At 35.6% G+C, this 72089-nt stretch overlaps 4 protein-coding genes and 1 long non-coding RNA gene across 9 annotated transcripts; 2 read left to right on the forward strand and 3 right to left on the reverse strand.

Annotated features, from left to right (window-relative positions):
- Nucleotides 1-868: 868 nt before the first annotated feature.
- Nucleotides 869-20910, reverse strand: LOC137037237 (nuclear GTPase SLIP-GC-like). Of its 2 annotated transcripts, XM_067411062.1 has the most exons (20): nt 20772-20910; nt 20398-20541; nt 11949-13753; nt 10897-11006; nt 10542-10598; nt 9746-10011; nt 9403-9618; nt 8482-8676; nt 8184-8362; nt 8011-8050; nt 7639-7722; nt 7421-7514; nt 7132-7268; nt 6843-7004; nt 6606-6763; nt 6291-6411; nt 5946-6057; nt 1892-2025; nt 1720-1801; nt 869-1612 (listed from the first exon to the last, which is right to left on the reverse strand). In XM_067411062.1, the coding sequence occupies exons 3-20, from the start codon at nt 13703-13705 to the stop codon at nt 1557-1559; spliced, it is 3960 nt and encodes a 1319-aa protein (XP_067267163.1). In that variant the 5' UTR covers nt 13706-13753; nt 20398-20541; nt 20772-20910; the 3' UTR covers nt 869-1556. The 2 variants fall into 2 exon arrangements, with proteins under 2 accessions (XP_067267163.1, XP_067267164.1); XM_067411063.1 differs by lacking the exons at nt 11949-13753; nt 20772-20910 and having other exon boundaries at nt 20398-20674.
- Nucleotides 16325-46338, forward strand: LOC137037239 (uncharacterized). Its single transcript, XR_010897270.1, has 3 exons — nt 16325-18947; nt 44461-44563; nt 46209-46338. It is a non-coding gene; the product is annotated as an uncharacterized lncRNA (long non-coding RNA).
- LOC137037238 (uncharacterized) lies at nt 38262-52229 on the reverse strand. Of its 4 annotated transcripts, XM_067411067.1 has the most exons (14): nt 51454-52229; nt 46152-46360; nt 45996-46050; nt 45799-45887; nt 45491-45717; nt 44985-45144; nt 44673-44783; nt 44459-44511; nt 43653-43735; nt 43257-43350; nt 42871-42966; nt 42106-42196; nt 41480-41569; nt 38262-38795 (listed from the first exon to the last, which is right to left on the reverse strand). In XM_067411067.1, exons 2-8 carry the CDS (start codon nt 46351-46353, stop codon nt 44501-44503), a joined length of 855 nt encoding a protein of 284 aa, XP_067267168.1. In that variant the 5' UTR covers nt 46354-46360; nt 51454-52229; the 3' UTR covers nt 38262-38795; nt 41480-41569; nt 42106-42196; nt 42871-42966; nt 43257-43350; nt 43653-43735; nt 44459-44500. The 4 variants fall into 4 exon arrangements, with proteins under 4 accessions (XP_067267168.1, XP_067267167.1, XP_067267166.1 ...); XM_067411066.1 differs by having other exon boundaries at nt 43257-43735; XM_067411065.1 differs by having other exon boundaries at nt 43653-44511.
- Nucleotides 52230-54228: 1999 nt separating this feature from the next.
- On the reverse strand, nt 54229-63800 carry LOC137037559 (uncharacterized). Its single transcript, XM_067411622.1, has 8 exons — nt 61695-63800; nt 56811-57019; nt 56650-56704; nt 56450-56562; nt 56122-56348; nt 55609-55768; nt 54744-54854; nt 54229-54363 (listed from the first exon to the last, which is right to left on the reverse strand). The coding sequence occupies exons 2-8, from the start codon at nt 57010-57012 to the stop codon at nt 54269-54271; spliced, it is 963 nt and encodes a 320-aa protein (XP_067267723.1). The 5' UTR covers nt 57013-57019; nt 61695-63800; the 3' UTR covers nt 54229-54268.
- A 2034-nt stretch (nt 63801-65834) lies between these two features.
- On the forward strand, nt 65835-70356 carry LOC137002146 (uncharacterized). The gene is made up of 15 exons (XM_067361653.1): nt 65835-65849; nt 65965-66094; nt 66189-66260; nt 66346-66717; nt 66880-66975; nt 67059-67288; nt 67502-67680; nt 67772-67859; nt 68046-68393; nt 68513-68627; nt 68887-68978; nt 69066-69180; nt 69311-69400; nt 69860-70021; nt 70313-70356. Exons 4-15 carry the CDS (start codon nt 66453-66455, stop codon nt 70354-70356), a joined length of 1824 nt encoding a protein of 607 aa, XP_067217754.1. The 5' UTR covers nt 65835-65849; nt 65965-66094; nt 66189-66260; nt 66346-66452.
- The last annotated feature ends 1733 nt before the right edge of the window (nt 70357-72089 follow it).

The following is a 72089-nucleotide window of genomic DNA, read 5'->3' on the forward strand; positions in this document are numbered from 1 at the left end:
ATAACGGACCTCTACTAAACGAGTCAGTTGCCTTGGTAACGCAAGTGTTTACAGACGATACGGGATGCAAATAGCGACTGCGCTATGACTCCCCATCTGGGAGCACATACTTAAATTAGAACTCTATAGTGTAGAAATGTGCTGATGTATTTGATGTATCTGATCTACAAAATTATAATTTTCAATTTATGCATCTTATAGTTTCTACTTCCACTGTGTCCATCTGTTTAAGAATACATTTTGTGGTGATGCTTTATCCTGTTTGCCCAGTCTTGCATTAACAAAAATGTACAAAGCATATACTGAATCAATGACAGTTTATCCAAATAACGGTTCCTGGCATCTTTGTTGAGTGTATCTCAGTATGGTATTCTCTCAGTTTTCTTCTACTTCTAATCTCTTTACTTTATTCTCTGAATAACAATTCCTTCAAAATGGTGCCTCGGTGACGTCAAACATAATAAAAACACATGACTGACTTTTGTGCATTTTACCGATGCCCTGTGATGATCCCAATTAAGTCAGAACCATGTGCTTTTCTGACATTTGTAAATACATCAACACACTGGAAATCTTGTTTAAAAAAAAAAAAAAAAAAAAAAAAAAAAAGACACTCCATTCTCAAAATGGAGATTTTTTTAAGTATAGCGCATGAGTCATATGGGTTACTTTTATTAATCTATTTTTATCTATTCAGCCGGTCTTGACTGACCTATAAAGTAAATGTATCTCTAATAAAGTTTTATGAAAATAGGACAGCTACATTTTTGTAAGTTTATTTTCTGTGCCTTCAGATGCTCTCAATCCTTTCAGTCAGGAACGCACAGCTGCAGGAAGAAATAATCACAGACACAAAGATCTATGGTCAAACCTCTTCAAAGTTTATTGTCAGACTTTTAATGCATATTCATGCATCATGGATCAAAGACTTACAAAGTATATTGGATAAACAAATGGACAGATTATCATAAGGCCTCTTTTCTGCTTTTTACCATAATTGTAAAAGTTTTTACCCTTTGCAATGTGCTTGAAAAGGGTAAAAACAAATACAAAAGGTTTGCCAGATAAGGCAAAGTGGATACCTTTTTTTTCTCCATAGCCTACTTCCCCCGAATGGGATGCTCATACTTTTTCAGGCTCCTCATCATGTCCTGATCTTAGGCTTACACAGCAAAACAGAAGAGAGTAGAGAGGAAGTTTACATGTAACCTTAAAATTCCTGCAAGCTGAGAGCCTGTTTATTCTTACAGTTTTTAAATGTCTTGCTGTAAAAGTTACAATGAAAACAGAGCAACAAATCAATATACAATTTATGTTTCATGAAACCCTAAAACTTTTGATAAAAGTAAACAACTTAAACTAAACTAAAGTACATCTTCCACTAAACAAATGTATAGAAAACAACAACAACAACAACATGAACAAATACATTTAAGTAAAGAGATAAAAGATTTGTTGTAAAACTAAAAAAAAAAACATACTGAAAATGTGTTACACTTTATTTTTATGTGTTTGTTTCTTCTTTTTTTCTTGGGCTTCTTATTTCTTTATGCCCATCAGTCAGACAGCTGATCTGACAGTCTCTCCAGCTGTTCAATATATTCAGAGACATCTAGAAATGACAACGATGGAGAATAATTAGTCAGTGCTTGACATTGCAAAAGATTGTTTGTTCAAACTCTTGTTTCTGTGGTGTAATAGGACGACATTCTCTCTTACCCTCTCTGATTTTACTGGTTTGTGATTGTAAGCGTTCTATTGCTTTCTTCAGTTCTTTTTCAAGAGCATCCATTATGAGCAGCTTTACAAAGAAACAAGAGAAGATTATATTTGACTTTAGACATTGTACAACTAAATACATGATCGTCTTTAATGAATTTGAGATCAGTACCTTTAAGGTATTCAATGTTTTAAGCACTTCCATTTTTGCTTTGTTGAACATGTCATGTTTTATCTCATCAACTGTGGTTATTAGCAGTTCTTGCCTTTTCTTCATGGATCCGGTTCCAGTCACTGCTGCAGCTTCTAAAATAAGAAACACTCTGTGTTCATTCATTTTCTTTCTCATGAAGAACACATCAGAACAAGGAAATAAATCAATTCTTGGATGTGCGTTTCATGACTGAAATATATTTTGTTACATGCTGGGTGTTTTGTTAACCCTTACAAAAATTAAGTAATAAAGTTCACTTTATTTAGTATAGCTACTTATTGAGTAGTTTCACAGAAAGGGATTAGATCAAGCCAGGATTAGGCCAATTAGTTCAATTAAGTCATTTAAGTAACTTTTATAAACGTGCCTTAGAAAAAAAAAAAAACATTACTGGTGTGCATCTTGAGACAAAACAATGGCATTGAAATATTTTAAGATGCAAGTGCAATTTGCTTTCAGTTAAAACAGCTCAAACATGAAGAGGCTGGAATAGGCTTAAGACTTGTCTGTTAAACCTGGGGTAAATTTTAAAGTATACTTTATGTAGTAAGTATAGCCTACTAATATCAGTGTACTAGTTGTATACTTGTAAGTGTACTATTTCAATACAGCTTGGGACAAACTTGTCCCTCAAATATGATTGGCTGATTGAGATGTTGTTCCACGATCAACAAAGATGTTAATCCAGGAACATGTTGCACTTGGTGAAATCACGATGAAATCGCCATAAAGGTCTACTTTCAAGTATACTTCAAGTGTAACAGTATTGAGTTGCCAGTCAACGTCAGCAGTATTTCATCATTTTCACAAAACGTTCATGGTCCCCAGAATATTTTGTTGAATGAATATCTGAACATACTGTGGCAGGTCTAGTAATGTTCTGCTTGCATGTTGTTGGTTAGTCTGCACATTGATCGCCCTATCAGCAGGCATCGGAAGTATATATAAACTGGCTGGTTAGATGGAATAGCGTCACGAGTCGTCTCCCATTTCTTCCTATCACGTTAGTCGCCATTCAGGTATGCTGTGTGATTGTTGGCTGTATTGTCAGTGTTAAATTGTAGCCAATGTTCGCTTATTTTCAGAACGGCACGGTGAATGATATAAACATCTTTGTTTGTGTAAAGTCGGAGGTTTGGGTGAGACTGATTCAGGCACGGCCAGAGTGATTGCCTTACACAGTATGAACCTGGGTTTATCTATGACAAGCCATTTTGGTTATTTTTGATATCAGGACTTACATTTCCACTAGTAACAATGTTAATTCTTGATATCAAGATTTCAATTCTTGAAATCAACAATTCAATTCTTGATATCAGGAATTACATTTCCACTAGTAAAAACTAGAATTCTTGATATCTATAATTGTATTTTCACTAGTGAAATATCTCCATAGGCTGGCATTCAAATTCAATTGTTGATATCAAGAATTGATTTCTTAGTTGAAATTCCAATTTCACATATCAGAAATACAATTCTTACAAGTAAAAATGTGAATTTTGATATCAAGAATTCATTTGGCACTAGTTGAAATGTCAGTTCTTGATATCAACAATTGAATTTGCTACTAGTAAAAATGTTCATTTTTGATATCTGACAATGTATTTCTGATATCAGTATAATTTCAGATATCTAAAATGGCTTTCTTACTAGCCCTCTACCGCATGTTGTTGCCATATGGCAACATACTCTTTGTGTTCATTTCCTTGCCACTGTCTCTTGAAGAGAACATTCTAGTTTTTTTTTTTTTTTTTTTTAAGAGAAGACCTTAGTTTAGCCAATGATGTGCTTTGGTTAAGTCACATAACGCATTTTTTTTTTTTCTGTGGAGTGATTTCTGACAGACTTCCGTCTCTTATCGGTAGTTGCTGAAAGCAAACTAAAATGTCAGTGACAAACAAGGACCCGCCCATGTCACATTCACAAAAAAAAAAAGGTCATCATCTCAGGTAAGTTATGATGACATATTCATCACTCAAAAAAGTTTTTATGAAATTAGTTTTTGGTAAATCGATAAAATGTCTGTGTTGCCAAACGGCAACACTGTGCAATAATGGAATGACATTATTGTAATAGGTTAGCTAGCTAGCAAAGGCCAGCTGCAGTCTGTTAAGCTGTAACAATAAAAACATTAATGCTAGTGATATAATGTTGATTAGTTGTATGTTAAGGACTGCCATGGCATTTGTATTATGGATTAAATCAACATCGGAGACCTGCCTGCCCACTGCCACCACAGCCAAGTGACTGTAAGTGTATTGTTAGGGTGATGTGCACCAAATGTGATGTGTACCTGTACCTCACCTCTAAAAAAAACTGCTTTTTGAAGTTTCGTACAGAAAAAAGTTGAAGTTTCAAGAATTATGGGGGGTTCATGTTCATTACCTTCCTCTCATAAGATTGCGGAATGTTGAATTTTCATGAACTGCAATGTTTTTGGTTTTATGTCAATGTTTTATGATACATGATGAACAGTATTATATTTGTTTTTAACTGTCTAAATTTGCAATTTAAATAATATTCATGAAAAACATAATGAAATTCAAAGAATATAAAGCATTAATCAACAAAAGAGAATGGAATAAATAAAAGCACAAGATTTTGGAAAATATGTATAAGGTGTTGTTTATAATTACTGCTAAAGCTTATAATAGCACCCATTGATTCAATACAAACAACATTTCTGAGGAAAAATATTACCTATATACACTTACACTTATTCTAAGTTATTTCCACTATTGTATGTTGTTGCTGTATGGCAACATATCATAAAGTACCTTAAAATAATATTTTTTTCCCCAAAATGTTTTAAGCCATTCTAAGAAAAGAAAAAGTGTCAAATAATTTTTTCTATAGGTCTATCATAATGCGTGCGGTAGAGGGCTAGTAACAATCACATTCATGATATCAGAAACTAATATTGTCACTAGTGAAAATCTAATCATTGATATCAAAAATAGATATTTGTACTACTAACAAAGTAATTAATGATATCAAATTGTGATTTTTACTAGTAAGAATTTTATTTCTGATATGTGAAATAGTAAGAATACTAAGAAATCAATTCTTGATATCAACAATTGAGTTTGAATGGCAGCCTATGGAGATATTTCACTAGTGAAAATACAATTACAGATATCAAGAATCCATATCTGGATCCTGAAAAAGAATAAAAGTCAAAACAGCTTGCCATAGTTTATCCCTCCAACATGCACATTGCCTTCAGATAGACAGGATGAGCCCTCAGCCTCTTAGCATGCGTCTTTTGCCTGATTGTTTTAGTTTCCAGAGATAGCACTCATAAGGTATGTTCTTAAATTATGATTTGAGCGCCATTGTATTCAAACGGGATGTCGATTTTTATCAACAGTTGCTCATTTGCATTTGATCATCTAAAATTGTATTTTTATTGCAGATGCTTTAAGCACAGACCGGTTGCGTGCAGGATGTTTAGCTCTGTGTCGTTGGGCTGTATGGGACTATCATCCAGGGATGCTGTTGCTTTGCTTTGCTTTGTTGTGTTGCTCTGTGTGGTTTGGCTGGAACAGCTAAGCATGACGAGAGGTAAGCAGCTGCTTATATACTCTGGCTGTTGATTGGAAGATTAGATGGGCTCGCTCCTCCCTAAATTACGTTTAGGAACTAGTGGATAATCTAATTCTGTTTGTTACAGAAGCAGGGATTTACATTTTCACATTCTGTGTACAGTCGTCTGCTGGAAGCTAGTTATTTGAATTTATAAAGTTTTAAATTATGGATATTTTTCTTACAAAATTGCATCACTTCGCTTCAGATGGCCTTTATTAACCCCAAGTTGTATGGATTACTTTTTTTATGGATGGATGCATTATTTTTGGCTTCAAAACGCGGCCCCCCTTTCACAACCATTATTAACCTTGGAGGACTATAAGAATATTTTTAAATATATCTCTGAAGACGGATGGCTTGAGGGTGAGTAAATCATGGGATAATTTTCATTTTTGGGTGAACTATCCCTTTAATGCTAACATACCTTTATAGCAAGAAATCATTTCATTCTGAATGGTTGTTTGTATTGATGAGTAGATGAGCTTCTTCATGTCAACAATTTTTCTATTGAGCAATGGAGTCAATTGTGTTTCCTTCTAAAAGAGGAAAAACACAAGAAAAGTCAGAAAAATTTTGAAACATGAAGTTCCTGCTTACTTCAGTCCTGCTTTAAACATTGGTTTGTATTTGATTGCTTACTGGGTTATAAAAACAGCCTGCTAAATTATAAGGAGTGAAGATTCACACAGACTTCAACAGAAGTAAAGAAAGCAGAGGACCAGGGCCGGCGTACAACCATTATTGTCTCCAAGAGGACAACTGAACTCACCTCATTTTTAATGAAGTTCTCAATGTGATGCATGGGAGATGAGGGGTTAGCAGAGTCACTCTGGATGATACTAAACTTATCAATCTGTTCCTGCACTGACTTCCCTGTTGTTTCAGTCACACTAGAGCCAAAAGGAAACCATTTTTAAAACATTTTACAGAACATGGTTGTAATCCTTAATAATCTGATCTGAATCTTAAAAATATAAAATTAACTTGATCATGCTAATGCCCTAAAAACAACAAAAAGCATTGTAAATAGTTTTAATTACATTTTAATCTAAGAATGGAAATGGAATAATAAAACCAAACTTACGGAAAAATCTTAATGAAATCTTCATCAATGCATGTGTGCAAATGTTTGGCCAAAGTCTTGTTCAGGTCTAGAACTTCATCCCAATTTTTCGACCAATAGCATCCATAGTTCTTGCACAAAGCTCCAAGGATTTTATGGAACCCCCTTCCATCTTTTTTCTGAGTGACAAAAAAAAAAAAAATCATGTTAAAATGACACGAAAATAGTCATTATGCAAAACATTTGAATCACACTCACAGTTATTAATTTCTTTGTGGAATCAACACATGATTTCACTGATTCCTCCACTCCCTTTGAGAGACACTGCTCCAGATCACTATAAATGCTGTCAAAATATTTGTCCAGTTCATTTAGTGCCTTCATTAGGTTCTTCTCTAATTCCATGACTTTCATTTTCATCTAAAACACATCCATAGAAGAATTATGAATGAAAGGACATTGAGCAGCGATTTACAGAATAATAATATTGGCAGCATTCTAAATACACTAATTCTAAGAATTCTAATTCTGACTAAAATCTAAATACCATTTTCCTGTCTGTATCTCGCTGGACACTTTGGATTAAGAGCAAAGTTCCCTTTGCTTCATTGACATAATCTCTGACCAGTTCTCGATTCATGCTCTTGTTAAGAGTCCTCAGTTCATCCTGTAGCTTAGGGATTTCTAGATATAAATATCATTTGGTCAGTGCTTTAAATCACTTTATCAAATGTTTTAACTTCAGTTTAATTAAATATATACAAGCAACAGTTTAACATGATTATTTTTTAGTCATGAATGAAGTGATCAAATGAAAGCAATAGAATACAGTTTACCTGTTTCACTAGATTCCAGATTTAAATCTTGGTCAAAGAATGCTTTGGAACTTACAGTAAAAACTTGAAACTGATCGTCAGTACTGAATATTTTCTAAAAAGAAAAAAGTACAGTAATATTCATACAATTAGAAGAAAACTATAGATCATATTCTATATATATTTGCATCATATACAGTTTTTGAAAAATGAATGGTAAGATTAGGTAAAAGTAGTACCTTAAGTTTAGATTTTTCAAACTTTTTTTTGACCTTCATCTTGGCATTTTTATTTCTATGAAGTATGCATACTTTTTTCTGATCCTGAATGATAAAAAATAAATAAATAAATAAAATACACAAATAATCTGTTCATAGGTTTATAATAAAATCTGATTCAGTGGTTGATTATGTATCTCTTTTTACTCTCAGTAAATTATTACATATATTAAATTGTAGTCACATGATATTAGCTCTCAGTAAGTAAAATCAGCAAATGTAATCATAACCATCAGTACAAACTTACAGGGGAAACCGATAGCTAAAATTTGTGCTAGTCTATGAAAACAAAGGAGCAATACTACATAAATACAGCTAGTACATTTAACAGACCTTGTCTTCTGGGATTTGATCTCTAGAAAGCTGTGCACCTCTAAAAAGGAATTAAAAAGGCACAAAGTGTTCTGAGTTGTTTCGTATAAAAGATACAGGATAATAAGAATTAGACTTGGAATTATACCACTCCCCAGCCATTATACTTCCATTATGTAATATTAACAAAATACCTAACATAGTTTTCTGGATCGATGTCATCAGTCTTTGTACAGATGAAGTTGATATGTTTGCATTCTCCTCCTGGTCCTAGTTCTTCAGTGCAGTGCTTTAAAATCCCCCAAGGGCCACTGTCAGTGCTTGCTCGATTGATAGAACTAATAATCCACACAGAAGAGCAATCTCTCAGTTTCTACAGGATTTGAAATATAGCAGTGAGTTAGGAGGAAATGTTCTTAGTGGCATAATATATTTATTGTGTGGTTAATTTGGCAAACTGTTCATTTGAAAGGATCGTAGTAAAATATTTACAGATTTCCACAGATCATGTCTAATCTTATTGCAGTCTCCAGATCCAGGAATATCAACAAGCACAATGTGTTCCAGAAGTTCACGACAATTTGGAATCTTGATCTTCACGCTCTTCACAAGCGGCCAGTACCAGTTACCAGAACTTGACTGACTGTGTTGTATGTAACTTGCAACCTCATCGATAAATTCATTGATCTGTTGAGAAAATAAATTGCTTTGTTTTAGTTTGCTGTAAAGCAATTTTAGAATGCATTATACATATAATACATATAATGTATAATATATACTGCCTGGCCAAAAAAAAAGTCACTCTTTGGATTTAAATAGGCAAATACTTGAGGGTCTATGACTGGATCATTGTTGCTGTGATTATTATGTTTCTAGCATGTTATATGTTTAGGAAAATTGACTAAAATTTGATGCACCTCTTGTTGGAAATAAAGGTTGTGAAGTTTTTTCCATCAAGAAGTGCATCAATTTTTGGTCAAGATCTTGTACTGACAATGCAAAATGTGGGCACTCTGTAAAGTCTCTTCCAGCACATCCCAAAGACTTTCAATGAATTCAAGGTCTGGACTCAGAGGTGCCAATTTATGTGTGAAAATAATTCTTCATGCTCCCTCCCAACACTTTTTTCTCAGTTTGAGCCTGATGAATCTTTGCATTGTCATCCTGGAAAATGGCCATGATACGTCTTCCAACATGGTTGTTTAAGAAATGAAAAGCTACACACTCCATCAATAGGGTTAAAAGAACTATTCCCAAACATATAACATGCTAGAAACATAATAATCACAGCAATAATGATCCAGTCATACACTCTGTAGTATTTTATTTATTTATTTATTTATTTATTTTTATTTATTTTTTGGCTGGGCAGTGTATAATATGTTAAATATTAAAGAGTCTCCTAAAACTTACATCACTTTTTGAGAAATTGTCCTTATTAGTGGACAAAAAGTATTCAATCTCAGCAAATTTGGCATCATTCTTGAGCTCTTCTAATGTTTTCTCATCTGCATCATTTCCATACACCGCATTGATCTTTTCTACAGCAATTTCATACAATTCATCATCCCTGTCCTCACTTTTATCCGACAAAACACTGAAAAGATCTATGAGCTCTTTCTCCCACTCCTGCAGAGGCACACAAAACAAAATACAGAGAAAAATATGCATTCCCTACAGTCTGATTTATTTATATATTGATAAATCTTTAGAACACTCATTAAAAGCATATTCAGATGAATACAAATGAGGAAACCTCTTTAGAGAAGAGTTCAAGCTCTGCTATGTAGTTGGAGTCAGTCAGATTGGCTTCCACCTGAGTAACAACGGCTGTACAGGCACCAAAACAACCAGATGGCAGTAGATTCTTTTTCCCCAATATTGCACTTAATAGGGAGCTCTTTCCTTCTCCTGATGTTCCAAAAATCCCAATGGTTGCTTTCTTCCTGTTGCTTTTATCTATTTTATCTGAGTTTTTGGGGAATCTTTTCATAATTTGTCTCACCCCCTCCATGATCTCATCTGTGTGCAACAAAGAAGAGCCATGTTCCTGATTAAATAACATTTTTGTAAGCAACATAAATGGCAGATGTTTAATTATATTATAGTATAATGTTTTACTAGTGCATAGTAAGTAATTAATATATAGTTTCAGTCATGTGGCATTTATCGCACAGGTTGACTCAAGATGGTGAGATGGTAAATATGGAGTTTCCCTGTTCTGTGTTGGTGTGGGTTTCTCCCGGGCACTCAGGACAGGTGAATTGGAGACTCTAAATTGTGTGAAGGTTTATGTCTATGTGTGTTAGCCCTGTGATGGACTGGCAGTCTGTCCAGGGTGTTTCTTTGGCCTGAGATTCTTGGATAGGCATACAGCATTCCCATGATGCTGTATAGGACAAGCGGTTTGGATGAATGATGAATGACTCTGATACCTGTATAACCCTTTTAAGAATAGTGTGTGTGTCTAAATTCTGCTGACCATTTATAGGCAACCAAGTGATTCGTTACAAGTAACAGATGAGAGGTGGACAGATTCAGATTTTAGTTGCCCATTGTCAGCGATGAGTTCATTGTCCAGTCAGGCGATTCACGCTTTCTTTTAGTACCTATCAAAGAATTCATTCTACTCATTATTTTTCCTCAATCACAGACTGTACAATGATCTTTAATTTCTAATCATTTGAATTTTAATACATTGTCTATTCATTGTGGGATGGGTGGAAAGTCCTGGAGGGGAAAAACATGCATTCATAATAAAGATGATCTTTTTTTTTTTTTTTTTTTTTTTCCTTCCTCACCAATCATTTAAGATTTTTTCACCTTTTTAGCTCTGATTATAATTAATAATTATTTGATTAGTTATAATTAAATATTAATTATAACTGATATAATTAATTGGCTCACCATAAGCGGATGAGGAGGATTGTGATGGTACAGGAAGAAGTGGAGGTGTATTCCTCTTCATCCCATGAAATGCTTCCATCTCTTCTTTTGGTGCTCCAGAAATGGCTGATCTATTAAAAACATTAAAAATGTAAATTAAAGCATTATGTATAGAATGCATGTTTCACTAATTATGATGTCCTCAAACCATGTATAGAGCTACTGTCCAAAATCAACATACTTCATAAGGTACTTCCATAAGTAAATTCAAATGGGTAACAAGTCGTCACCTTTATTTATAGTGCTTTTATACAATACAGATTGTCAAAGCAGCTTCACAGAGATGAACAGGAAAATAGCAGAATCAATTATGTACACTCTAATTTTTTGCTGAGTGATACAATTTTTAGCCTAAATGTTTCATGGTGCTATGAATGAGCCTATTTAGTTGAGTTGGGGAACATTTCTATGCTCCAGCTCACCACTTTTGCTCTAAAACACAAGAACTGTGAATGACTTGTATTTGTATGAATGACAGTATTTCCTATTCTGCATCAAACTTTGTTTAAAGCATATTAATGCATATAGGAAAATTCATAATCTAGCATGGATTTTAACCCAAGTACTTCAGGGGCCTCATTTATAAAATATTGCATAAAAATCCTACATTTGGTCTTACAGTCATTTCTCAAATGTGCGTATATGTGATTCAGAGAATGAATGCTCTCACAAAAATGGGTACACCTCTCTTCCAGAAGTAAAATTTATAAATTTCAAAAGATCTTCAAAATGTGCACAGTGGAATGATTTCAGACCAGAAAAAAGACACTAGTCAATGTCCAAATCCTTTACTTGAGAATGGAAAGCGGCAAGAATTGCTTAGTGTCCGTCTGCTCAGACCCTGACGTGGCGCTAAGCATTTTTCCATGTCAAAGACTGTTTTTATAAATATTAATGTTGCCGTGGATTTTAGCAGATGCACTTACTCCAAGATCAAATCTGTGCATACACACGTTTTATAAATGAGGCCCCAGTTTTCTCTGTCCAAATGTCCTTTCATTCATTATCCTCACCTTATGTCGACTTCCATTGATTCATCTTCCTCATAGATTTTAGACTTTAGATTTTCAATCTCTTCATACACCTTATTCCCATCATCCCTTTCATCTGCTTTAGAGCAATTTTCTTCTGATTCTTCATCACTATTCCCAAATATGTTCCATTTCTCCCAGTCCTCATCCTTACAATCATTTCCTAAGCAGTTTAATTGTAGCAGTTCACCATTTCCTCTGGATAATATCTCTATTTCATATACTTCATTAGTATTGTCCTCCACAGTAGCTTTGACCTTTTCTAGGTCCTCAGGTTGAAAGCAAACTATCACACTTTGCTTGAAAATAAAAACCCCAGAGTTTTCTAAATGTCCAAATAACTGTGAGGCGTAGCTTTTTAGAGCCAGCGTTATGAGTCCTGGGGTCAAAGGGCAGCCCTGATATAGAAGTTTGTGTTTCTCAACTGAAAAATACTCTTCTGAATCACTGAGGAGATTTTCTATAATAAGAAGATCTTGTCTCAGAGTCGGGTTTGACCGTTTTTGCTGTTCTAGCTCATCCTTAATATGACTCAAACTTATTAAAGCATAATGTGTTTTGGGAGTGATCAAGACAGTTGCCGACTCTTTTGCTATCTGCCCTTTTGGAAGGGACTCAATGACATCATCTAGGTGTCTTGCCAGAATAGTTGCGATGATGAGGTAGTCAACGTTAAAAAAGTGTTGACTATCATCATGTGGACTTTTCACAGTTTCATTAAAGTATGTCTCCGAGCAGTTAAATGCACCACTGTGGATTCTGTCATAGAGCATCTTTATGTATATAATTAGGTCCTGAATGTTGTCTTTATAGAAGGAAACTGGGATGCCGTCTGATCTCGGTGTGTCTGACACTTGAAGAGAATGTACAGCTGACACAATGTCAACTTCACTGACCGCATGTGAGCTTTCTTCACCCAGTGATGAACCTGTCTCATCTGTCAAAAGATCCTTTTTTAGATTCAGCCATTGGAAGGCTGTTTGTATCTGGGACACATCCTGAATAGGCATCGCAGGGATGTTGATCTCTAAAGACACAGGCCGATGGTCTTTGTTTTCATTTATCTTTAAGTCTCTGATTTCACAACTTCTGACACGCCACATACATTCTTCTGGAACGAAGAAGTAATCCAGTCTGGACACAGGACAATCTTTTATGTAGAATGTATAATCCTGTTTTATGGGGTTCTTTCTTCTCCAGACATCAACCAGCTGAAGAGATTTCATGAAATTTTCCACAAATAACAGCAATTTACTATGAGTGCTGTTTTTTGTCAAATTGTTCCATTTTTTGTCAATAAATCTATTGAGAACCGTGTTGAAATCTCCACCAATCACCAGCAGCCCTGTGGTCATGGACTGAAGGTACCTTGAAAGTTTATCAAGGGTTTTTGTGTCTGTGTGATGATTATAAACACTAACCAGAGTGTACAGCTGACCTTCCAGTTTACATTTCAACACAACGTAAGCGCCCCTGTTATGTTTTTCATCACTTATGTATTCAAAATCTAGTGTTTTCCTCACTAGTATGGCTGATCCCTTGCTAGAGGAGGTATACTTTGTGTAGAAAATATGCCACTCATCTTTATAGGCTTCAATAATATTTTCATCTCCAACTCTAATATGGGTCTCTTGAAAGAAAATAACATCAGCATTTTGTAGTTCTTGAAATTTCTGATCTCTGTGTTGCTTCAGTCCATTAACATTCCAAGTGATGAAGTTTATGGTCTGTGAAGCCATTGACAGATCTGCTCTTACAGGCCAAAGATCCTCAGCTTAGTAAGTTCCCTGTCAAAACAAAAAGTGATGGAGGGTAGGAACATTTTGTTTTGTATTCTGAGTGAATTACTGAGACTTTCATGGTAGAAATTTTTATTCAAATTAAATTCAATGCTTTGCATTCAAGGTTTAATTTTTTCAGGTCATGTATTCCCTAGGACCTCATGACCGTGGGTACAATTATTATGCCTAGTTCCCTTTCAAGGAAAGAATGATGCTGTGGGAAGGCTTTGCGTGATTGTGTCCTGAAGCACATGTAAAATCAGTCCAAAGGTGTGACAAGACATCAGAAGCAGGTGACGTCACGGCCAGGAAACTATATAGCACGCTCAAACAGTAAAACGCTAGCTTCTGTGTCTTCAGTGGCGCTCTATGTGAATCATATGTCTAATTTGATCTTGTCTTGTTACACAAGCAGTTATATATATCATGGCGAGCAAATAACATTTTAGATTGTGTGTTCCTCCCTGCCCACGCTACATCAAGAGCGGGCATACACACGATCTACTGCTTCCACTGTGGACACTCTGCTCCCGCCTGGCAATCTTCCAGCAGGACACTCAGGCTCGCATTCCCCTTGGTTCGGGTCCGGCTGCTGCTGAGACAGTGGCAATCTAGATCATGGGGATCACAAATGGATTTAGCGGATGGCTTTATTTTTGCCTACACCTGCTAAGTCCAGCGCCTTTTCCCAGAGTTCGGAAATTTGAGCGCAATTAAGGAGAAAAATAAAAACTTCCTGCTTTCGCCTCCTGGCCTCTGGCCTTCTGGAGTAGAGTGTCCCATCACAAACAAACCTCTGAACGTAAGTGTCTTGATTTTTTCTGAATGCATTCCAAAATTCTATAATAAGATACGATGACCTTTCACATGACCATGCATTTTGAACAGGTTGTAATGGTCTGGGTGAACAGTTTCAGATGCTTTGATGAACGAGCGTGCTATTATTGACAAGCAAACAACCAATAAGGTCTTCAGCCAGGTTGCACGACTCTCATGTTCGGTTGCGTCATCGCTATGTGAGATCAGAACACATACAAGATGAGTGCCGCGCCTGAGAGTGAGGAGATTGTCAATAAAAAAGTACACGTTAGCTCGCCAGTGAGGCAGTTTTTTGGTTTCCTCTCTTCCGATCAACATCGTGTGTAAGCTTTGTAAAAAAAAAAAGCATCCCTGCCAAGCACGGAAACAGAAGTAACTTATTTCATCACCTTAACCGCTTCCATCCTCTGGAAAACGCAGCATGTCGTTCATCTACTTCACCTCAATAAACAACCCACAAGCAGTCCACGGTTGAGAGGTACTCTGCAACAGTGCCTTATAAGAAATCCTCCAAGCAATACAATGAAATTACCCTTGCAACAGTGTATTACATTGCCAAAGAAATGCAGCCATTCAGTGTAGGGGAGAAGACAGGTTTCAAAAGACTTCTTGGCATGGTTGATCACCACTATGTTGTCCTGGGCTGCAAGTATTTTACAAAGACTGCTATTCCACAAATGTATTCAGAGTGTAGGCAAGCAGCGGAGAAGGAAATGTCCACCATCTCATATTTTGCAACCGCAGACATCTGGACAAGTCGCACATGTGAGCATATTTTCACAAGGGCCACATGGGGGAATTTTTGCACAAAACCTGACTGATGCACTGGTCTCATAGGGTCTGAATGAAAGCAACCAAGTGTGCATCACCACTGACAGCGGGGTGAATATAGTGAGAGCCACTTCACTTAACAGATGGACTCGGTTGCAATGTTTTGGCCACCACTTGCATGCCTATTGGTGAGTATAGTGTTGACATTTAGTGAAGTTCACAACATAAGGGAGGAGTGAACCCATCTAATCTTTCAATTAGTGAAACTCAAACACAATCTCAAGAGGAGGGAACCCTAATCTTTCAATTACATCCAGAGCATATAAGCAGCTACTCACCCTGCTCTGGCATCAGTTGTTTCGATATCCCTCCACCTCCCCAACTCCACAACATAAATTAGGCATCTCATCTATCGTACTCCTCTTCCATGCACTAGTAGTCCCTGGGGGGTATATCCAAGCTCGAGTTGAAGCTGCTTCCTCGAGCCCCTCCACAGCGGACAGCAAGCCAAATACGCTTAACCTTATTAGCTTAAAGATTTTATGAGGAAACGAACTCGTGAAATAGTTAAATCATCCACATAGTTTCTTTGTATTTGTACTAATTCATCGTATTAGTACTGTAAAAAGTAAGTTGCTTACATGAGTTGAACCTTGTAAAACTTTTAAATTAAAGTTGAAAAATTGCTTAACTTATTTTCATGAGTTCAAAAATAATGTAAAAACACTTGTCATAACTTATCAGACTTTGGCTTTTGGATTTTTTTACAGTGTATTTATTTACATGAATATAAAATTAATTAGAAAACAGTTAACAGACAACAATAGACAACAATTATGCACGTCCTTGTCTTAATTTTAATACTAAATTTATTTTAATCATTAAACTGAAATATTATTAATTTAAAATGTTATTTTTAATTTTTGTTTTTACAGTTGCAGCAGGGAAGGACTAAAGAGTTGAAAAGGCCATCGGTGTGTGTAAGAAAGTGGTGGCAGCATTTTCTTATTCATGGATGAAAAAGAGAGATCTGACATAGCTCAGGAAAAACTCAATCTTCCCAAGCATCAGCTTGTCACACAGTCACCCACCAGATGGGGCTCATGCCAGAAGATGGTTGCAAGAATGCTGGAACAACAAATGGCCATTGCTGAAGTCCTGGCTTCAGACAGAATCACCCGACACCTGTTTCCAACGTGGCATGACGTTGACGTCTTAGAGCGGGACGTCTTGACCCAAGATTCGAAGCTCAGTACATCAAGCCAGACAAGGTAGAAGCCATTAAAACACAGGCACTGGCTGAAATGATGGATGATGGCCAAGGCCTACAACCCCAGGCAGAGACAGTTAAAAACAGAATCAGCAGGTGCAGAAGGAGGAGTGCAACTTCCTGTATATGAGCAAGCTTTGCAGCACCCCCTTGAATGTTTTTTTAGTACATGGGGTTATGTAGTGACATGTACGAGGGTTGCATTGAAACCTGACAGAGTAAACCCACTTGTCTTACAATTTAAAATGACGCTATGTACATGTGAATATTGATATTTGATTGCTACACTAAAAAGGTTGGTTTAATTATATTTTATTTATCTTTTGTTTACAATTTTAGAGGTTTGTAATGTTATTACTTGTTACAAATGTTGATCTACCTACCTCAAGTTTGCCTTGTTTGTTCTATGTTTACACTTTTACATTGCACACATTTTTTTAACATTTTATTTAAGTTCAAGAGTTTCTTACTTTTTTATCTTAATATAAGACATAAAGAAGATATTTCTGTTTACATTTTATTTTGTTAAAACTATTAAAATTTTTTATTTGCCTTAATAATGTGGATAAATTAAAAAACAGTGGTTAAATTCATATTTTTCTACTTGTCTTTTTTTTTTTAAAGGTAATAAATAATGTCAATAATCATTGATTCTGAACGATATGAAACATTATATTGTGATACATTTTTTGGTTATATCGCCATGCCCTACACCCATAACACCCTAGCAACCACCAAGTAATGCCCTATCATACACCCAGAATATATAAGCAAACGTCAAGCAATGCTTTAATAACCACTCGGAACACCCTAGCAACTACCCCAAGTATGTTAGTAACTGCCTAGAAACACCCTAGCAACCACACAGCAACACCATAGCAACCACCCGAGTATATTAACAACTGCCTAACAACACCCTAGCAGCCACCATGGTTACAATAGCAACCACCTAGCAACCATCCAGGATATCCTAGCGACAACTCAGGACACCTTATCAACCGCAAGCAACACCTTAGCAACCTCCCAGAAAACCCCAGCAACCTCCTACCAACTCCATAGCAACCACACAAAACACTTCAGCAACCACAGAGTGACACCATACCAACTGCCAGGAACACTTAGCAACTGGGTGCCGAGTTTTGCCACTGCAAGCACCACTCACATTTTCTTCAGGGAATGTACAATCTAATTATTATTATCATCCTAATTAAAAAGGCAAAGCAGCCCTTTATAATCAGTGATACTGTCAAGCGTGTTGACACGTGCCACCCCTGACAACAGAACATTCCCTTTGATGTGTTATGGCATGCACCCATTGTAGACACAGTGTTAGAATGTTGTAGGCAATTTTCTTTTGCAAGTAGTTACAAGTTTCAGCTTGCCTTGTCGTAAATATTACGCAAATTCTGAGCCAACGTTAGTACACGGAAGTAGTAGCTACACGGAAGCTTGCACTGCATTCACTATGTCAACAGTTCAAATTGTTAAATAAAGTCGTTATTTTTGTTTTATTTTTGTGCACCAAAAGTATTCTCGTCGCTTCATAACATTAAGGTTGAACCACTGTAGTCACGTTGACTATTTTAACAATGTTTTTACCACTTTTCTGGACCTCAAAAGGTGCAATGCCGTTGTTGCCTATGTGTGGTTCAGAAACCCCCAGATTTCATCAAAAATATCTTAATTTGTTTTCCGAGGATGAAAAAAAGGTCTTATGGCTGTGGAACGACATGAGGGTGAGTATTTAATGACATAAATTTATTTTTTGATTGAACCAGGGGCGGAGCTACGGGTGGGCCGGGGATGATGCAAATTATTCTGGCCCACCCACACTTTTAGAGGCCCACCCACCATCCACTTTCTGCATCCGCCACTGGATTGAACTTTATAAGGTCTTCTACTGATGAGTGACATTCTTGAAGGAAACAAAAATCAGATTTGTATGGAAAAATAGTTATCAGTAGCGAGAAGGAAAAAGAAAAGAAAAAACGCGACCGAACAGGAATGAACTGAGCTGTACAAGAGGAAAGAACCACACTGAGTTAAATTTAAAACATAAGGTTTTAGAGTTCTTTTGCTAGTTTCAGAAATCATCTTTTATACGGTATCACGAGGGAAGAGGCGTTTTAGTACTGGCAAGAATTTGTGGATTTTTTCTGTTTTCTCCGGTTGGTATTTTGTATGCGTGATTTGATACGGCCATTTGATTCACCGCCATTGGACAGAGGAAGGTGCGGCGAAGGAGCAGAGTGAGCAAGGAGTAAGCAGGAACTGTTCCGCTCGGCGTGTTTTCATTTCATCTCACAGATAAGCGCCTGAGATATCATCAACACTACCCGGGTAGAACATTTTTTTTAATCTGATTCTAATATTGAAAGGACATTGGTTCTATACTAAAAAGGACATTGATTTCTGAGTTACAAGGGCTAGGCTACTGTGTTTTAAACTAAATTGTAACGGAAGAAAAAAGTAATATTTGGATTATGGTTTATTGTTAAATAAATGCCGGCTATATATATATATATATATATTATATATATATATGTATGTATGTATACTACCGTTCAAAAGTTTGGGATCGGTAAGATTTTTAATATTTTTAAAATAAGTTTTGTCTGCTCACCAAGATTGCATTTATTTAATTAAAATACAGTAAAAACAGTAATATTGTGAAATATTATTACAATTTAAAATAACTGTTTTCTATTGGAATGTAATATAAAATGTAATTTATTTCTGTGTTGGAAAAGCTGAATTTTCAGCATCATTACTCCAGTCTTCAGTGTCACGTGATCCTTCAGAAATCATTTTAATATGATGATTGGCTGCTCAAGAAACATTTATTATTATTATCAATGTTAAAAACAGTTGTGTACTTTTTTTCAGGATTCCTTGATGAATAGAAAGTTCAAAAGAACAGCATTTATCTGAAATATAAAGCTTTTGTAACATTATACCGTTCAAAAGGTTGGGGTCAGTAAGAATTTTTATTTTTATTTTTTTGAGAAGAATTTAAAGAAATTAATATTTTTTTTCAGCAAGGATGCATTAAATCAATCAAAAGTGAAAGTAAAGACATGCAGTAAAGACATGCAGTCTTGGTGAGCAGACAAACCTTCTTTTAAAAATATTAAAAATCTTACTTCTGAACGGTAGTGTACATACATATACGTGTTTTGAGTGAAGTGCATTAGTGCTTGGGATATTTTTATTTTATTTTATTACTCCTCCATTGGCACTTGCGCTTATAGTTTTGTTTATAGTTTATAGTAGTGTGAAATGCGCAGTTAAATAAATAAAATAAATAAAATTGAATAGACCTAGCGAAACAAATAACTTATTGTGCAGAACTTTAACTGGTCAAGTAATAAGCAATTATAACAACAGGAAAAAGATTTTGAAATGCAGTATAAAATGTCGATTAAGTAATACTTTAAATGGAATTTGAGAACATATAAGTATAATACCAGATCGTTTAAGTCATTAAGAGCCTGTATTGTATTATACAAGCCAGAACAAAGCAGATAACTGAAGCATAAAATATCTCAATAACATTCTACAATAGAACTATTTAAACCATGTCAATACAAGCAAGCTGAACACAAAGACCAGCAAATCAAGAGATTATCTTTTTGTGGTTTGTTATGAACGAAAGAAAGAAAAATCAAGATTTTTTTTTTTTTTTTACTACAGACACAACATGGTTAACACAACTTAATTAACTCTTAATGTTTAGTTAAGTTAGAATTTATCTAGGCTAAGCACCAGAATAATTTGAGGAAAGAGTTACCTTTTATCTCTCAGAATAAAACACTCATTTCAGATGCCAAGTTGAACAGAGATTAAGACTTCCGTTGTTAGATTTTCTTATAGACTCACTCTTGGGCGTGGACTTCTTGGTAAATCGCAGTGTCTGTCAGTTGAACATCCTATACTTTAAGGGATAGTTTACACAAAAATGAAAGTTGTCATCATTGTTTGGAACCAAACATTCTTTAAAATATTTTTGTATAATATCAACTGTCTCTTTTGAGTTTTGAGGGCAGTCCTCATTCTCATTTTATTATTTCTTGCAGAGGCAAAAGCTAACTGCACCACTCTATGCCAGCTAAGCTGGAAGTTCCATGGGCCAGAATAAAAAAAAAAATACAATTTAAAGCTTACCCTCCTCTCTTTGGAGTATGCATTCCAAAGTAGGAAGGTATTAAGGCACGTCCGAATCCAATGTTAGCTTCACTTCCTGTCTCCAGAGAGACCTTCATCTGATCAGTTTTCGAAGGCAACATAGATGTATCCTTCGCTGCCTTTGAAATCCCACAATCCTATCCCAGATAGCATGTAATCATTGAAACAATGTTGAATCAGGTAATATTATTGATTATACATTACAAAGTGATATTGTTTTAACATCACTTTTGCACCCTCAGTTACAATGTTACACTGTGGTGTGGATTCTTCATCACTGCTATTAAATCAGTATTGAAATTAAGAAAGACAATCATTATTGTTTGATCAATGTTAATGTTATGTTGATTCTAAATCATTTTTGATGAAATGTAAAAAAAAAAAAAAAAAACCTGAAATGTCAACATAAAATTATGTTCTGAACAACATTAATATTTCACCTAAACTTTAATGGTATGTCAACAAATTTATGACCATTTCAACATTTTGGGAAAACCTTTTAAAGCATAAATGACACCTTTCCAGCAATTGAGTCAGTTTCTTTTATTTGACAGTTTAACACAATTAATGACAAAGAGAATGGCAAATTCTTTAAGAGAGGGGCAAAAAGGACAATAGCATTACTTTCAGAAGTGGCACTGCAAAGATTGGCTGCTGCCTGACAAAAGCAATGCATTCTGGTTAAAAAATCTGTCCGACTTTGATCGGCGCTGCAAGCACCTTACGATCACATCTGGCATCAAAGTACCACAAGAGCAAAATGAGACCAGCCACCTATAGGTCAGGTGCTGCAGTCGCTCAAATTCAGCTGCAAAAGCCTTGATGACAAAACACTTTACTCTCATTGGTCAGATTATGTGATGATAAGGACGACATGTGTTGTGTGATTCCTGTATTTAACCTGTATTAAGTCTTGTTATTGAATATTTGATATTAAAACAAAACACGCAAAACATTAACAAAAATGAAGATTACACTATCTAGTACATATATGTTTGTTTTAATCGAATCCGCTTCTTCGGCTACAATCAATGCAAAAATCACGTGGTCTGCCACGTCGTTTTTCAGCACACTACGGAAAGCACAAAGTGTCCGACCTGACGGTCGTCTATGGCCCTGTCCCAAATGGCACACTTCATGTGCACTTTCAGTCAAGACCGTAGGGTGTCCCATTCATCATTTAAACTTAAAGAAGGGTGCTCGTGAGCGCCCCCTTTGCAGCTGCAATGCGCCCTTGATGCGCACTTCTGTTGAGCCCTCAAGACTGTGAGCTACGCAGAGGACTTTACCCGGCAGTCAAAGTGGCATTACGTTGTGAAAGTGCAGACTCAGAGGAAGACCGTGGGGGTTTAGGGTGCCATTTGGGACAGGGCCTATGTACTCCCCCAATGCCTGCAACCTTCAGATCTCGCTAGCCGGTGGCAGGTTAGTGTAGTTTATCTCAAACAAGCCTAATGTGATATCAGTGTCACATTTTTCAAGATGGTGCTTCTCTTTTTCTTTTTTTGTCTTTTTTAATTGGCCATCCTCATCTGCCTTCATTCTTATTAAAGGAAAGAAGGCAGGGTGCTCTGCAAGCATTGAGTAATAAATGCAATTCATGGGCTATGTGTAAAGTATGATATTCTTGCTCACGTTCATGTCACTTGCACTTTAAGAAATGTTGTTGGAAAATCAAAATAGGAAATTGCTAATAAATATTACTAAAGCAAGATGCATGCACTTTTTTAGAATTTAGAAAATGGACACTTTAAAAACTTTTTAAAATAATCTTATTAGATTCCGTAACAATAAATCAAATGCAAATGATTAAGAAACAACCACTAGTGTTCTGCAAAGATGCATACCTGCAGGATCTTGTGGTCTTCAACTACAAATCACTGTTAGTCACTGTCTCCACCCATGTCTGCTGTTGGCTTTCATCAAATTGTCAATGCTGATCCAACACACTTTAAACATTAAAATGACAATCTCAACCAAAATGATGGTCTGAATCAAAACTCAACATTGTATAAATGTCACCATGCTATCTGGGTATGCATTCCATTCGTGGCAGTTGAGCTATAAGAAAGATGGCATCTGAAAGTTGCAGTTTTCTGTCAGTTTGTGTGTAAATGTACATTTTTTACTGTTTTCCACTTCTGATTTCATAGCAAAAAAAAATACTACTGTAGTAAATAAATATTTGTTTAGTTCTCACCAAAGATTGCTCTATATTGCTGTAGATCATTAAACTGTTACACTGCCTCAGTAGTTCGTGAGGTGCCTGTTTTCGGATGCAGCCCATGTGACTTCTGGGGGTTGTGGTTTGTAGCTGGCTTCTGCTTGCTGCTTGCTTGTATGCTCTTGCTTTAACATATTTCCTGCATGCATTGTTACATTATTTGAGTCAATTGTTTTATTTACTTGCTTCAACACATTTCCTGTTTGTGTCAATGGCATTAGCAATGCACACATTTTTTATTGTACATTTTATCAGATTTCTACCTTTCTAACAGTCTTCATTTTTGGCATTTACACATAACGATGCTTCTGTCCCCCAGAACCTATGTTCACCCACACACATATACACAGGATGTGGTACAGACTACACTTAAGTGAACAGCCTGTGCTTGTTTTTATGTCACCTCATGTAAACTTTATGGCCCCTAGAGGATTTCCAAAATCTATAATTTTCTGCTTTTTCTTATATAATTTCTTATAATTTAAATCTTTATCTAATTGTTTAGAAGAGAACACTCCATTTGTCTTGACAAAACTATTTTATAAAGATTAAAGGGATAGTTCACCCAAAAATGAAAATGCTGTCATCATTTACTCACCCTCAGGTTGTTCCAAACAAATTTATTTGTTCTGCTGAACAAAATATTGTGTTATAAACAGATATTTTGAAGAATGTGGGAAACTGAACTGTTTTGGGGCACCATTGACTTCCATGGTATTTTTTTTTTTTCTACTATGGAAGTCAATGGTGCCCCAAAGCAGGCTAGTTACAAACTTTCTTCAAAATATCTTCATTTGTGTTCAACAGACCAAAGAAATTTATATAGGTTTGGGACAACTTGAGGGTGAGTAAATGATGACAGAAATTTCATTTTTAAGCCTAGGTGTCAACTTGGGTTTACATTTTTCTCCAAGCCATGTTCTTTCGCCCTCCAGTGCAGCTTCATTAAGTCCAATCGGGTAATCAGAAAGAAAGTTCCGCCCTATTCCTTACTATAAAAACACTAGTATGTTTACACAGTGGCGTAACTTTGTTTTAAAAAGTGGGTGGGACAGGAATGTGTATGTGGGGGGGCATTGTAATTGTATTATTACAATAATAATAATAATATGATATTAAAATTAATATGATAGTTTCTTCCTTACATCTGCTATAATACAATGTCTCGAGAGTATGTATATTAGTTAATAAATACGTGGATCCGCTGATAAAAATAGATTGTCCTGATGGACTGGAGGTATTATTTTCGTTTAGCATGCGAGAGTCTGGGTTCGAATCCAACCATGTGTGATTTTTTTTTTTTTTTCTCATTAAAACCAAAGATGTTCGTCAGTGATTGTATATCAAGAGCAGGGACACGTTTATGTGTATTTTGTTTTGTGATTTCAACGTAACGAATAGAAAGTCTCCGCAACAGTGATAGATTGAAGCGCTCGTCCGCGTGAGGACTGCGCAGTGTGCACGAGCGCCAAGAGAACACTGTTGCGCCTCCGATAACAGCGACAACGAGCACTCAACATGATTTCAAAAACAACACATCCCAGCAACAGATCGCCTATTATTAACACAAATTGATAATCAACTAGAGGTGTTTCTTTTGTATTAGATATCCGCGAGATGTTTCAAAAAGTGGTGGGGACATGTCCCACACGTCCCACCCGTCCCACCCGCAAATTATGCCTATGTGTTTACTTGATTTTAACCAAAATGTTGACTTTACTACAAATTTGTAATTGTTGCTGAAATTTTAGAACAGATAGTTCCCATAACTAATGTAATTTGAGGAAAAAATACCAAAAAGTTTCAAGACATCCCTCCACACAGTGCAGGATTCAACGTTATGTTTGCAGAGTGGATCTACTTCGGTGAAATAAAAGTAAAAGCTATTCTTGCTGTCTATTAATGGCTTGTTTACTCAGAAAACCCAAGTTAAGATCAATTAGTTTGATGTTGATTTTCCTAAAAAGTTTTTTTTTTTTTACTTACCATGATGGTGATTCATGTTCCCTTTGGTTGGGCACTTGGAACTTTGTTAAAGATTTTATAATTCTCTCCATTTTGGTGCAGCCATGTATCAAGAAATCATTGTTTGTGGTTTCAAAGGAAGAGAACTAATAAAAAGATAACTTTTAAGAGATGATCTGATTTCTAACTGAATGTTGTTTAGTTAGATGTTTAATTTTCGTATTCAGTAGTAATGTTTTAAAATGTTTGTGCTAACACTATGTTATTAACATCTTGTTAAACTTTTAATTGAGTATCTGTAACAGTAGCTTACAGCTGACCACTTGAGCCACACACAGATCTCAACATTCAGCATGCAAACCACAACAATGGTGACAATAAAATTTTATTTAAAGTAAATTAAGGCCCAATCCCAATTCTACCCCTTTCCCCTTCCCCTTTGTTTCGCGCGTTCACGTGAAGGGGTAGGGGTGTCCCAATTCTCATTTGGTTGGAGGGGAAGGGGTAGGGGGAAGGGCCAGGTACCCCTTCAAACGAAGATTTTTCGGGACCACACTTCAGACAAATATATATGATAAATATATATGTATATGATAAATTTCCAACATGGCCGACCGAGCGAGCAGAGAGACCCATAAATGTAAGTATTTTTTTTTTACGGTAAACAGTATTTTAGTAATAAATAATCACTTGTTTTATGTTGCCTTTAATCTTGTGTTCATGTATACGGTTATGTTCTCCGAAAAAAGATTTGTTAAAATCGCTATGAAAAAAGTTCGCTAATGTTTTTTACTTTATGATAGTTCCACAACATATTTTTTTATATTTTATTGAAACCCGCGTTGATTTGACAACATAAATTCAAATCCGGTGGCAGCTAACTTGTCTTTTTGCCGCATGCCTGATTAATGTATTGTTAACACAGGCGTCGAACACATCGTCGTCTCCTTTGTCTTATGCGAAGAACTGAAGACAAATGCAAAAAAATAGCTGTCGCCCAAGCAACAGAGATCACTACAGCTATCGATGGCATCTTAGAAGTGTGTGATAAACATCGGCGCATCTGACGCATAGACAGTAAAAGAAATGGACACAGCGACCCCATTGGAACTCAATTGAGTCAAGTGAAGCCCATTTTTAGCGATTTTTAGCACTTCCGTTTCTGACGCGCAGACTCACACTAAGCTTGATGACGTCCGCAACCTGTCTGACAGATGTAAATCTTCTAGTAGCTGTGCGTGCAAACTGCCATCGTTAATCTTGCAGAGACGGCGAGCTTGAGCGGGGAGTTCTTTGGCGTGAGTGAGCAGGAGTAAGTATTCTGATTAATTATTTTGTATAGTATTTTAAAATGTAACGCCAGTACGCCATCTTAAGATAATCTCCCCGATTGTCTGCGAGCTTCTCCTCCTGTCTGTACGGTAATTTCTCTACTGTGCGACAGAGAGTCGAGTGGTTATGACGCAATCGTTAGCTTATTTTTACAAAAACTGTTTCTACGGGGCCATAATGTAACATAGAAGGTAATGGAGCCCTTTATACATTGTCGTGTATCTTTGGAAATAAATAATGGACAAATGGAGTCTTTAAACGCCTCAGATGTAGAGTCAATGGGATGCAAGTGAAGTTCTGCTACAAGATGGCAGCACGCGGCTGACTTCAACTTCCGGTCGACTTCCTTGGGCACTGATCTGACATAGGAGCTAGCGACGACTTATGATGACGTGTAACGGTCTAGTAGTGGTGTCCCATTTCTTAGGGGAATATTTTCAGCCCTACCCCTTGACACTCTGTTTCAAGGGGCAAGGGGAAGGGGTAGGCATAGGGGTAAGGGGAAGGGGAAGGGGTATAAAATAGAATTGGGATTGGGCCTAAGTACTCTCTACAGTTCTTCTTTTAGTTAGTAGTACTCTCGTGTAAGTGAACTATACTAACAAAGCTTTTGTCAGTACAACATACTATTCTTCTTTCACTTTACTTGAAGAAAATGTGGAAACCGATTGCACATAGTTTTTTAAGTCTACGTAGCATAAAATGGCAGATTAAAGCCATGTTGAAAATAATAGTATTTAAGATGTTTGCAGAACACAATATAACACTGTTAGTTAAATGGAATTTCTCGTGTAATCTTACTATTAAATCTTAAGTAAGATTAGTAAATATTCTAGAGTATGTTAACTAGAATTGACATTAAACTAACTTGATATTTGTGACCCGATCTGGCGAAATGAGTCGGAAGTCGCAACGTTCTATTTTAAGATATGGGCCGATAATGTGGAAAAACAATGAAAAAATCGATTTTTTTTTTTTAAGCTAATTTCAAAGAACAGACTTTCAAAAATAATCTCCCAAAGTTTCTTAGTCCAGATAATTGAGTAAAAGTATTTAAATGGCTATTAAATTTGACATGGTTTTACTAAATTCGCTGGAAATGAACTTCTCAACTCCTCTGTCACTTGAGCATTTCCCGGTATCCCCTGAAACGTCATTATCTCTGCTCTAAAAATATGGTGTTACACGTTGTATAGAACCAATCAAAAGGCTTAGAAATGTAAACACACTGACCTAAACGCTGATTTTTAACAATGGGAAGCCCCGTTTCGACTGACAGGCACGCGATCGGTCCAGCCATCCTCCTGTCAGACTAGCGCGCCTTATAAAATAAAACTCCCATTTGCGTGTCTCTCTTTAAAAGCCAATAAAAATTTAATCCATATAGGTAGCACAAAAATTCTTTTTGCATACAAAACCAGAGACTTTAAGCTTTCATATCAAGCCTCCAACATGCTTCTGTTGCGTTATTTTCATCCTCTAATGAGTCTGAGTAATATGCGTTTACAACAAAAATAGCACAGCAGCTAACTGAATACAAGTATGTATTTCACGTGCTCATAACTTCATGAAAAATGCACAGATCATAAAAATCGCACATCAATATTTAAAGCAGATTCTCAAGATTAAAATGAATCCAAAATCAATATAATATATTGCGTTGATCACAAGATATTACTCACGAAATTATTTAACATACTTGGCTAAAAACATGTCTCTCATCTCTCCGGGATGCAGTGTGTATCCAATGTTCCCGGACCCATCCATGTTCGTTTTCCAACGTGGAATAACACAACATAGATATCATTTTAAAGCTTAGAATCTCATCTTTTTAATGCATCTAACCATTTTGAAAAACTCCTAACGAATGTTGAGAAGCACCTCTAAACCGGAGTTTACCGCCCGTTGGCGCCACCTGGCTGCGGAAAAAAATGAACAACAATTTTTCAAACTATTCTTTATAATATCACCACGAAATTTGAACCACATGCAGCTCAAATATAGGAGACCATCACCAAAAAAGAATTTTTTAGCGATCTTATTGTGTTCCGGAGTTATTCCATGTCAAATAAAAAAAGAAAAATTATTTTTAAAAAAATATATATATTTTTTGTCTTTTATCAGCTGTTTCTCGGCAAGAAAATGTCCAAATGTAATGTAATTTATATTTTCTTAAAATTTAAAATGTTTTGTATCAAATGATACCTACCTTTTGACTCTCCTTGCTAGAGTTTTGGAGTTATGAGTCTTTACTTTTGTGTGTGTCGCTCAGAAAAAAAAAAAAAAAAAAAGAACTCTAAAAAAGCCTTCAGGTCTTAAAGGGTTAATTCAAATAAATACTTTAAAATAATTTGAGCTTCAGCCTGGTTTAATAGCATTTATATATATATATATATATATAAATGTCTTTGGTCAAATTAAGCTGTAAAATAAATAGTTTATCCCTTTAAATGCAATGGATTTTGAAAGATATCAACAAAAAAACGGGCAAAAAACTTTAAAAGCGATTTTCTCAGGTTTTCAATTTGAAAAAGAGGGCAGACGACCATAATTCAAATGGGTATATCTTTAAAACCATTCAAGGTATGACTTTGACTAGGATATCATTTTAAAGCTTATTGTCTCATCTTTCCATTGATACCAAAATCTCAATTTTGAAATTTGGGTCACTGTGACTCATTTTGCTGGATCAGGTCACATTTATTACTTAACCCATTTGTGCCCAAATTTTTCTGAATGGTTTCATGCATATAGTCCTGTTAATAGTGTCCTATGTGAACATGTTCTGCATTTATTTTTCCCAGGTTTTTGTTTTTTTTCTTAAAAAACGTGTTTGAATGTGCGGCAACTATAGTTGCCGGTGGGCAAATATGTTGTATGCACCCCTCAATGTAAAATTTGAATAGGAGGAGAACATTTATGCATCTAACTCAAAATAACTGCTTTCAACAGATCAACAGATCAATCAAAGTCGAAGAACATTCAATGTGAACACAAAAAAGTTGCATCTAGCATATAATTTCTTGAATATGAAAACACAACAAACAACAAATCCAACAAATCAAACAACAAATCCAAAGTCTTAAAGTGGTGGAACATAGTGCCGAACAAAGTCCAGCCATTAAGTTGCTCTAACAGAGCATTGTGAATCAAAAAAGTTAAATTACATCATTCATTAGAAAAAAATTACTCCTATATGTGACCCTGGACCACAAAGCCAGTCAGAAGTCGCACGGGTATATTGGTAGCTATAGCCAACAATACATTGTATGGGTCAAAATTATTGTTTTTTTTTTTCTTTTATGGCAAAAATCATTAGGATATAAAGTAAAGATCATGTTCTGTGAAGATATTTTGTAAATTTTCTACTGTAAATATATAAAAAATTATTTTTGTGAGTGGAGATACATTGCTAAGGACTTCATTTGGACAACTTTAAGGTGATTTTCTCAATATTTCAATTTTTTTGCACCTTCAGATTACAGATTTTCAAATAGTTGAGTCTCGGCCAAATGTCCTATCCTAACAAACCATACATCAATGGAAAGCTTATATATATTCACCTTTCAGATGATGTATAAATCTTAATTTCAAAGAATTGACCCTTATGAATGGTTTTGTAGTCCAGGGTCACATATAACAAACAAACAAAAAATAAATTAATTAACAAATAACAATATATAATATATAACAATATAAAATATTATGAAAGCAAAAAGCACTAAACAAGACCAATAACCTTGATTTATTAACCCATTTAACACATTATACCCCATTTCCCCATGATATTATGTACTTACAAGCCATTTGCCCACCGGCAACTATAGTTGCCGCTTGGACTTTTGACTAAAAATACAAAAAACTATAGATCTCTTGTAAGATTTGTTTTGTTTGGATGATTCTAGAGACCCTCATGATTACGTAGATATATATATGTCAACAAAAAATTTCTAATGTTAACATGAAAATTACTTTTCTTTGGGAGGGTTTGCCTTCACTATGCTTCCTGGAAGTAGGGGTAGGAAGTTGACAGCCTCATGTCACAGGAAAGAAGTGAATACCTTTTTTTTGTTCTTGAAATCCTTTATTTAGATGTTTTCTTGCATGTCATTGAGAAATAAAACATGGAAAACATCTAGAAAAAAACTTACAAAAGGAAAATGACAACCATACACTGCGGCAACTATAGTTGCCGGTGGGCTAAAATGGGTTAATTTACTTGGGAAGAGTTAGATTTCTTTGCTTTTAATAGATTAATAACTTAATTTCAGTTTTCCCTTTAAGTTTGCGTTGCAAAAGTAAGGCAATCGGTTTCCAAACTTTTTTTTAAAGGTGCCCTTGACTCAAAAATTGAATTTACCCTGGCATAGTTAAATAACAAGAGTTCAGTACATGGAAAAGACATACAGTGAGTCTCAAACTCCATTGTTTCCTCCTTCTTATATAAATCTCATTTGTTTAAACGACCTCAGAAGAACAGGCGAATCTCAACATAACACCGACTGTTACGTAACAGTCGGGGTGTACGCCCCAATATTTGCATAATGCCAGCCCACGTTCCCAACAATTATCAAAGGCATTAGACAAGGGCAGCCAGTTAACGTCTGGATCTGCCCACAGCCGAATCATCAGACTAGGTAAGCAAGAACAACAGCGAAAAATGGCAGATGGAGCAATAATAACTGACATGATCCATGATATCATGATATTTTTAGTGATATTTGTAAATTGTCTTTCTAAAAGTTTCGTTAGCATGTTGATAATGTACTGTTAAATGAGGTCAAAGTTACCATCGTTTCTTACTGTATTCACGGAGACAAGACTGTCGTTATTTTCATTTTTTAAACACTTGCAGTCTGTATAATGTATAAACACAACTTCATTCTTTATAAATCTCTCCAACAGTGTAGGATTAGCCGTTAGCCACGGAGCCCAGCCTCAGATTCACTCAGAATTAAACTTTTAACATCAAAATAAATACTTTACTCACATAATTCGAAGCATGCATACAGCATGCATGACGAACATCTTGTAAAGATCCATTTGAGGGTTATATTAGCTGTGTGAACTTTGTAAATGCGCTGTAATATAGTTGACAGCTCGTGTGGCAGGAAGCTCGCGTCTTAAAGGGGCGGCGTCGAGTGAAATCAGTGCATAGTTAATGGTGCCCCAAAATAGGCAGTTAAAAAAATTAATAAAAAAAAATCTATGGGGTATTTTGAGCTGAAACTTCACAGACACATTCAGGAGACACCTTAGACTTATATTACATCTTGTAAAAAAACGTTCGTGGGCACCTTTAAGTAAACTGAACTTGTTAGAATTTACAGTGTACCCAAGCAGCAATCTCCCCCAGTTTTTCTTGACGATCCAGACGATCGGTCATTTTCAAAAAAAAACAAAAAAACAAAACATGTATATGCTTTATAAACACAAATTATCACCTTGCACGTGCTTCCACCTTAATTCCGTATTCTTCAAAAAGCTTACGCTATATGTTCTACGCTTTCCCTATTCAACTTATGGAACGAATGTGGCGCCACTTCTGTTTTTTCCGTAAGCAGAATAGGGAAGGCGTAGGACATACAGTGTAAGCTTTTTGAAGATAACTAAATTAATAAATGCAGTGGCGCAAAAATGGGGTATGCAGTATATGCAGTGCATAGGGGCGCCGCACGGAGGGGGAGTGTTCTCTTCTAAACAATTAGATAAAGATTTAAATTATAAGAAATTATATAAGAAAAAGCAGAAAATTATAGATTTTGGAAATTCTCTAGGGGCCATGAAGTTTACATGAGGTGACATAAAAACAAGCACAGGCTGTTCACTTAAGTGTAGTCTGTACCACATCCTGTGTATATGTGTGTGGTTGAACATGGGTTCTGGGGGACAGAAATGTCAAAATTGAAAATTGAAATGCCAAAATACATAAAAGTATAGACCAAACACAATGTGACAAACTACAACACAAACAATATTTTTCTTTAATGCCTTTATTGAACAGAACTGAACTGAAGCATTCACAGTGCTGTGGAAAAAGTATGTGAACATTTTTTTTTTTTTACCAGGACGACCCACATCTGTTTGTTATTTTTAAAGTTGTGGTTCATGAGTCCTTGTTTGTCTTGAGCAGTTAAACTGCCCACTCTAAACTTTTCACTTACTTTTTTCAAAGCACTGTGACATGATTATATTTTTGTATGTTATTATGTTAACTGCATTGTGTTTGTCTACTTGTGATGAATATGACATTGAGCAATTGATGATATGATCAATTATTGCAGAGTCAATTATTCTCACATTTTTCAATTTTCTTGCTACTCTATACTATATCCCCTAACCCTCACAGAAAACTTACTGCATTTTACTGTCGATTTAACACGTTAATTAGATTAATTAATCACGGTTAAAAAAAAAAAAAACGTTAATTTTTAATGCACTTGCCCCACCCCAAACCTACAGTATGTCATCTGACATTACATTCCGTTGCCTGAAGAGGAATATAATGCAGGGCAACAACTCACTACACGATAGAGCTTAATGCAGTTAGAATGTCCATAAAACTCAAGATAGTGAGTGCTGTTTTTGTCCCTAATATAACGAGTCGAGCGCAAAATGCAAATGCAATACTGATTTTATACAACAGTTCAGTAATTTTATATTGTGTTATTTTAGACAAAATGTTGTCTGTTTTGTTCAATTTTGCAAATGAATCTATAAAGACAAAGCAGAACTGTTCGTCTCCACGCAGTACACTGCAATGTTTCATTTCTGAATCTGCGTTTTGAACGTAACAAAAGTGACTCATCGGACCATTCATAAAAGACTTGAAGCGGCGCTTCACACAGACCGACCGGTGTATGACATTAAAGACTTACAGTGATAATGATAGTTTACGCATACAAATTTCTTGTTATCCTCTTGGACATTGATGTCCTCATTTTAAGGCGCTGTTTTTTAATTTTCTATTTTACGTTTTCTGTTCTGCGCCCCAGACCGCTTCCCTCATTTGTCCATTTTGGGCATGTGACTGTCTGTAACAGAGCAACGGCTCTTGTCGAAATGGTGAGCGGTTGATATCACTTAATATATATATTATAATTTAAAATGCTAAACAAACATTATTTTTTCAACAAACATAATTTTTACATTTATTTTAAACGTCTTATTCAAAAAGATTTTCAAAGAAGTTTTGGCACAATGGCATACAGCATAAGCTTTTTGAAGATAAATACAAAGTTCATTCATGAAACTAACCGAGCGCTGATTGGTTCTTTCTACGCCATGGCATCAGCCAATCGGAAGTAATTCCATATCCACGCAACCATATATATCATACCCTAGCCTGCGATCGACAAGCTGCGCAATGTGAAGCACTGTTATCCCTCCTCCTCCCCAGCGCCACCTGTAGAGATCTGCTACGGGGGTTCTACCATTCTTGCAGCAGCCTTTTCCTTGTTGTTTTATTTGACTAAGCTGAACAATTTGTATTTGCTCAGCAGCAACAGCAGCAGCGTAGCAGATCTCGTACGCCAAAATCAAGCCATGTATACTTCATACCCCATGCCAATAAATGCTGGTTGAATTTAATCCACTCTGAGAGTTGTCATGATTGAACTAAATTAATAAATAAATGCACAATTTATTGACAGAATTCATGTTTAATATTTCATACTTTCATCTACTATAATACAAGAGTATTTACATTCATGAACAAAAGACATAGATCTGCATGTTATTCCTGTTTGTCCTAATGGGCTAGAGGTAGAACTTTTGTTAAATGTGCCAGAGGTTCTGTGTTGAAATCTGCCCTCGTATAACTTTTTTCCCTTCCTCATTAAAACCAAAGATGTTCATCAGAGATTGTATATCTAAAGCAGGGAGGGACACATTTATGTGCATTTTGTTGTTATTTCACAGAAACAATAAATTTTGTCAAAAAACTATCATTTATTTAGTGCCACAAAATTTCAAAAACAACACATCCCAGCGCAAGAAAATGGCAACTGGACTATAGAATCCTTCACAAAATCGGCAAATTTCAATGTAGAACAATATAGATCAGACCTAATGGAGTAATAGTATTACTCCACTATCTGAACTGAAATATTGTATGTTTTAATGGATAACACTACAAACATAATGATCTTATAATACATGATGCATCGCATAATTCCCACTTTTGGACACTTTTGCTTTAACATACCACACTGCAAAAACAAGCTGTATATTTTCTGTTATATATTTATTGTCCAACATTCCCAATTTTTCTGATGCCTGTCCTTAATTTAATTTCATGTGTTGGTATTAATTCAGTGTTTATAATGCTAATTCTTGAACTTCAAAGAATTTTAACTCAAATTGACTGGGTTTCTAGAGAGCAAAGGTTTTGTGAAAAAAGTGGAAGACTTAAACACAAAGTGTGTAATATAAACTGTAAAAAGGATTTGATGATCACTAGTGATAGTATTTTAATCTGTGTTGTCATTATTCAGGTTGGATTTCAGCTTTAATGTTCGTTTTTTTTGTTTTGTTTTTTGTTTTAACAAAGCAGCTGATATTGCCATAGAAACTAGTGGACTGACAAGTAGCTTTCACCACAAAATGGCGGGAACGCAGGGCCACTGCTGGGCTCTGGTATTGCAATGGAACATTCTATTGAGTTTCGCTTCTTGTTAGGGTATATTCTATCATTGAACAAACTCCTCCACCATGTATTTTTCCTTTTCCTCTGTCAGTAAAGCAGGGAGTCTTATGATTGGTTGTCAAGCCAGACAATCAGAATTTAGCAGCCTCATCTCTGATTGGCTGGAATTATGGCATATTGTAATGCTCTGTTGTGTCAAAGAATCATGTGCTGCACCTCTCAGCCTATTGTGTAATGGCAGTGACATCAGTCATCAGACATCAAATACATTTTTATCAAGCTAAAATCTACATATAAAGTATTGTTTTGTGTAAAACATGCTGAAGATTAGCAAACAAATTGTCGATTAATTAAATGATTAGCTTTTTCCCCACAAAAGCTGTTTAATCAGCATAGTGAAGCCTCTCATCCATTGACATCCATTCACAAAACGGCTTCTGGTCTCCTTCCCTGCGTACTGCCGGAGGCGGAGCGTTAGCATTAGCCATTATGCTTTTTTGGCTAAAGGTTGCAGGCTTGCCTTTCAGTGGCTTTGTCAATTCTTCACAGCATGTCCTCTTTGCTGAATTAAAAGAATGATATTTTTTGCAGTAAAGTCGAGTAAGTTGTATATCTTTAAATTTTTAATGTATCACTATATGTTATATGTTGAATTCATGTTTATAAAAAAGGAAGCTGTAGACTATAACGTCATATCATGACCATTGCAGCAACCAATGAAATTTAGCACTTTCAAAGTATAGTGTGACCACGGCTGTGCTTTCAGAAATAATTCCCACTGCAGAAGTCGTGATGACGAGCTTGTTGCATTCCAGTGCTTTGTTGTCGGAATGAACAGCAGTCATGGAGGAAACCAAGTTTATTCCTGCATATTTATTGGGAAAATCTTATTAAAACCAAAATTATATTTAGTGTCCCATTTAATGACAACCATATAAACTTAATGCTATCTAGATAGCCAGCTTGCTGACGATTCTGGAATTTTGGTCAAATACAAAGACTATATTCACTGTGTATAAAACATACAATACACTTCAAATGATTATTCATATACTGTATGTAAATATGCACTACATTAATGATAACTGTTGTTGGAAAACAAACTAAGAAATCATGCCAGTCACTGGCATTGTTCTCCCCTCCACCATGTGTAAAGTTTATGGCCTGCCCATCTTGAAAATTTGGGTGTCAAAATTATTCCCAAACTTCATAATTGTAAACACGACATCAGAGGGCGTTCATGTACAGTTTTTATCTAAGAAAACTTATGTTTACGATAATTCCAATAGCACATAAAGGCAGCATTAATCTATTCTAACCTGCTTATTTTTAAAGGTGCCCTAGAATTGAAAATTGAATTTACCTCTGCATAGTTAAATAATTAGAGTTCTGTACATGGAAATGACATACAGTGAGTCTCAAACACCATTGTTTCCTCCTTCTTATGTAAATTTGATTTTTGCAAAAGACCTCTGAAGAACAGGCAAATCTCAACATAACACCGACTGTGACACAACAGTCGGGATCATTAATATGTATGCCCCCAATATTTGCATATGCCAGCCCATGTTCAAGGCATTACACAAGGGCAGCCAGTATTAGCGTCTGGATCTGTGCACAGCTGAATCAACAGACTTTATGCAGGTAAGCAAGCAAGGACAATAGCGAAAAATGGCAGATGGAGCAATAATAACTGACATGATCCATGATAACATGATATTTTTAGTGATATTTGTAAATTGTCTTTCTAAATGTTTCGTTAGCATGTTGCTAATGTACTGATAAATGTGGTTAAAGTTACCATCGTTTCTTACTGTATTCACAGAGACAAGAGCCGTCGTTATTTTCATTTTTAAACACTTACAGTCTGTATAATTCATAAACACAACTTCATTCTTTATAAATCTCTCCAACAGTGTAGCATTAGCCATTAGCCACGGAACATAGCCTCAAACTTATTTAGAATCAAATGTAAACATCCAAATAAATACTATACTTACGAGATCTGATATGCTGCATGACGAACACTTTGCAAAGATCCATTTTGAGGGTTATATTAGCTGTGTGAACTTTGTTTATGCAATGTATTATGGAGTTGCGAGCCTGGGGGCAGGGGGCGCGAGCATTTAAAGAAGACACACTCAGAAACGGTGAATTTCTAATTATGCCCCAAAATAGGCAGTTAAAAAATTGAAAAATAAAAAAAATCTATGGGGTATTTTGAGCTGAAACTTCACAGACACATTCAGGGGACACCTTAGACTTATATTACATCTTGTGAAAAGGGGTTCTAGGGCACCTTTAAGAAAAGTTAATTCTTTGTACAATCTATGAATGTATACATCATCAGTTGAAGATTCCCCGAGGACTGTATGTCATCCAGTAGTCACATGTTTGACATCTAATTTCACTTATGTAAGACTTAATCTGTTTGAAAAAGGGCAATATGCAATGTAAATATGTGTAATTATGGTTTATTCTGATCAAAATCATTATCTTATTGGTGAAACATTAAAAGACAGAAATAGCCCATGTAGATTAAATTATTTACAACAAATTGCATACATTGTAGTTATTTGTTATTGATGAACATACATGCTAAAACCACTACTATTATACTCATGAAAACCTGTCCATGCAGTGATATCACAGTCAAACGCAGTATTTAATTATTTCCTCCAATTAGCTAAAGAGAAATTAGAGTTAGCTAAAAAATTAGAAACATGTAAGCATTTCATTACAAGAGCCAATATTTGGAGCACACAATGTCATGCTAGTTTAGTACACATATAGTTCTATACAAACTGTATGTTTAATCTGTAAACAGCTAACATGATCTATGAGTAAATGTTCCAAAACTCAGCTAATCTCTGAATGCACTGTAAAAAAAATTTTGTTGACTTAACTCATTATTTTTTGTTATCTTTTTGCATGGGTTTTTTTGAGTTAAACTAACTTATTTGGAAAAGTGTACCTGACAAATTTGGAAAGGTTTACCTGACAAGTTATAAAGTACAATGAACTGATTTAATTTAGTTAATTAAACTTCAAACTTAAGTTCAGCCAACTAAAGTTAAAGTTATCTAAACTACATCCAATAAGTTCAGCCAAGTTAAGTTAAGTTATCTAAACTACATCCAATAAGTTCAGCCAACTAAAGTGGTGTTTTGAAACTTTAAAACCTGCAGCAGAACCAAATAATGAATTACTACTTGAACATTAATTTGTAAGCTACATTTGATTTAAACAAAAATGTATGGCAAATTAACGATCACTAATACAATTTTCAGTACAAAGTTTATTGCAATTAACTCATACAATATAGAAAAATCCTGTTCACAGAGTTTCTTTTTGAAAGGAATGTTGAAAAGCATTAACACATTAAAAGACGTACGAATTGGTTTCATACCACCTTAATCTCAACTAAGCTGATGCTTTAACAAATTCATCAATTAAATTGAACATTACTCTTGAAAAAAAAAAAAAAAAGGAAATAGCAATGGTTGCAGGCACTTCACCGCATTAGTTTGTTTTTCAGTCCATGAACTTGAGCGGAGCAGCTTTCCCCATCAATGTTCATGAAGATCCGCTGGATCACCTCAAAGGTGTATCGCAGCTCTTTGGGATAGCTAATGTTTAAAGCGTAAAGCAGTCCAAACAATGTGACAAAGGCATTTGGAATGTCTTGGAGATCCACAATGACAATCTCCCCCTCCAGTATCACAGCCATATTCACGACGTTACCTGGGAAGGCACAATCTTGTCTGGTGTCCTCGCTCACTGACAAGATGCCCACCTTAACACTCTGAACAACATCGACCTCATTGTCAGTTGGCTGAAAAAAAAGAGAGAGATTAAAGATTTAGCAGTAGACTAGAACTTTCATTACCACATTAAACATACATTTTACGCCAGTTTACATTTTGATCGTGTATTTTTTTTTACTGTCTATGCCAATAAAATGTTTGTCTATGCAAATCAAATTTTTCTAGAATGATTTTCCAAATAGAGCTATTCAAGTAATCTGATGAATATTCTTCTACTTTTATCAAATAAAAATCACAGAAAAATGTCAAAAGGAGGTGTGCACTATGCACAATCAGCTGTGTTTTAAAATTCAGAATAAGGGTACGTTTACATGACAATGATGTACTAAAAACAGACAACAACATTAGCCGCGTTTCCACTGTCGGGCATAAAGCGGGCGTGCTAGTGCATGCCAGGGCCAGTCGCATTTCCACTGTCACTTCTGGGGCTTGATCATGCCTCGCCGGGGCTTTCTCGGGGCCAACGGCCAGGGTTTTTTGGCCCGACGAAAACCTTGGGCCAAAGCGGGCCAGCTGGGGCTAGAGGAGTGGTTATGATCAAAGGCTGAGTTTCTCCGCGTCTGCAGAGCGTCAGCGCCGTTCATTTCAGAAAGATAACAGCTATAACGTTGTGTACATCAACATTAAAAACTTTTAAAAATAAGCTGAGCTCAAAACTCACTTTCAGTCAGCAGCGAGTGTTTGAAATAACGCGATCCGATGTGGATTATAATCACCATAAAAGGCAGAAATATTTATAAGCAATGTAAAAGATATGCACGCTAAACATTAACGTTACCATAATAAACATGGTAAATGTGACCATTTGAAGAAATCAGACATCAGCTTCTTATTCTCTTTCACAATTGTGTATTTATTTAGTAACATTTTATCTCGAGAGTTTAGCTCCGCGTAGCATGTCATCAAAATATAATAATGATTTTTGTTCGGGAGCTTTTATAAAAATAGATAGCGTCTGCACTGTGGATCATTTCAGAAAGCTAACAGCTATAACACCAGCATTAAAAACTTTTTTTAATAAGTTGAACTCAACTCACTTTCAGTCAGAAGCATGTGTTTGAAATAATTTGATCCGATGTGAATTATAATCACTAAACAAGGCAGAAATATTTATAAGCGATGCGAAAGACTGTGCACGCTAGACATTAACATTACCATAGTAAACATGGTAAATGCAACCACTTGAAGAAATCAGACATCAGCTTCTTATTCGCATCACAATTGTGTATTTCTTTACTTATATTATCTGTCATAAGTCTCGTCTCGAGAGTTTAGCTCCACGTATGTTTTTTGTTCGGGAGCTTTTATAAAAATAGAGTTATCCTTCATTCTAAATGTGACGTATATAGGCTACTGTGGCTACAAATAAACAGTAACAGTCTCGACTGAATAAGCAGGCTATTTTCATAAGTGTTTAAAATAAATAAATAAAATAGAAATACATTTATTTCTGTGTGATTAATTTTGAGTCCTGATAAATTGATTCATTATGATCAATGTATCATTTATTCTATAGTAAAACATTGATGCTTTTGAATTTGAATATGTAACAAAGCATGCAAACATAAGGCCGCTGTTATCGTGTTCGTTTTGTGAGCGCGCTAGTTCCAGTGACTTATTTCTTAGTTTTGTAATAACTTCTCTTTGTTGGTGAAACGATGGGGTTGCATGACGTTGTTCCTGAGAGGCGTGTAAAGGGCGGGTTTTAGTGACGAGCAGCGGAGCTTCAGGCCTGACTGGAAACGCTGCACTATTCTGGCCTCGTGCTACAGGCCCGAGGCTATTAGCCCCGCCCCGCCCATTTTAAGCCCTGGCTCGCACTGGCCCGACAGTGGAAAAGCGGCTATTGTCAAAATGATCCTTGTTCACACGGATCTGCGAAAACGTCAGTAGTTGGCGATGTCACTTCATCAAAAAACACCTACACATACGCGCATTATGTTACCGTTTTCAGATTCATGTTTTTGTTGTTTACATGAAGAAGGTAACGGTATCATTTTCGAAACCTTGTGCTTTGAAACTTCGTGTTCAGTGCTCACTTCAGTTTTCGTGTAAACAGCCCCTTAGTTTTAGAATAGAAGTTATTGATAAAGGATTATTTGTTTGTGAAAATGTTAGCATGCAGATTTCATATGCAAATTCATTTGTACACATACTTGTTGAATGAGATCCAGTTTGCTTGGTACTTTTTTATCTTCATTTACAGCGAAATGATTTGATTCAATAGTAATTTTTGCAAATTCAGAAAAATTCAACACAATACACAATTAAAACTGATGATTCACAATTAATGATTCGATTCTGCATTTTGCGTTTTTAATATTGTGAAATGAGTTTAGATGTACTGATCAGTCACATGAAAAATAGTAAAACCAACATGAAAAATAATCGTGATATTCCTGAAAATAATCGTGCTGTGATATTTTTGCTATATCACGCGACCACCTCTACTTGAAAGATAAAATATGATATAGCAATACAATACATTTTAAAAGGCATAATTAAGCATAACATAACTGAAGGAAAGCCAAATAATGATTCATATTCTTATGGTTTCAATGAAAATACAGGTATCTATAATCGGTATCACCAAAATATAAAAAGTACCAAATAAAAGCATCACTATCATACTAAAGTGATATTGGTGCATCCTTATTCCAGTGTTAATGGAAAAAAGTACTAAAATGTTTACCTCACAAACTTTGAAGATGTTTTCTGGTTTCTCCCTCATGTAGTATGGAAGGCCCAAAATAACTGCTCCCCTCTTCTTCTGGTTACAACTCTGCCAAAAAAAATGTGTTCACTTGACGGACGTGTTTTGTTTGTATATACAGTACAGGTCAAAAGTTTGGAAACATTACTATTTTTAATGTTTTTGAAAGAAGTCTCTTCTGCTCATCAAGCCTGCATTTATTTGATCAAAAATACAGAAAAAACAGTAATATTGTGAAATATTATTACAACTTAAAATACGTTTTCTATTTGAATATACTTTTAAAAAATAATTTATTCCTGTGATGCAAAGCTGAATTTTCGGCATCATTATTCCGGTCTTCAGTGTCACATGTAACATACAGTCTATCACATGATCATTTAGAAATCATTCTAATATTCTGATTTATTATGAGTGTTGGAAACAGTTCTGCTGTCTAATATATTTGATGAATAAAAGGTTAAAAAGAGCCAAAGGTGTTTGGCTGGAGGTCATGGTGGAAATGACCCTAGGTTGAATTTAGTCCAAACCATCCCTTTAAGTTACCCGCATCACAAATTGATAGTTAATTTAAAGAATTTCCAAAGATTGCTGTGAAAACTGACCTGTATCTGGTGCTCTGCAACTGAGATGAAGTGAAGTGACTGAGGTAAAAAATTTGGTTGGCGAACAAGCTTTTAGTCAACTTGACAGAACCTGTGAGTCAACATGAGAAAGTACAATGAGCTCATCTTCTATGTGCAGAAATACACTCAATAATCGTACATTCGTGACAACATCGCGTGTAATTCTCCCTATTATTAAGATTTCTTAAAACAAGAACAAAAGCGCGACGAAATGGCCCAAGGCCGCACAGAATCCAAACTCTGAATAGTAATAATGAAAAAACGTGACATTTCAAACCACTAACTTATTAATTGTCATTTCTATCACCCATCGATTCAATTTGACAGTTACTTTTTTAATTCAAAGACTGTGATGAAAACCTATATCTGGCGCTCTGCATCTGATGAAGTGACTGAGGTAAAAATCCGGTTTGGTCCAGTTAGTGAACGAGCAGCTTTTAATCAACTTGACTGAACCTGTGAGTCAACACGAAGAAGTACGTTACAATGAGCGAATCTTCTATTTGCAGAAATACGCTCAATAATCGTACATTCGTGACAACATTGTGTGATATTCCCTATTTTATTCAGAGTTCTTAAAACAAGAACAAAAGCGCGACGAAATGGCTCAAGGCCGCGCAGAATCCAAACTCCGAGTAGTAATGAAAACCGTGACATTTCAAACCACAAACATATTAATTGTTATTTATATCACCCATATCGATTCAATTTGACAGTCACTTAAAGATTGTGGTGAAAACTTACCTATATCTGGCGCTCTGCATCTGATGAAGTGACTGAGGTAAAAATCCGGTTTGGTCCAGTTGGTGAACGAGCAGCTTTTAATCAACTTGACTTTACCTGTGAGTCAACACGAAGAAGTACAATGAGCGAATCTTCTATACACATATATAATCTTACATTCTTGACAACATTGTGTGTAATTCTCCCTATTATTTAGATTTCTTAAAACAAGAGCGAAAGCGCGACGAAATGGCTCAAGGCCGCGCAAAATCCAAACTCTGAATAGTAACGTTAATAATGAAAAACCGTGACATTTCAAACCACAGACATATTAATTATTTCTATCACCCATATCGATTCAATCTGACAGTTACTTTTTTAATTCAAAGACTGTGATGAAAACTTACCTATATCTGGCGCTCTGCATCTGATGAAGTGACTGAGGTAAAAATCCGGTTTGGTCCAGTTGGAGAACGAGCAGCATTTAATCAACTTTTGAACCTGTGAGTCAACACGAAGAAGTACGTTACAATGAGCGAATCTTCTATTTGCAAAACACTCTGACTCGAAATGGATAATATAATTCTGAAAATCTGCTTTTAATAATGGTCATTTGCACTTATGAATTTAATGTATGATTTCAGAAATGACGGATTTGTGGACAATATTTACACTGCGACTATAACAAACATTTAATTGCTTTACAAATCCTATATTATTCGATAACACAATACTATAAAACGCTTATTACGAAATAAAAACTTGCAGCAATCCACGTTAACAATATAAAATGTCACACTTACTCTGTATCACTCAGTTTCTTCTGAAGACACGTGTTGTCCAACATGGAAAATCATCCGGTTTCCGCTGGCTTTTCTCGAAAATTCTCAAAGGAAAAAAAAATGATGCAGCGAATCATCTTGAGCGGTTCATTGTTCATGAATCGCTCAATTCCGCCCATGATGAATTGGAATCTGACCATGAATAAAAACTGAAGCAGCTTGACAAATTTTTGGTGTAATTTAATTAATCTGTGCTCATAATTGTAAACAACTATTTTTAATGTACACACTAAAATAAAATACACTGTAATTAATTTATATATACCACAGTAGTGATAACTAAAAGACAACCATTGACACTGGCTTGAAAAAACCTGAGCAGAAAGTTTGAAATATATTTAATGTCGTTAAGTTTGAAGATGTATGTTTACAGCGGTTTTAAAAGCTTGAAGTTCAGGGTTTAAGACAATGCAATCTACCAGACAGCGAGATAGATAGATAAATTAAGTTTAGTTTACACAGTAAATTGTTTAGTTTACTGCTATGAAAGCATTATAATTGAAGTAAAACCTGCAGAAAATGTTGTGCAGTTGTTTCAACTTACATTTATAAATTAAAATAACAATTATACTTGTTAATTCAACAGAAAGTCTATTGCAGTTGTTTAAACATACATTTTTGAGTTAAAATAACCATTTTACTTGTTCATTCAACTTTCAGTCTAGTTGAGGACAAGAAAACTTAAAATTTCTTGTTGTCTGGACAATCTAGTTATCTCTACACAAAAAAACAAGTTGAAATAACTAAATTGTGGAAATATTTTTTACAGTGTGGAAGGCTCTGTCCATCATTGAGGGAGAAGTCACTTCTCAAGTCACACCTGCAGGGAAAGGAGGTATACAAAGTATACAATGATCATTAAACAACTTAAGGTGAGTTTCTTAACATAGCTGCCTTGACTAAACCGTCATGGAAAAGATCAACCTATAAAAAGTCTAACAATATTACATATCACTTGCTCACAATATCATTACCACTCACCTTCACAAACTCTTGGTCTCTTCCGACCAATTCGATAAATTCTGTGCCACAGATAAGCTTTTACTTCAGCTTCACATTCTGCCCTCATTACACTGTGTTTTGATGCAGCATCTGAGAGAGAAAAATCGAATAATTAATTGGAAATATGTGGGATGGTAGTCCTTACTTGCAACCGCTCTTGTACACTCTTAAGATCGAATTGGCAGACAACACAGAGTTCACCAAGTGATTGAATTTACAAATACAGACGAAACATAAGTAAATACAAACTTTCTTAGTATGTGGGTAGTGTTCATGCAGCAGTGAGTTTACCTCGTATTACATCTGTTAAAATAAGCCTAGAGAAGGCCTTTTTATCTCCTCTCCCCTGCCAGTTGAACTCCATAGCCAGATCGTCTGTTAGGACGTGCTGCATAATATTCTGAATGACATCCTTGGCCCCAAAACCTCCAAGCCTGGACAAATATTTTAACTGTAAAGAAAATACTTTTAAATATTTAATTAAATGTTTTAAATTAAATTGAAAACATTTTGTGCAATGACCACAAAACTCTACAGTATATGTAGAATATTGCTCATTTGCACCATCTTACACCAACTAGTTGATCAAAGAAACAAAGCTGGGTGATTGATAACTTGAAATAGTTGTGTAATGCTAATCAATAGAAAGAGATTATTAATAATAAAGTTTAATAATAAATCTGCATATTAATATTATAACACTGTATTTAATGTCCATGTATTTAATGTATTTAATTTTAGTGTACATTACAGCTGACTGTACATCATCACTTTCTTGAAATGCTGTGTTGACTCACATATTTTTGGCGTGTTGTTGCATTACTGAGCTCCATTTCAGTCCTGACCACATCTTCAGAGCTTCTAAGAGGCAGATTTAGGCTTGTTTTAAAATCTTTATTGGGCAAGCTGGTACTGGTGGGGGATTCAGAAGCTGTGTTGTCCTTCAGTATTTTCTTTAACATGGCAGAGTTTTCCTGAACTGTGCTCTTGATGTCTCTCAGCATTTGAAGGAGATCATCCTTGTCTGTTGTATAAGATGAGTTGTGTTGTAATTACAAAAATAGAGAAAATAAAAAACTAATTATGACAAAAGAAGCTGACTCACCATCAGCTGGCATTCTGGATGTAGAAGGTGTAGGAAGAGGTCTTTGTCTTTGTAGTATTCCAGGGAATCCAGTGGCTAATAGAAAAGATCTTTATTTGAAAATAAACAATGCTTTAACAAAATGGTATTAATTCATTCTTTGATATTTTAATAGGTAAAATCCTTTTGGAAACAAAGTGCAAGTATCTGTTACTTACCGTTCTTTCTGTTCTGTAATTTCTTTTTGCCCCTCTTTTGCCTTATCAAAAGAGACTGCAATAAGAAAAATATTTTATTTTATTTTATTTGAGAACTTAATAAAAAATTTTCAAAATCCAAAATTTAAACAATTATTTTAAAATAGTGGCCATTACCGGATTCCTTGTGAAAGCTAATATTCAATTTCTCCCATGTTTTCCCTCCTGTTTCAGGTTTAACTCTGTTCTGGACAGCTTCCATGCACTTCTCTGGTGATTTGAATGGGGGCCAGTAACTTTGTTTCTTGTCTGTGCTCAACCAATGTGATGGTGCCACCATCACCTCATCTGAGTCTTGCAGGGTGACAACTGCATACATGGTCAGTCTAGTCAAGGGGGAAAGAATTATATTTAGCTCTAATTGAAAAAAAAAAATGCTTGATTTTAGTCATGGGAAGTCATGGGAATTATGAAATTCTGACAAAATACACAGAAGCAACCAACTCACAGGAATTCTTCTTCATTTTTTGGACTACCTCAGTTGCACAAATTATGGCACAAGCTAAACCTCTACACTGAATGTAAATGCATGTATATTATTAAAAAAAAATCAGCAAATGAGAGCATCTTCATGATCCTCACCTTCCATCACCCTCCATCAAAATGTATTTTTCCTCTTTTATAATAGACCAAAAATCACGCTCTTCACACACTCTCTTCTCTGTATTGCCTTTGTCTGTTTTAGACCAACTGGCTTCTGATTTTTCTTCTGTGTTATGTACAAGTGTTTCCTCCTTCCTTTTATTACTCATTACTCATTTCCCAAGCACTTTAATTGTTTACCATTAACATTTCCTTTGGATAATTCCTTAATGTAGTACACTTCATTATCTCTGTTCCTCACAGCAGCTATTACTTCCTCAAGGTCCTCAGGTAAAATGCAAAGTATCACACTTTCAAACGCCCAGCTAATGCGGAAGCAAAGCATTTCAGAGCCAGTGTAATGAGAACTGGGGTCAAAGGGCATCCCTGATCCAGCAGTTTGTCTCACTCAATTAAAACTTCTACAGATTCAGTATCTGCTTCTGGTACATCTCTGAGAAGGTTTTTTACAATAAGGAAATCCTGATACAGAGTCATCTCAGTTCAGAAGGTTTTGGGAGTGATCATGACAGTAGCTGATTTTTTTTTTTTTTTCAGAGAATTACTGAGACTGTGTTTTAAACATTCTGGTGTCCCAAAAAATTTGTTTCCTACTGTTGTATTTCCTGACTTTGTAATTTTGAATCGTGAGTAAGGCAAAAAGTTATCATGTATCTGTATTTCCCACAATTGCCACTTTCTGTTTAACAAGGTGTTAAAGGGATAGTTCACCCAAAAATGAAAATTTGATGTTTATCTGCTTACCCCCAGGGCATCCAAGATGTAGGTGACTTTGTTTCTTCAGTAGAACACAAATGATGATTTTTAACTCCAACCGTTGCGGTCTGTCAGCCGTATAACGTGGGTCAATGGGAACTTCTTTTATAAGAGTAAATAAAACTTGCTTAGACAAATCCAAATTAAACCCTGCGGCTCGTGACGACACATTGATGTCCTAAGACACGAAACGATCGGTTTGTGTGAGAAACTGAACAGTATTTATATGATTTTTTACCTCTAATACACCACTATGTCCAACTGAGTTCAGCAACTGCGTTTAGTGAGGTCTCATCACGCACTGACAACAGCAGTGATGTCTCGCGCATATACTTCAATGAGTGCTAGACATCACTTCCGTTGTCAGAGCGTGATCAGACCTCACTAAGCGAGTGCTGAACGCAGTTGGACATAGTGGTGTATTAGAGGTAAAAATGATATAAATACTGTTCGGTGTCTTAGGACATCAATGTGTCGTCACGAGCCGCAGGGTTTAATTTGGATTTGTCTAAGCAAGTTTTATTTACTCTTATAGAAGAAGTTCCCATTGACCCACATTATACGACTGACAGACGGCAATTGTTGGAGTTAAAAATCATCATTTGTGTTCTACTGAAGAAACAAAGTCACCTACATCTTGGATGCGCTGGGGGTAAGCAGATAAACATCAAATTTTCATTTTTGGGTGAACTATCCCTTTAAGATTCTAACAGAACCCATGGTATAGTTTTTTTTTTTTCTACCATTTTATTGATTTATTTTAGACCCTAAACCCTATGCCATGCCTCGACATAACCACTTTTATTGAGTATAAAATGAATAAATAAAATGTAACAGGTTTAGTAAAATATACATGGTACAGTATTGTTACTGTATAGCAGTGGTTCCCAAACTGGGATACGCGTACCCCTGGGGGTACGTGAGGTGACAATAGGGGGTACGCGAACAAAATGCTGAGTAGTTCATTTAATTCTACCTTAAAATAATATTAAAATCAAGCATGTATTTCTAATTGCCAAAATGTTGTAAATCCAGTATATTTAATCAGATTACCTCATCATTTGCAGTCAAAAATTACTGTATCCACAAGCAGCATGCATATGATTGATTGTGCGCAGTCTGCTGCCTTAAATCGCGCTAAATTACTGTCGTTCTCGACAATGCACCTTTGTAAAAGTGGGGATTTAGCACTTACCCAGCCAACATAGCATGGTGGGGCCCAGATGGGTGTCACCTGGGCAGCCTAACTGGGGCCCAGACATTTTTGTCCACGGTTTCCATGGAGACCCCACATGGGTTAGCCCAGATGAAATGAACACTGCTCAGTGTGCACACTACAGGCTGTTAAATGAAACACAGAAACATGCTGGAGTTAATGAGATAATTAGGTGATAATGAGCAGAATCACTGAAGGACAGAGAAACAACAACTACGACTTACTTCAACCACAGCCTTCGATGAAATCAACTGAAGATAAAAGACATTAAATCTCTGAAGATCTGATTAAACATCTCCACAAACAGCATTACCAGCTTCACTTATTACTAACCAGACTGACTTTATTTCTGACATCTACAGAAGCTCTTATTGAGAATTACCAGAGGTTTAGATGTTGATGATTTGTTGAAAATAAGTTTAGTTTGATGTCACCGTGATCGAGGTCAGCACTTACTTCAGTTAGGCAGTTTGACTCTTGACTGTTTTAGCAATAATGTTTCTTTGGCTGATCTTGTTGTTTGTTATGGCAAGAAAAGCAAGAGACAATGTGTTTAGCTGTTGTCAGCTGTTTAATGATATGAATATAGTTTTCATCATGTTATGGCTTTGTTCACTGATCTAATGATTGAGCTTTATATGAAAAAAAAAAAAAAATAGTTATAATTACTATAGTTATAATTATTATTAGTTTGGTGCAGGATCTTCTCCACAACAACTAAAAAAAAGTTACAAAAATCAGATCAGAATAATCTGAAAAATACAATGTACATTAAATCCTCTAAAACAACTGCAAGATTTATTCACAAACAGACATCAAGAATCAGCGTATGATTCTCAACAATGGTGACATGCTTCATGCCGCAATGCATTCTGGGTGCCTCATACAAAACTCATCCATGGCTCCCAGAATGCATTGCAGCATGAAGCATGTCACCATTGTTGAGATTCATACGCTGATTCTTGATGTCTGTGTAAGTGAATCTTGCAGGAGGTTTGAAGTGTTTAGTGAACAATGTGTTTTTCAAATTTTCTGATTAAAACATTTTTAGTGTTGTAATTCTAGAGGAGATCCAGCACAAAGTTAATCACATTTTGCTCATAAAAAGCTCAGTCATTAGATCAGTGAATTAAGCCACTAAATGATGACTATATTTTTATCATTTAGCAGCTGACCACATTGTCTCTTGTTTTTCTTGCCATAACAAACAGCCAGAGAAACACTAAAGCAATCAAGAGTCAAACTGCCTAACTGAAGTAAGCACTGACCTCGATCACGGTGACATCAAACCAAACGTACAAATCATCAACATCTAAACCTCTGGTAATTCTCAATAAGAGCTTCTGTAGATGTATGTCAGAAATAAAGTCAGTCTGGTTAGTAATAAGTGAAGCTGGTAATGCTGTTTGTGGAGCTGTTTAATCAGATCTTCAGAGATTTAATGTCTTTTATCTTCAGTTGATTTCATCGAAGGCTGTGGTTGAAGTAAGTCGTAGTTGTTGTTTCTCTGTCCTTCAGTGATTCTGCTCGTTATCACCTAATTATCTCATTAACTCCAGCATGTTTCTGTGTTTCATTTAACAGCCTGTAGTGTGCACACTGAGCAGTGTTCATTTCATCTGGGCTAACCCATGTGGGGCCTCCATGGAAACCGTGGACAAAAATGTCTGGGCCCCAGTTAGGCTGCCCAGGTGACACCCATCTGGGCCCCACCATGCTATGTTGGCTGGGTACTTGCATGAAGAACAAATATAGACACAGATAATGGATTAATTTCGATTTAAGACTCAAACTTTCTCCGATACAAAAACATACCTTGTGTGAGTTCTTGTATTTAATGATAACGAGCAAGAATGCAATTGTTCCCAAATATCCACATGACTGCAAACGTGACATTATTATACAACAGATCAAAAAATAAAATGTAGCCTACATTTTAAACATAGTACTGTCAGTATTTACTCTATTTTGCAGTGAAATAATAGTTCTAACGAAAACCACAGCAGAACTACAACACACGTCTGTGTTTCGCGAACAATTCTGCGGCTTTGAACGAATCGTGAGAGTCAATGATTCAATGATTCATTCACAGCCATTCGTTACTGAATGAATGACTCGATGACTCACTCATAAAAACAGTGACTTTCTGCCACCTACTGGCGGTTTTAGTTTAATATTTAAAAGTTTTACTTAGTTTTACCGTCATTGCATATTTCTCTGTTGAACATTTTTTATTTAAAACATTATTTATTTTATAAAGTTATTCATAAAGGTAAAAAAAGCACTGGAAAATCAATTTAGGGGGCAAATATTGTCCCTTAATGGTAAAGGTGTGACTGCAGTCGAAGTGGAAGAGAGGGGGTACGCAGAAGGATGGGAATCCCTTCAGGGGGTACTCCAAGCTAAAAAGTTTGGGAACCACTGCAGTATAGCATTAAATAGATATTTTTGAGAAGCTAATCCTATTCCTACCTCTAAACCTATCATTAAACAATTTCTAAATGTATACAGTATAAAGGAAATGCATTAGCAGTGCTCTCTGGTACAGTAGTTTTATATAAGGTAAGCTAAATTTAAGTTGTTAGTCACTGACAATCTTATTCCAATCTACTGTCCAAACATAAAAGTAATTGTAGGTGTGGTAGATCCACACTTTACATAAAATACCCAAGACCACGTTGCAGAAATGGAAGAAAAAAACAACTAAATAATGGTTTTTAATGTTATAGCCCTTTTAAAACTCTACATGGGTTACTTTCTTGCTTTGTTAATTGTTTGACAAAATACATTTTTAGACAACTACGTTTTTTAAATTTAAGCATCATAATTTGAAGGAAAAGTTACCTTTTATCTCAGGATAACGTTTGGGACAGTAGACTGTTGTCGATTCAGCTGTCGTCAAGCAGAGTAAGATTTCAAAGTAAGGTTATCTGATTCACCTTTGTGTGTTGTCAGGATTATGTTTTGTTCATAATGTTTTCTCCACCATGGCTCCTCCCTCCCTCCACTCCCCCATGGACTGTTTTGCTCCTGACTGTTCCTTCCCTGTCTCCGTTGTCCTGTTCTCTGTATACAGTCTCAACAGTCTCTAACAGTCTCATGTTAGAGGTGTGGACTTATTTGTGCGTTAAGCAAATGGAAAGAGAAATTTTCTCCTTTTTACATTTTATTTGATTTTATATTGCACAGAACAATTGTAAAATCAGTAGTATGTATTTATTATGTATGTAGTATGTATTTATTTGCATGTGTTTCATTTTATTCCACAATATTTTTTAGCACAAAAATTAAGAGTTTTTATCATTAGGTCAATATATAGTGACCATATCTGGATGAGGTTTTAATGCAAGAGTCACTTCATTTAGTGTGTAGAAATGATAAATGTTCAAATAAAACTTGATTGCTAGATATCTGTACAATGGTTAATTTACCAAACCTCTCGGCTCTGTTTGATGAACATCAGCAGCAGTAGTTTTGTTATTGACTCCCATATGGAAATGTTAATAAGGAAACAAGAGTTTGCATATTGTTTACATTTCTCCTTTGCATGTACCTTTTATTTCTGTGTTTGCTCTTAGGCGAGGTTGCATGCATGACAATCACGACAAATTGCATTTCTGTTTGCCACGACCCTGTATTATTAAATCACATGGAAATTAAGCAAGTCCAAATTCGCAAAGCTGTGATAATTTTTAACTATTAATATTTATTTAAAAACTATTTAAGATTTTTGGCCTTTAGATAGGGCTTTAATGATTTGATGCACTTAATGTTTATCCAACATTGTAAAAAGAAATTAGAAATATTAAAAAAAAAAAAAAAAAAAAAAAAATTTTTAATTAAAATTTCAACAGACACTGCAAATGTCAGTGTCAGAGTATTTTGAGCTTAACTAAATATAACTAAAAATAAGAAAAGCAGAGATGATTGTGAGATTTTTTTTTTTTTTTTTTTTTACCCAGAGAATGTTTCGTTTTGAACTTTTGCCTCAAGCATCGCTTTAAGAATTATTTTACATTCATTTAAATTATGAGTAAAAAAAAAAAAAAAAAAAAAAAAAACAAAATTAATGTTATTCTAAGAACAGTTAATCAGCCATATTGATCATGTTTATTAATAAAATATTTTTAATTTTTTCTGGAGCTTGACAACCATGGGTTACGGCCGTCTTTGATCTTTTGATAGATTGTCTCATGTTCATAGTTTGTCCTTTCCTTTAGAAATACTTTGTCCTTATTTCTTGGCCCAACCCTAACAGTGTCTATGTGTGTCCTATTAGTTTGTAAATGATGAGGGCAAAGTCACTTCTATTTATAGCAGGAAGAGGCAACATCGAGTCACGCTGTCCTGCAGAGTTTAGCTCCAGCCATGAAAAAAAAAAAAATCACCTGTCTGTAGCCTTGAGGCTCACGCCATGTCGTAATTACCACAATTAGGCTACATGTAAATTTTAACATGTAAACAGCATTTATGTCATCGTAGAGCTCTTAATTACAGCTTGTAAGATGGGAATTGTCTCAGAGCTCCAACTTGTACCACCTGACTGCAGATTCATTTAGGTGTTGACAGTGGTGCCATAGAAACGCATAATTCCCAGTCCAACGATGTGAACAGCACCGAATACAACATGTTGTCATCTTGAGACTACAGTAATCATGACATGGCGTGAATGCATCCTGAAAACATTTATTAGATTTGGGTTAGAACAGCAGCACAATAGCCAATATTCTAGTAATATGCATGCTAATAAGCAACTATTTAAAAACAAAAAAAAACTTAAATAAAGTGTTACCATATTTATTTACCCTTGTTAGTTAATAAAGAATTATCATACTTCATATAGTTCATGTCCAGCACAACCACCTGTAAATGGACATGAGAGAGCGGGAAGGGGTGTACAGGCTAAAGTGAGAACTCTTTATTGTAATCATAGTAATCACACGCCTCATTAAAAAAAAAAAAAAAAAAGAAGATAATATTTATTCATTATAATAGCTATATAGGCTAGGATAGACACCTTGACAGCCTCTTGTGTTTCAGTTTTTATTTTTATAAGTGTTTTTGACCCTCTGGATTTTATGAGGATGTACAGCTATGCCTCTTGTGTGTATTACAGAATAAAATACCAGTATTATTATACTGTACAATACTGGTAATAGTTTTGCAACCTGTAATTGATTAGAATTTTGGGTCCCACTTTATATTAGGTGGCCTTAACTACTAAATAAATTTAAATTAATCATTTGATACAGTGCACTTATTGTGTACATATACTGTAAGAAAGAAAGAAAGAAAGAAAGAAAGAAAGAAAGAAAGAAAGAAAGAAAGAAAGAAAGAAAGAAAGAAAGAAAGAAAGAAAGAAAGAAAAGCATTGGCAGAGGAGAAATAATCTGTAATACTGGTTTATTTTAAATGAGGTCATTTTATTTTAACAAACATTCTAATACAAAAATAGCCAAAAGATGTATACATTTAGATTTTTGTGTTTTAGTTTTAAGAAAGTGAAGTTTTTGCAGTAATATGACAGTACACATTTTTCTATATATATATATATATATATATATATATATATATATATATATATATATATATATATATATATATATATATATATATATATTCCCAGTTAGATAAAAGCTGAGGGATTCATGATCAAAAACTAAAAGTCATCCAAAAGGTTCATCCAGACTCCTGTCTTTGGCTGGTTGTCCATCAGTGCGGAAGAAGCCACATTAAAGTTCTCAGGCCCAAGACCTGCAGTGAAGAAGTATTTATACAAGATATAAAAACGATAAATAAACTAGGTGGTTTCTATAGAGGATGAGAAGATCACCCTACAGCATGCATTGCTCAAGTAAATACATTACACTTTCCCAGCCATTTGATTGGTGTTTTAAAATGTCTTTTGGAAAAAAAAGTGAAATATGCAGATATGGTTCAGAGTAAACAGCTAAACACTGAGCACACTGTATTTCATATAAGCATCAGATTTTGAATGATTTATTTTTAAGTGGAAGTTAACTTAAAATCAAATAACAAAGGAAATTCCTGGACATAATGTCAGGAGTCTATCTGTATTTTAAAAAAAATAGTCCCATGAGTGCATTGACATATTACTATCTATCATCACTCACCTGCTTGTTCTCTTTGTCTTTTCCGAGTGAGTCGATCAGCTAGGTAACTCAGATATTTTTTAATTTCTGTTTCACAATCGCCCCCGATTACATTTCTTTTCAGTGCAGCCTCTGAAAATAGAAACTTGATAAATGAATTGGAAATACTCAAGCTGTCACAAATCAAGCCTCTGTGGCTCCACCAGAGGGCACCATCACCTGAGTACTGATTCTTCTCACAGACTTCATTCTCTGCTACCTGCTTTTATTACTGTGACCTGTCTGTCTGGATTGCGTTTATACTGTTTGCTGCCTTCCGATCTACTGCCTGGTTTACGATTACATCTCTGGTTTGCCCTGTTTATAACCTGCTGTCGGTGATTGACCCATACCTGTTTGTTCTACGAGTTTCTCTGTTAATAATGCTGCACATGGATCCTATCTCAGTTAACTCAGCGTTACACAAGCATTTATTTTGGTAATCTTGATTTTATACTAGTACTGTATTAGTTATCTTTATGTATTATAGTTATCTAGTACTGTATTTTAAATGCATGATATTACAGTTTATTTATCAAGCTGTTAATACTATTATATTTTATTGTAAAATATGTTCTTGTACACTAAAATACAATTTTGAACATAGCATGTAAGGGAAAACAATTGCCAAAATTGCAAATAATATTGCAATCACAATCCCCATTAAAATTATTTTGTCCATTCTGAACAGGCCTGTTAGGGACAAATTGGTCAAACTGGAGGTCTTAAATATGCTTTAAGCTTAGTCCATTGAAATTGTGATTTGAAAGTGAAGACAAATGCAGACATAATATAAATAAAACAAACATTTTAAGTATGTAGGGTGTTCATGCAGCAGTGAGTTTACCTCTGATTACATCTGTTAAAATAAGCTGAGAGAAGGGTCTTTTCTCTCCTCTCCCCTGCCAGTTGAACTCTTTAGCCAGATCATCTGCTAGGACTTGCTGCATAATATTCTTAATCACATCCCTGGGCCCAAAGCCTCCAAGCCCTGACAAATATTTTACCTGTGAAGAAAATAGTGGAAATTATTTATTATTATAAATCTCTGCAATATTTGATTCTAATTGGTCAATCATGGCATTGAATGGTCAAATATTTTGTATACGGATCACTATACTGTTGTCTGCCTAGGCTATTGCTCTTAGGAGATTTAAGAAAGTAAGATAATAAACATTTTGACTCCAATCAATATTTTATTTCTCTTTGTTTGGTAAATAGTCATGCAACAAGTAGGGCATTGTACAGTCAGTCTGTCATTATTAAAAATAAACGTCTTTGGGACATTTCCAGTAATGTTTATTTTGTGATATTGATCATAGTATCCCTTTAAATTGTTATAAACGCTGTATTGACTCACATATTTTTTGCGTGCTGTTGCATTTTTGAGCTCTCTTTCAGTCCTGTCCACATCTTCAAAGGTTCTAAGAGGCAGATTGAGGTTTGGTTTGAATTTTTTTGTGGGCAAGCTGGTACTGCTGGGGGCTTCAGAAACTGTATTGTCTTTCAGTAGTTTCTTTAACATAGAAGAGTTTTCCTGAACTGTGCTCTTGATGCCTCTCAGCATACAGAGGATCTCCTCCTTATCTGTTGTGTAGAAAGTTTTTTTTTTTTTTTTTTTTTTTTAAGTACAAAAGAAAAAAAACAACACACTTTCCAACTGATTTTGACAAAAGAAGTTGACTCACCATCAGCTGACATTCTGGAAGTAGATGCAGGTGGTACCGGAAGAAGCGGTTGTAAAGTTTCAAGTTTTTGTCTTTTTAGTGTTCCAATGAATCCAGTGGATAACAGAAATGACCTTTATTTGAAAGTAAACAATGCATTTTTATTTCAAAATCTTTTGAACACATTTTTATTGGAAACAAAATGTTTATGTTTTTGCTACCTTTCTTTCTGTTCTTTCATTTCTTTTTGCCCATCAATTGCCTTTTCAAAAGTGCCTGAAATAAGATACATATTTTATTTTATTATTTAAAAACCTAATGGTACAAAATAATTGTAAAGGTACCTAAATTTAAACATTTATTTTAAAATTGTAATTGTTACCATGTTCTCTGTGAAAGCTAATATTCAATTTCTCCCATGGTTTCCCAGCTGTTTCAGGTTTACATTTTTTCTGAACCGCTTCCATGAACTTCTCTGGTGATTTGAATGGGGGCCAGAAACATTGTTTCTTGTCAGCGCTCACCCAACTAGATGGTGCCACCATCACCTCATCTGAGTCTTGCAAGGTAACGACTGCATACATGATCTGCCTAGTAAAAAAAAGAGAAGAAGAAAAAACAAGACAGGATATTTATCCCTGATTGAAAAATAAATATTTCATAATAAATTGGAAAGTCCACTGATCAAATCATCTTAAAATCACAGGGATTATTTTCCCATTAGCTAGGCTAGCCTTGTGTTGTTTAATCAGCAGATGTCTAGGTTAATTCCCTCACTGGCACACAATTTGGCACAAGCAACATTTCTGTATTGAATGCAGTATAACAAATCAGCAAATGAGATCTTGGTCATCTTCATGAGCCTCACCTTCCATTACTCTCCATTGAAATATCTTGTTCCTCATTTATTATAGACAATAAATCACGCTCTTCACACTCCCTATTGCCTCTACCCATTTTTAAGCATTTGTCTTGTGCTTCTTCCTCTGTGTTATTCATATCTGTTTCTGCCTCAGACTCATTTTCCAAGCACTTTAATTGTTCATCATTAACATTTCCTCTGAATAATACCACAGTGTTATACACTTCATTGTATCTGCTCTTCACAGCTGTCATTACATCCTCAAGGTCCTCAGGTTGGATGCAAACTATAACGCTTTCTCTGAAAACCTGAATATCATTTTTTATTTTTAAATGTTCAGCTAATGCAGAGGCAAAACATTTGAGAGCCAGGGTTATGAGAACTGAGGTCAAAGGGCAGCCCTGATCCAGCAGTTTGTCTCTCTCATGTGAAACATCTACAGATTCAGTATCTACATCTGCTGCATCCCTGAGAAGGTTTTTCACAATGAGGAAATCCTGATACAGATTTGGGTTCGTGCGTTTTTGCTCTTCTATCTCTTTCTTAATACAAGACAAATGTATCTGAGTGCAGAGTGTTTTAGAAGTGATCATGACAGAAGCTGAAACTTTTGGTATTTTCTGCTTTGACCGAGACTCCAAGAAATCATCTAGACGTCTTGCCAGAATAGTTGCGATGATGAGGTAGTCAACATTAAAAAAGTGTTGATTTTCGTCATGTGGACTTTTCACAGTTTCATTAAAGTGTGTCTCAGAGCAGTTGAAAGCACCTCTGTGGATTCTGTCATAGAGCATCTTTATGTATGGAATTAGATCCTGAATGTTGTCTTTATAGAAGGAAACTGGGATGCCGTCTGGTCTCGGTGTGTCTGACACTTGAAGAGAATGTACAGCTGACACAATGTCAACCTCACTGACCGAATGTGAGCTTTCTTCACCCAGTGATGAACCTGTCTCATCTGTCAAAAGATCCTTTTTTAGATTCCACCATTCGTGTATCTGGGGATCTTTCTGAAAAAGCATTGTGGGAACATTGTTGATCTCCAAGGACAGAGAACGATGATCACGCATCTCTGAGTCTCTGATTTCACAACTTCTGACACGCCACATACATTCTTCTGGAACAAAGAAGTAATCCAGCCTGGATGCAATTTGACTGTGGAATGTATAATCCTGCTTTACCGGGTTCTTTCTTCTCCAGACATCAACTAGCTGAAGAGATTTTATAAACTTCTTCACACAACAGCGCAGCTTTCTGTGGATTGGCCCGTCCGTCACCTTTTTTGAATTGTCTTTGTCGATAAATGGATTGAGAACCGTGTTGAAATCTCCACCAATCACCAGCAGCCCTGTGGTCATTGACTGAAGGTACCTTGAAAGTTTATCAAGGGTTTTTACATCAGTATGATGGTTATAAACACTAACCAGTGTGTACAGCTGACCTTCCAGTTTACATTTCAACACAACATAAGCTCCACAGTTATCTTTTTCATCACTTATACATTTGAAATCTAGTCTTTTCTTCACTAGTATGGCTGTTCCCTTGCTAGAGGAGGTATACTTTGTGTAGAAAACTTCCCACTCTTTTAGGTCTTCTATAATATGTCCGTCTCCTTCTCCAATATGCGTCTCTTGTAAAAAAACAACATCAGCTTTTTGTAGTTCTTGAAATTTGTGATCTTTTTTTTCTTTAAGTCCATTAACATTCCATGTAATGAAATTTATGGATTGAGTATCCATCGACAGATCTGCTCTCACAGACCAGTGAGAGATGTTCAGCTTATTTCCCTGTCAAAACAAAGAGTGATGGATAGGAGCTTTGTTTTATGACACACCCAAGAATACAAATTTGAGTGTAAATTTCAAGGAAAGCACAACATTTAGAAGCCTAAACTCCAAACATATTACTTTACTTGCGTTTGTATTGGTTATTTTTTAGTGTATGTCAGCACTTCTCAAAGTCCGGACTCCGGTCCGGATCCGGACCCGGAGGGAATTCAATCCGGACCCGGAGGGAATTCAATCCGGACCCGCCTCCATTTCGTATTTCAACAGCAGTAATTGTGTGTAAGGGATTAAAAATCTGGATTTCCTACTTTGATAAACTCATGTCAAAATCATTTGTTTAGTGTTTTATGTCTTTTTGGAGATGGTCCGAAATTAAAGCGAAGGCGAGATATTTAAAGTTTTCCTCCGTGATGGTGTGGAGCAGTGGTTCTCAACCTGCGGCCCGTCACTAATGTAAATGCGGCCCGCGATATGCCGACCACAATAATAATAATAGCCTAATAATAAAAAAATTAGCATACAATTTATTTTTGTTTTACAATTTAAATTAAAGTGAATTTAAAAAATATAAATGAGCTATAATGCTTTATTTGTCATATAAAATAATTGATTTATTCATTTATTATTTTCAGACATCAGGCAATGTAGGCTAATGACTACATCTATGACAATCACTCAGTTAACGAAACACAAGTGCGCGCTTAGGAAGAATTCAAACCGTAGCCATTAATTTTGTAAATTTAAGCCTCAAAATGGTCAAATTTGTTATTAAAGGAGAAAAACTAAATGTGTGGAAGATAAAATGAAGGAACAGATGCAAACAAGAAGAGTCGCAGCATCAGCAGTAAAGGTAAGAAGAATGGAAGAATCAGTTTGCTGTTAATGGCGAGAGCGAGATGGGCAGCCTTCCTGTTTGCTCTGTAGTAAAGTACTTGACAAGCAAAACCTACAATTTCAAAAGACTGAACTGTGAATTCGATGTGTTTGTTTAATGTATTTTAAATCAGTAAAATAACCGCATCAGCGCACCCGCGGCTGGATGAGCCCGACTCTGCGCGCGCTCGCGGATCCAATGCTGCGCGAGGGATTGCGACATGACAGAATGCTTGATATCGTCATTGTAATTAGCCTACAGTGCGCTCAGTGTTGTTTGTAAAAAGAGCTGAGTAACATTTGCTTATTAAGGCGTTTATGTGATTGTTTGGTGACTATTGCGATGCTGTTGAAGAGAGTCATAAAGTCATACAGAATTAAATAGCAACTTAAAGTGATGTATATACAGTTTGTGTGTTCATTGAGCATTACTGATTATTATTGTAAAGCTAATGTCAGTAAGTTAGTTTTTATTTGTTATTTATTGTGTGCAACATCTTGGTATAATAATAGTATTATCTGCTAATACCATAACATTAAATCTGATTGGTTTGCATTGGTGACGTCATATGTAAATTATATGCGGACCGTGAGACTTGCAATTGGACCATTGTGCGGCCCACTGGGAAAAAAGTTTGAGAACCACTGGTGTATGTGTTTGACACCAATGTTGTTTGATAGGTTATAGCTGTTTCTCCCACAACTGCTGTGTGCTTCTAAACCATGTGTTTGATTCCTCTAGATCAGTGGTTCTCAATCTTTTTAGGGCCAGCACCCCTTACCGGCCCCCATCAAATAATGGGCCTTTATTAATAATAAATATAATTATTATTATTATTATAATCATCATTAAAAAGGCAAAGCAGTCCATTATAATCAATGATACTGTCTACCCTTGATGCAGATGCCATTTTCTACTCCATGCGCTTGTGCCACCTCTGACAACAGGACAAATTAATTTGAAATATTCCCTTTGAAATGTCCTCGGATGCACCCAGAATAGACACAGAATGTTGCAGGCCATATTCTTTTGCAAGTAATTACAAGTTTCAGCTTGCCTCATCAAACATCTTTGGTATAAACTTGCTTTAATGCCAAAAATATTGCTTCCAGCACCCCCCAGTGTTCTCTTAATGCCTCTACTGAGAAATGTTGTTCTTGATCATGACCAGTTTTGACACGAAACGAAACCAAAAGAAAATCAATTCAAGACTTTTTTTTTTTTTTTTTTTTTTTTTTTTACTACAGACATAAAATAGTTAACACAACTTAATTAAAAAAAAACAAACAAACAAACAACAAAAAAAAAACATATTGTTGCAACATTTTACCAAAATCAACATTTAATCAAAATCTCATGTTATAGATGAAGTGCTATGCAGGCTATTAAAGACAATACTGGCTGATTAGACAGCAATACTGAGCTAAGTGAATACTGAACTGCAAACTGTTTGCAATCTATCTTCACCGTTCTCACATCTCAGACCTTAAAATACATAAAATATTACCCTTAATAGACATAAAGTAAAGAGTAAAGGAAACACTGTACAGTACTTATTGAAAAAAACAGTTCTTTATTTACCCTTGCAAGTACTCATCCCCACCCGATAAAAACACTTTCTCAATGGATCTATACAAATCCCATTGACCTGTTTTGATCTCAGAAAGGTGAGTTGTCACTGAAAGGTGTGGACTTTGCATCTATATAACTTTAAGCACCAGAATAATTGGAAGAAAGAATTACCTTGGATCTCTCAGGATAAAACACTGCCGTCAGTTCAGTTGTCAGGTTGAATAAAGAGTAAATCTTCTGACGTTAGATTTGTTTCGACTCACTTATGGGCGTGGACTTCTTGGTAAATCGCAGTTTCAATTAAACAGCCTGTGTTTTAAAGGGATAGTTTACGCAAAAATGAAAGTTCTGTCATCATTCCCAACATTCTTAAAAATATTTTTGTACAACATCAACTGTCTCTTTTTATTTTTCTCTTTATTAAAGGTTTTTCCTTTTCATGTCCAATCTAAATCTATAGATCTATCTATAGTTGATGACTTTTAATAGGTTTATTTTCCAAATAAGTCCAATTAATTGTGTCTTTTTCAGCACTAGAATTAGGCTGCTTTTACTCCACAAAAATAATAGTTTCATGTAACAGTGAAAGCACATAAAGTGAAAGCTAATAAACAAATTGTTCTGTTGCCTGGAGGTAATATTTTCCACACAGAGCTGGATGTCTGTACAGTATGTCTTCATTAGATCTTCATTATTGTAAAGATAAAGTGTTACATCCCCAGTTTAGGGTCAGGGAAAATAACAAAGTTTTATTTACACCCAAACTGCTCGAATTCTCTCCTTTTCATTTTTATGTTCAACACCAACATCACCACAAAACAAAGAAACAGCAAATTGGCTTTAGGGTTGAGCCAAGGCCAAAATAAATAAATAATGAAAGAATAAAAGAATGAAAGAAAGAAAGAAAGAAAGAAAGAAAGAAAGAAAGAAAGAAAGACTATTTACAAAAGCACACCAAATTTACTATATTAGCCGTAACAACAATCACATCCAAATACACTCTCCTCCTCCCATACGAAAATGGGCATCTCTATCACTTTTAAAACATGCAAAATTCAATCTCAGCCAACCGCCGTGCACCCTACTGGCACGTTCATAAGGCGAGGCAACCTGTGAGAATGAGAGAGGGAGAGAGGGGGAGACAAACAACAACAACAGAATACATCTCGTGACGTAAGGAAGGAACTGATGTCACATTTTTAAAGTAACTGAGATACTGAGGAAGAACATGATCTCTGAAACAATTGAAATGATCTCTGATTTCTTCGGGACAAAGATTAAGAGATTTTATCATTAAGTCAATATGTCAGTGAATAATAATTCACATTTAAGTGAGTCGAACCGCCACTTGCTTGTTCATACAAAAACACAGTTTTCTTAGTCACGATACTGCAACTTGCTAAGCCAGTTGATAGACAAAAATCAAAAAGTCCCATGATGTGCTCACATGTTCCTTTCATGGGTCTTTAGTTTTAATCTATCCTGACGCAGATTTGCGGAAATATGGACTCCAATAATCTACTAGTCATAATGATTTTAGAAGAATCCAGAGTAAATCAAATATATATATATATATTTTTTTTTTTCCCAAGTAAAATGTATCATGCCAATTACATAGTTGGACAATTAGAAGCCAATTCAGAAATAATAAATGCATAACATCAAAGAAATGCATATACACACAGTGATGTGTGAATGTCTTTAGACATTCAATCATCTCTGCATGGGGGTCTCTGGCTACAGAAAATCCCCCATGACTGCTTTGCACTTTACCTTATATACAGACCAGAACAAAAGAATTGTAAATATTTATTACACCCACACCTGTTCTGGGGAAGAGGAGTGGGTTTTTCAACACCCAAAAGCAAAAGGAGGACAGAATTCTCCTTAGTTTTCAATCTTCTTCATAATAGCAGTGGCTGCTATGAAATTGAGACCATTTTACCAATCGCACTGAGACATTTGAAATGGGAAGGGAAGGTGTTTTTGTTTGTGTGTGTGGGGGGGGGTTTGCATATTGTTTGCAATAGTTTGCATATTGTTTGCGTTCCTCTTTTAAATATCATTATGGTACTGGATGAGGAGAGGAGAGACCCCTGATATGATTGTAAAGAGCTTCGGGTGTACAGTAGTAATACAGTCTGTATAACTGAACAAACTTGAATTTATACTGTATATTTAATGTCAAATACTATTGACAAGCCCCTTGCAGATTTTATCTAACATTGCTATTGAATTTATATTTAATTATAAATAAATTGTTGTTTGTTTGTTTGTATTTTACTTTGAAAGCATTATTTTGAGGACAAAAAAGAGAACAAGGACTGGTGACAGATCTGGCAGGATTGTCTTGTTTGTTATTCACTTCTTGTGTGTATATTTAGCTTTCCCATTTGTTCTGTTATTTGAGTAAGGTGAAAAGAATTGTTGAAACTGCTGCATTACCATAAAAAAACTGTTTTTGTAGACTATGATATTCTAAAACTTTAGTCAAACAAGGAGAGATCATTTAACAGCCAGATCACACCTACACATTAAGTTAAGTCAACTTTATTTTATATTCAACCCAGTCTCATATAAAAACGTATTCTGAGTACGTTGGTCCAAAGTGCAAAACGTAGAGGGGTTACAATAATGGCCCTTAAATTGTATGACTGTTACATTTTTTTTGTCTATTGTTTTGCGTCCAAGTCACGTGACTTTAGAGAGCCCGGCCGTGAGAACAAAAAACATGGCGGACGTTTCTCTACTTTTTAGTGAAAAAAAACAATATTTTGAGTTAGTTTCTGCATAAAAATAAGTTTTGATTACATTTTTAGCGAGAAATATATATTTTATTTTCATAATATTCACTCAGTGAATGTACATAATCACTCGCTTGCGCGTTGTTGCAAAGATTTATCTGATCTCGCCAGAATAATGTGAAACTGCTACGTTTTGGTTGCTATGGACATTATTTTTATTTTTTGCATCAAAATAAGGTTTGATTACATTTTTAGCGAGAAATATATATTTTATTTTCATAATATTCACTCAGTGAATGTACATAATCACTCGCTTGCGCGTTGTTGCAAAGATTTATCTGATCTCGCCAGAATAATGTGAAACTGCTACGTTTTGGTTGCTATGGACATTATTTTTATTTTTTGCATCAAAATAAGGTTTGATTACATTTTTAGCGAGAAATATATATTTTATTTTCATAATATTCACTCAGTGAATGTACATAATCACTCGCTTGCGCGTTATTGCAAAGATTTATCTGATCTCGCCAGAATAATGTGAAACTGATACGTTTTGCTATGAACAATATTTTGAGTTAGTTTCTGCATAAAAATAAGGTTTGATTACATTTTAAGAAAAAAATATATATTTTATTTTCATAATATTCACTCAGTGAATGTACATAATCACTCGCTTGCGCGTTGTTGCAAAGATTTATCTGATCTCGCCAGAATAATGTGAAACTGCTACGTTTTTGCTATGGACAATATTTTTATTTTCTGCATCAAAATAAGGTTTGATTACATTTTTAGCGAGAAATATATATTCTATTTTCATAATATTCACTCAGTGAATGTACATAATCACTCGCTTGCGCGTTGTTGCAAAGATTTATCTGATCTCGCCAGAATAATGTGAAACTGATACGTTTTGGTTGCTATGAACAATATTTTTATTTTCTGCATCAAAATAAGGTTTGATTACATTTTAAGCAAAAAATATATTTTATTTTCATAATATTCATTCAGTGAATGTACATAATCAGTTAATATATTTAATCAGTTAATATAAGTAACGATCAGTGGTTTTAATGTTGACATCTACCGGAACCTCCGTGCATTTAACTTCCTGTCTGGTGCGAGCTCATTGACGGGATTTGGCGCGTAAAGGCCCCACGAAAAAGGAAAAGCAGGAAAAGTTATACAAGGAGGAAAAGGAAGCGTGGAAAAATGAATAATCTTGACCCCGAGGATGCCATATACCTGGTTGATGCGTTCCTGGATGAGTACAAGGTAAATAACATTATTTCAGTAGTGGAAAAAGCATACTAATTGCATGTCAATTACAAGGTCTAAGACCATAATAGACTAGAGGTATAGCAGGGAAGAAGTATCAAGGTGCAAAACTGCAACACTCCAAATGAAAATTGTGCAGTTATACAGTTCAATGTACTGTACCTTTATTCAAATGAAAGCTATAGTGCTGAGCTGAGTTCACATGTTAGAGCCAGTCAGAGTTTAATTCAATATTCTATTTATCTTTTTTTTTTTCTATTTTCTAACAGGTTTTCTAGATCTGTCTCTACAGTACAGGACCACAACCGTTAGACAGAATTTTTACAATCCAATATTATAACATTAGTTTTATAATGAGATGTTTATAGGTGGTGATAACCTTGGTGGGTGGTGGTTTATTCTTTGGCTAAATTGTTATTTAGGTGGATCAGTCTAAAGGAGACTCAAAAAAATCCTCAAAGCTTTGTGTTTGGATTGAGGAAGACGAAGATGGACAACCTCGGCCAAAAAGACATAGAGCTGGGGAGAAACGGAAGCGAGATTCTGCGACTGGTTGTTTTTTTTGTTTGTTTTTTTTCATCATTAGTTGCATTCATTATCAATTGAGCAAGTTCTGAATGGATAAATTATATTTTTGCCGTTTCAGCAAGCATTAAAACCGTGTCCTGTGCTCCGTCTACCAGAACAGCTGAAGACTCTGTAATCATCGAAAATTTAGGTTTTTTCCCCTTAATACTTGTTTCCTCAATTGTTATGTGGTAATTGCCCAGATTTACCGTTGCCTTCTTCATTTTCATTTTCAGACTCTCTCATTCAAGATGTCAGAGACCTCTTGGGAAGCGGTGCTGAACAACCTTGTCCCTCAGACTGGAGGAACAGGCAAACTACCTCTTTAGAGAGTTGGACAGTTATGAGGCCCTTCATGCTGAACAATATGCTATCTTCTGAGAAGCCCAAGGAGGGGGTTTGCCATCATTGTGGACACAAGGCTGCAGTAGTGATGTGTAGGGACTGTTTACCAAGATCACTCTACTGCACAGCTTGTGACTTTTCTACACATGAGGCCCTGGTGCTTCATAACAGAGCATCCATGGTGGAGGGGTTCTTCAGAAACCTGCCGCCATCTACTTTTGTTCAGGAGGACGAGGGAGGAAAATTCTCCTATAATGAAAAAGGTAGATTTAAAGTTTCAGGTTATATAGGCTGTTTTACATTTTACACAAACCATCGATTACTTCAACATGCTGGATGAAGTTTCGTTTGATAGAAACAACACCCTCTCTGTTGAGTTTTTTGTTTCATTTACTCTTAATATCTAAACTAATTCTGCTTTTTAGATTGCATGTTACCAATCATTCCTCCGTGCTGCGACTGCTCCACTGGGCAAACAAGCTTTTCAAAGGGAAAGCAAGTTATTTTAATTGGAATGAATGGTAACATTGTTTTTATTATTTCTTCATATTGTGTTTTTTGTTTCTTGTGAACAAGAGATAATTGTTTTTTTCTGAAATTTCAGGAAGATACAACCTCTTTCTTCCATCAATAAACTGTTCCTGTGGAAAAACCTTGCCAGTGACCATAAGTGATCTGGTTGAAAGTGGTTACTGGCCAGCCACTGTCAATTTTGAGACCTTGTACATGGTGGACTTGTTCACCACGTATGAGGATCTAAAAATCACTGCCCCAGGAATGTCAAGACAAGCTTTTGTCAGCATGCTCGAGTGTCGCACAAAACTCTTCGGGCGAGTGAGTGGACTCCTCATTTATCTCCTCAAGTTATCTTGTTTGGATTACCTTTTAAATAATGGATTAATTGTTAGGACTTGTTCTTACAAAGTTTTCAGAAGTTTTCAAAGTTTCAGCACATATTTCTTGACAGAGCCCTTTCGTTGTCATGACCACGGTCTAAAGCCAATCTTTGAAACAGTTACTTACTGTTTTTTTCTTTTTTGCTCTAAGAGTGGTAAGATATGTGGGGACACAATGCAGAGGGCCTTCCTCGAATGGGCCTATGCCAAATTTGAGGTTGACAAGCTGTCTCAGGTCCAGCATTTTCAGTGCCCTGCATGCACACCCTCCATGTTGGCAGTTGCAGTGGATGGGAACCGCAAATTATATCGTTTCAAAAGCGAACCAGGGTGTGTAACATTCATTTACAAAGAAATGCTAGAAAGCCACAAATTACTTTTGTACAGTAAATTTAAACCACATCTATATATTTCTTTCAAGACCTGATGGTTTTTTTGATGGAGTCTTTTTGGCCAATGATGCTGAGGTGTCCTCCTTTGTTGATTACATCCATGGAACAACTGGACATGTAAGCTAAATTTATATTTCTTCATGTGTAACACCACAGTTTAAATTTTTTACGAATGCTTGCTAGTTTTTTCCCCAAAATTGAAACATTATTTGGTTTGCATCAAATGCCATTATACTATGATTTACAGCTTATTTTGTAAAATGTAACTTTGTAAATGTCTGTATTTGCCCTCATCTGTTTAAGAATCCAGGGAAAGGGAGATGTGGTGCGGGTCAGTGGACTGCAGCACGAGAGTCCGCTAACAAGTCTGCAAGCAAACTAGACGAGGAAGGTGTTGAAGTTGCTGTCTGCCGCCATGGGGTTTTGCTGAAGGGACTGAATATGTTCCGTGGAGAAATATTTGCATACCCATTATATCTCCAGAAACAGCTAGCCTCACAGAACGTCCAGTTTTTTTGCTCCGATGTGGTCTGCAAATATTGGCCATATCTGCAGAAAGTTGTGGACCACTGTCCAGAGTTGGAGGACTTGATGAACATGCGCCCATTTCTCTCCATCATGCATGCAAAAGCACATTCATGGATGTGTGAGGTAATAATGACTATTAGATGCATTTTTTTTACCATTTGCACCACACATTATGATTGTCTGTCCTCTGCCACTTCTTGTTGTTTTCCAAATCATAACATTCATGTAAATGTGTTTTACAGTTAAAATGGGGGCGTAATCAAGTAGGAGCTGGAACAACAATCGGGGAGGAGGTTGAACAGGTTAACAGCTTCCTCTCTCGAGCAGCCATATGTTCCAAGTACATGTCAAAAGCCGGTAAGCATTTTTCATGTATAGTGGTGTCCAAATTGAGACCAAGGGGTTTGAACACTGATGCCCAGCCTTTACATTTTAGAGTTCCATGCATAGGTGCTCCCTTAGAAAACTTCTCTCTAGTCAGCACTTTTACACTGATCAGGATTCTCTTTATAATAATTTAACTACTGACACGTTAATCAAGTGTATGATCAATGTAGCATCTGACCTGTGGTCCTCACTGTGTACCTAAATTACTGCACATACATTGTGTGTTAAGTTCGCACAGACATGCTGACAATCCAGGCTAGTGGCTGGAACAAGCGAAAGGCAGAAAACCTTGACCGGACACTGGCCAAAAGATACATAAAGGTACTAACTAGAAAAATATGTATAATAACATTTTTGTTTTTAAATTGTGTCTCAGCATTTGTTAACGAAGATATTTCTTTTGGACAGACTGTACAAAGGATTGCAGAGGCAACAAAGGACCTGGAGAAACTCACAGCTGAGTTATCTCTACAGCAAGACACAGTCCAGCAGTGGGTGACTGATGTTCAGCAGTGGACCTCAGGTACTTTTAAAAAAATTATTTGATGGGATATTGTAAGAATCATTGGCTCTGCCCTTGTACAAGGGATCTGAAAATGAGCTGATTGTAAACTGAAATTGGCATTAATTAATTTGATTGTTGTCGTCCAAAGGACCAACAATCCAAAATGACTTGCAGAGGACCATTGAGGGGCTATATCTGGGCATCAAACAGCGAAAATTTCAGCTGTATCGTCAGTCTGGTAAGAGCAGAATAGGCCACTAGTAATGCAGATTTGTGAAAAAATGTATTCACTACTGATTTATACATAGTAAAAATAGCAAAGTCTTTCATTTAAAAAAAAAAAAACATGTTTTGAAGTAGGTTTACTACAAGTCAGGGCAGCATACTGAAAAACTGTCAAAATCATAAGTTTGAGTGCAATATCCAAATATTGCCAATATATCTGCATAGTGCAGAGATGTCCTGACCTACCAGTTTTGTCTTCAATTAAAAAAAAATTTGATTGTTTGAAATAGATTCTGAAAAAAGTCCCAAGTTTTTTTTTTTTAAATGACTATAAAACTGATGCAAAAATGATCACACAAAATCTGTCACAATAATCATAACACATACACACATATTGTGAAGTCTTATTTTGAATGGTGCTTTTGTGTAGTCATAGTGTGAATGCACACTCATTTTGTGTTTCTCATTGTAGGTGGGAACAAGCGAAGGCATCAACTGAGAAGAAAGATTGCTGTTGAGAAGAAAGCCTTGGAAGTTGCCATCAATGACCACAATGCTACTGTAGGGGAAGCTGAAAAACTGCCTTCTCCCAATGAACTCCTGGCTGTGGACAACTACTCCTGGCCATGGGAATGTAAGTACTATCTCTGAAATGCACTGAATACAAATTGTTTGATGCACACATATTAATGTAAATTTGGAATTTGATGTAAAAATAAAATTTAAGACTGGGCAATATGCAAAAAAATGAATGCAGTAATTTGTAAATGGATGTGATTAAACCCCTTCATGTAAAGCACTGATTTTCTATCTCATCCTGTCAGGGTTTATTTCTTTATTGTAGTAGTACAATATGCAAAATATCTTCTGTCCCAATATTTTTATAGGAGGTTGTAAGATAACACTTTGATGTAATGTATTGCAGGTAATGGTGATATGGAGCGGAAAAAAATGTTTTTGACAAGGTGATGCTACTGGCTAGACTGAAAGAAGAAGAATTTATTGTGGTTCGCGAAGTCAAGCAGCACATGGAGTACATGAAGAGTGTTGCTGGACAGATTGAAGAGTTTACCTTTCAGCTCACTGAAGACACCAATGGAAAATGTAAGAATAATACATTGTAGGTCTCTTTCTTTTATTTCCTTCTCTGGTAAACTTTGGCTCATTTCTTAAATGTCACATTCTCAGGCAGTACAGAAGCCTTAATGGAGAACGGACGTGAGGGACTACTCTGTGTGCTGAAGAGAAGATTGTGTGAAGTTGCAGCACAACTGGCTACAGCACGCACAACATACAAAAGTATTCTTGGACTCCAAACATTCCCCTTAGATGACTTTTCTGAAGAGGAAGACTCAGAGAATACTTCCTCAACTGATGAGGAACTGGGAGAGTAGTTATTAGGGAGATGATGTGTATGACTCTAAAAAGATGTCTTCACATTGTGTTGAACCCATCAGTGCTGTGTTAACTTGTATGTTAAACCTAAGGTTATTTTAATGCTGTTGTACGATTTCTTTGTGTTTAGAGAATGTACTGCAAATTCCTCTCATCCCCATAAATCCCCACCCTCTGCCCCAACCCAATCACTGGTGATGCACAACTGTCAAACATGTTGTTTTTTTTGTTTTATTTAGCATTACATTTTTAATCATTATGTATTGAACATCCCTACATAGCTTCGCTATAGTTTGTATATATTGTACCTACTGTAGTTTACATTGTCTATTGTATTGTTACTCTCTCCAACAGTGTGCTACTCTAGCTTATTTTTCCACATGTTAGTATATTAATACTCACACTCTGTCTCTTACACACTCACGCTCTCTCCCACTCGCTCACACACGCACACAGACATCCCTACCTATCTGAAGATATATAGTCTTTATTTTGAACAGGGCAGTCTCTTAGCTCTAAAAAGCCTACATTATTTATTTCACCCAGTAAAGTGAACTGTTTCAATTATAGTCATGTCTCTTTTGTTTGATTCATGAATGGTTTTCATTTAAGTCAGTTTACTGTTTTATCCTATTGTGCGTGTTGTTCCATTCAAGTAAGTCTGTAGTATTAGGCTAATATTCTAAGGCAGGCAGTGTAGGGTCATCAACTACACTTGTCAGAAGGCCAAAACATTTGTACTATAAGGGCCAGACGTTTGTATTAAAATAAATATTGTATCCTATAAGTCATACATTATTAGATATTAAATTAATTATATTATTAGATATTATTTAGGCTTTGTCATTGTTAACTTATTCATATTACCTGTAGCCTACGATATCAAGCCACTAGGGCGAAAACGTTATTTTAGGCTTCATTCATAAGGCTGTCAACTGCTCACGTGGGGAAGGTAATGGCGAGGCGGCCAATCACAAACTGATTGACTTCCAGGTTAGGACTGCAGACATAACAGCTGTCAAGCCCGATGTTAAAAATATTTTTTAAACGGCTGACATTAAGTGGAAAATTAAATATCTCTTGTCTTAAATATATTTGTGTGGTTTTATACCGCAGCATTTCAGAAGATTGAGTAGGCTATGGTCGTTACTATGGAGACGAGAACAGTCCGTTTAGCGTCACGTGAGCAGAGCAGTTGGCGCACTGGTCTCATAGTTTTAGTCAAAATATCGCCATTAAACTAACATTTTTGTCTTTACTAGGCATAGATCAGATACAAGCAGTACAATTATGTATTAGAAAGTTTG

The sequence above is a fragment of the Chanodichthys erythropterus genome, chromosome 15 (genome assembly GCF_024489055.1).
Source record: "Chanodichthys erythropterus isolate Z2021 chromosome 15, ASM2448905v1, whole genome shotgun sequence".
Lineage (NCBI taxonomy): Eukaryota > Metazoa > Chordata > Actinopteri > Cypriniformes > Xenocyprididae > Chanodichthys > Chanodichthys erythropterus.

Excerpts from the sequence above, each read along its gene's own strand:
- LOC137037237 (XM_067411062.1), bottom strand. The coding sequence starts at position 13,705 with ATGGCTTCACAGACCATAAACTTCATCACTTGGAATGTTAATGGACTG. Across the intron at positions 8,677-9,402 it reads ACAATTTCTCAAAAAGTGAT|ATCAATGAATTTATCGATGA; the intron begins GTAAGTTTTAGG and ends TTTTCTCAACAG. Across the intron at positions 8,363-8,481 it reads GACATGATCTGTGGAAATCT|AAACTGAGAGATTGCTCTTC; the intron begins GTAAATATTTTA and ends CAAATCCTGTAG.
- LOC137037238 (XM_067411067.1), bottom strand. The coding sequence starts at position 46,353 with ATGTATGCAGTTGTCACCCTGCAAGACTCAGATGAGGTGATGGTGGCA. Across the intron at positions 46,051-46,151 it reads TAGCTTTCACAAGGAATCCG|TCTCTTTTGATAAGGCAAAA; the intron begins GTAATGGCCACT and ends TTCTTATTGCAG. Across the intron at positions 44,784-44,984 it reads TTTAACAGATGTAATACGAG|ATGCTGCATCAAAACACAGT; the intron begins GTAAACTCACTG and ends TTTCTCTCTCAG.
- LOC137037559 (XM_067411622.1), bottom strand. The coding sequence starts at position 57,012 with ATGTATGCAGTCGTTACCTTGCAAGACTCAGATGAGGTGATGGTGGCA. Across the intron at positions 56,705-56,810 it reads TAGCTTTCACAGAGAACATG|GCACTTTTGAAAAGGCAATT; the intron begins GTAACAATTACA and ends ATCTTATTTCAG. Across the intron at positions 56,349-56,449 it reads TTCCAGAATGTCAGCTGATG|ATAAGGAGGAGATCCTCTGT; the intron begins GTGAGTCAACTT and ends TCTACACAACAG.
- LOC137002146 (XM_067361653.1), top strand. The coding sequence starts at position 66,453 with ATGAGGCCCTTCATGCTGAACAATATGCTATCTTCTGAGAAGCCCAAG. Across the intron at positions 68,394-68,512 it reads CACATTCATGGATGTGTGAG|TTAAAATGGGGGCGTAATCA; the intron begins GTAATAATGACT and ends TGTGTTTTACAG. Across the intron at positions 68,628-68,886 it reads CAAGTACATGTCAAAAGCCG|TTCGCACAGACATGCTGACA; the intron begins GTAAGCATTTTT and ends TTGTGTGTTAAG.